The following is a 60948-nucleotide window of genomic DNA, read 5'->3' on the forward strand; positions in this document are numbered from 1 at the left end:
AACATTGACCACGACAGTATTTTATGTCGAGAGATAAACGTCTTACGACATCCTGGACGACTTCAAACAATGTCCTAGAACTTGTTGAAGCTACTTCATGGAAGCCCATAAACACTTCTTCAACTTGCAGATTTTCATTGACAAATCTGAAGCATATGGATATTTGTTCCTTCACTGATATGTTGGAAGTCTCATTTACAATGAGAGAAAAATATTGTGCCGCCTTAATAGATTTCACAATATTTTGCTGTACATCGCTGGATAATAAAGAGACAATTTCATTCAATATATCGTGAGAAACTCACTTATATGTAGTTCGCTGCAGCCAAGATTTCAACTCAGGAGCATCTTCTGCTCTAAGCAGCAGCAACTGATGAATATTTGATGCTTCACCGGTGTGACCCCGAATTGCTATTCCTTGCTGACTTAAAAATTGGAGGGATGTTATTATCTTTAAAATTGCCTTGCGTGCATTCTTAATATCTCCTCATTTATGTGTTGAGATAAGAGATGACACATTGGTTCCTTGTTTCGTAGTTGCCAGAGCAGTCACGGACGAACGACGAAGTGTACATTTTTCATGAACCCTGAAACGTTCAATTGCCTTTTGCAACTGGGAAAATCCATTTCGAACAAATGCATTACACGAATCCCTGTCTGCAGAAGCAGCAGTTGCCGACGGAAGCACTATACTGGAATCAAAAGCGTTTTTACACACACTACAGAACACTTTGTCAATTCTTTGTCGTAATAAATCCAAGGAAATGTATTTTTCCATCCTCCATGGTATGACCTGCCTCACGATTTCTTGACACTTGTTGCTAATGTAGCTACTACAGGAACTGGCAGAAGACACATTCTCGGGTTCCTTATTTTTTGACTGAACATGTTTTTCACTATGTTCAGTGTCAGTAATATCCACCTGTGATGACGACGACAAACGTATGACGAATTTATCCATAGCAACTAGCAAACCTACTGTTCGAATTCGAAAGTATGTAAAGAAGCAATACTCAATATTGTGTTTCAGCTTTCCACACTGCAATGTCCCCCGGTTGTACACCAGTCATCACAAAGTTAGTCCGCTACTCCTTTAGTCGGGAACATGAGAATCTGCAAATCATCAGGGCTTGCTGGGTAGAAAAGAAACACAACACTGTTTTCAAAGTTAAAACGCAGTTTTATAATCGCGTATATTTCATAATCACTTACCAGTAAAACACTAGAACATTCAATACTAATGTTGGGCAATTCCCTCACATATAGCGAAAGTCAGGGAACATAATTAATTGCTTACTTTCAACTTATCGGCAAGAAGAAAACTCGGAAACCCAAAATCTATACTTGAATTCCCTCCGTTTCCAAGTTCTTATTGATTCTTCACCTTCACCTGTTTCTCAATCTGTCTGTCGTCAGGTGAGAAATATTCAGGTTGGTTCACTTCCTCTGCTGAGATGAGAAAGTGACGTCAACACGAACAGATTTTGACGTATTTATAAACATATATAAAAGTTCCAACTACAACTGTATCAATCTAACTATAATTGTCTGTGACAACTTGCACATTATTTGAAGTAACAAACATTTTAAAAATCTTAACTTCTTACAAATATAAAACCTTAAACTCTCAGGTTCGTTACAATTGCCCCTCGTCCGGGGAAATTTTTTGAATAAATTGTAATTTACAAGTTCTGAAAAAATTTTGAGTACACAATGAAACTTTAAATGCAGAAATTATCTTGACACTAAGTCTACTTCTCCAACCAATGCTTCTCTTCATTCGACAACAACTCAGAAGGAACGTAGTTTGTAGTATCCAAAACAAAATACAATCCAGGATAGTTAATCAGCCAATAAACAGTGAATTCAGGCAATGATTTTTTTTCCATGATGGTTTAATAGAACAGCAGGCTTCCATATATCTAGTTTCTTCTCCAGAAAGACTTTGTAGAAAACGGTATAGGGTTCGATAAGCAATGAACTGAAACAGTACTTTCCTATAGCACTTCAAACTCAACATTCTTCTTGCTTCTGGGTTTCTACAATAATGCCTTTAAATTCCACACCAGCAATATAATAACTCCTCCTTATAGGAATCAATCCAAATATTTACTATATGAACCTTCTCTGAGAGGTCTACGGATTTATATATCCAGATTCTATCCTCATCTTGGACCTTTCGGATGTACCGTACTAAATATATATATATATATCTGGAAAATCCTCCTTCATTTGATCAGGAGTGGTAACAAACAACACATCAACTGCATTTTTCTTAATACTTATTTCTGCCTGGTGCAGTTTTTAGAAAAAGCATTCACCAGAGGAAGTCAGAACCAAAACCTTCTTAAATGAATACTTTGGTGCTAAAATTCAGACCACCGATTTCCAGTTCTACTTGTCTACCATCTAACACTCTCTTCTTGAGTCTTCCGGAAAATACACCAGTTTTACATTCGGAATTTCTTTGCAGTTGACTGCCTGAAGATACATTTTCGGTCAGCAAAAATAATTTTCATATTATCCTTGTATTTTTACGTCCCGTCGATTTCACTTGCCTAAACAAAGAGGAGGCACTTAGAAAAGGTCGATGTTTGTTTGACATGATTGGGATCGCTGGTTGTGCAGAAACTCTCTAGTAGTCTCCACTGTTTCTTCCTGCTCTGAGGCAACGTCATGTCTTGCTGAGAAGGAACCACAATTGTCATCTCTACGTGGTGGAGAGTACCGTCTTGGCGAAGTAGGATTACGTCGTTCTTGGTAACGCCATCTACCTGGAGAACTTTGCCTTTGTTCTGGACGAGGCCTGTAGGAGTTTCTCTGTCTTTCGTTCTGATCTCGGTTGAAGCCTCTCCTGCCTAATCCTCTGTTGAATGTTTGAGGTCGTGAGAAATTTCCTCCTCGACTCTCTGAATCTGTCTGGATATTCCGGATCTTAAAACTTTTCTTGCCTGCAGCATCTTTATTCTTGGAGTCTTCTTTATCTTCCAGGCATCAGGGTCATCATAAATATCGAAGTCCTTTAAGAAATGTGTCAATTCATCCACACTTCGTGGAGCGTGCACCAGACAAAGATTCCGAATGCGGTATGGCAACTGTCCAATGATCAAATTAAGAACTTCACTCTCATTAAAATTGTCAGCTAGGTTTCTGTATGCTGCGTAGACACTCCAGGCAAAACTCTCTAAGTTGTCGTGGACCAGGCGAGAATACCTTCGGTTCCTCACAGCCGCTAGTTGTCTTTGTTTCGCCTTTTCTGATGCAAATTCATCCTTAAAACGTGCACAGAAATCAGCATAATTCACAAAGTGGTCCATATTACCAGCTAACCAATGCTCAGCCTTGCCGGTGAAAACCCGAGGTAATAATTCCAATTAATAGTGTTCAGGCACTTGCATTAAGTCGAAACTGACATTTAATTCACGCAGATATCTTTCAGCAGATTGAGCTTCGATATCGCCTTTAAATTTCGGAATGTTCGCGATATCAGCCATTCTGGGCATCTTAAACTCTGTTCTGCGTCGAGGAGAAAACCCGTCATTACTATCCTTTTCTCTAGGCCTCTTCCATCTATCAGAAGTTGTGGTATTACCGGGGAAGAATGGGTTTGGAAGTACAACAGGAGGTTCATGGGCAGTAGCTTCTGGATTCAGTCGTCGGATTGGATCAGGCAGTATATCGGAAGAGGTTACTGGTCGAATCTGTAAATTATGGATCTTTTCCTGCAGTTCACTGACCCTACTTATAATTGTACCTGTCTGTTCCTGAATTTCTTGGCGAAGAGACACTTCCATCTTTTTAGCCTTCTTATGGAGAAAATTAACCTTTTATCCAGCTGCCTTTATTTCGACTTTCTGTTCTTGCACTATATTTTCCATGAGTTCTGTTCGTTCACCAAAGGTTTTTAAGGCTACATTAATAGACTCTACAGAACTCTTTAATTCTTGAACTCCATGTGAAGGGCCACATTCAGATTCTCTTCCAGACTGGACAATTTCGAGACAGGTTTCCATATTCTTCTTCAATTGCTCCTGTTCCTTCTCTACCCGTCTTTGTCAAACTGTTAAGACCTCTAGCTGTTCTTCCACAATTTCCTTTACCCTTTCGTCCACCTTTTCAGTGACTTTAATACTAAGCTTTTCTATCTCTCCTCTGATGCTCTCTACCTGTTCAAGTTTGTGCTGAGAGAATAGAGCCTGTAACTCTGACCTTAGTTTTATATCTTCCTGTATCCTCCTTTCTTCCTGGTTTTCAATCAATGCACGGAAAATATCTAAGTCTTCTTTTCTCTTTCTCTCTTCCTCCTCTTTCTCTTTTCTTCTTCCTCTTCTTTTTCCTTCTTTCTCCTTTCCTCTTCCTCCTCTTTCGCTTTCCTTCTCTTTTCTTCTTCCTCTTTTTCCTTCTTTCTCCTTTCATCTTCCACCTCTTTCTCTTTCCTTCTCTTTTCTTCTTCCTCCTCTTTCTCTTTCCTTCTTCTTCCTCTTTTTCCTTTTCTCCCTTCCTCTTCCCCCTCTTTCTCTTTCCTTCTTCTTCCTCTTTCCTTCTCTTTTCTTTATCTTCCTCTTTTTCCTTCTTTCTCCTTTCCTCTTCCTCCTCTTTCTCTTTCCTTCTTCTTCCTCTTTCTCTTTCCTTCTCTTTTCTTTTTCTTCCTCTTTCTCTTTCCTTCTCTTTTCTTCTATAGACTCAACTATGAGTTTAAACTCCATCATCTCCTTTTTTCGAACTTTCTCTATCTGAGCCATCTCTGTCTTACGCTGTTTCTCCTCCTCCTTTTCTTTCTGGTTTCGTTCTGCTTTATCTTTCATCAACCAATCAAGTAGCCAGTGATCTGATGAGGGTTTGGTAGGAACACTCGTTTCTGGTTCTGGTTCTGGTGCTGACAAGCATGATGTGCATCGCATCTCTTTATTTTTTACCGATGTTACTTCCTGCCCATCACAACTACTATGAAACCTCTGCAAACATTGGCAATACTGGAAGAATTTCCTGTCATTGCAAAGATCATCACAGCATCCAAACTTGGTTTCTGCATCCATTGTCGTTCTGCCTCTGCTTCGCAGATTCATTCCTGTCACGTCTTTCTCCATTCTACAACACCGTCTATGGCTCTTCCCAGTTAATACCTTCACTTCACTATCACACTTTTACCTTCGTGAATTCTATGGATGAACACTTTCAGTATGCACTAAATCGGGCATCACGTTTAAATTGCTAAAATAATTTGCACTCGAGCTCCACGATTGTACCAAAATAACTGTGCACTCGAACTCCCACGTTGGTGTGCCAAAATAACTATGCAACATCCCCCGGTTGTACACTAGTCATCACAAAGTTAGTCCGCTACTCCTTTAGTCGGGAACATGAGAATCTGCAAATCATCAAGGCTTGCTGGGTAGAAAAGAAACACAACACTGTTTTCAAAGTTAAAACGCAGTTTTATAATCGCGTATATTTCATAATCACTTACCAGTAAAACACTAGAACATTCAATACTAACGTTGGGCAATTCCCTCACATATAGCGAAAGTCAAAGAACATAATTAATTGCTTACTTTCAACTTATCTGCAAGAAGAAAACTCGGAAACCCAAAATCTATACTTGAATTCCCTCCGTATCTGCAAGAAGAAAACTCGGAAACCCAAAATCTATACTTGAATTCCCTCCGTTTCCAAGTTCTTATTGATTCTTCACCTTCACCTGTTTCTCAATCTCAGTCTGTCGTCAGGTGAGAAACATTCAGGTTGGTTCACTTCCTCTGCTGAGATGAGAAAGTGACGTCAACACGAACAGATTTTGACGTATTTATAAACATATATAAAAGTTCCAACTATATCAATCTAACTATAATTGTCTGTGACTAAAGGCCTGCACAAGACCTGGAGCAGACCCGTTCGCGAGACATCGCTCCTGAAATGCCATGCAACCTGCGCAACACCCTCGCTTGAGCAGCTTGTATGCCCACCTGCACAGATCGTTCCTGGCAGGCATGGTAGACCCGGCGGGTACCCGCAGTCTTACGATACCTAGTAGGTCTCAGTTCGTTCTTTCCATCAACTGCAGACCCCTCCCTCTACATGACGTAGTTGCTTCGAGTAGAAACTGCACCGGGCCCACACCGTTCTGCAGTGTTGCAAACTGCAATAGATTTTCACTACTTAAAAAAGGGAACTCGAAGCTTCGTAAGCCACATCACCAATGAAATGAGATTTACGAATGTTATGTAACATGAATTATGCTATCTTGAAAATAAAAGCCAACGCATTGCTTATGGGTAACATGAATTATGCTATAACTGAAATTAAGAGCTAATCTTAGAAAATGAAGTTCGTATCATGTTCAGGAGGTCAATTTCAGTAAGAAAGAGCTACTTTCCTTTCTGTATCATAAAAAGTGAAAATTTATAGAACAGTGTAACTTGCAAACGTGTTAAACAGCGACAATTGGACCACAAACACTCCTCCTTAAGCAGTATTATTGCCTCTCTGTGATGGCCGACTGTCGGCTGCCTTTGTTGTACATTTACAAACGATGCCAGCTTCCGCAACAAGAATAAAAAGTACACATATTGCCACTAGACGATAAGCCGCGCGGCTTTTTCTTTTGTTATGAACTTGTCACCCATCAAAACATGCCAATTTTCACACACACACACACACACACAGCAATTTAACGTTCACTAACCAAACACATGCACTTTCATTTACATACACCCAATACACGCACACAATGTCAAACCAGTCAAATACTTAAAATACTTAAAACAAAACTCATCATCATTTTGCCTTTCTCCTTCCGTAACAGAAATAGTTTCATGTTTACATTTGGCAACACTAGTCACTAGCTAGCCAATGAACATGCACTGCATAAAAGAAGCAACTTCTACGCCATGCTATATTGCCACATTACCGTCCCTGCCGAACGATGTGAACTGCGAGCTGGAGCGCTATTCAGTTATTTTCAATGATGTTTGCGCGAGTGTGTCCAGGAATGGAATGACAATATGGCAACAATGGCAAAGGTTGGCGAGCGGGGTAGAAGAACGCGTGATGCTAAGAGAGAGGGAGACGAAACGAAAATTGGTATCTGCGCAACGGCAAAGATATGTGTGTTGCACTCTACATAATGTAATGACAATGAATTGAAATAAAGACGTCAATAAGCAGAGAACAATGCCTGCTTTGAGCCAACATAGTTTCATTCCTTAAAACAACACAGAATGTAGAATAAAAAAGTAATGAAAATAGTGATGGACAATTTGCTTACCATTATCTTTGCCGTTGACTGTAGGTAAGAACCTTATTATTGTACAAGAGAAAATAAACAAATATAGTTAAAATATTTAAACTAAAAGATACAAATATATAATATAACAACAACAACTTGTTATTGTATGAGTGCAAAGAAACAACGAAATAAACATTTGTAAACTCAAACACACAAATAAAGTTTGCAATAATCTTATTATTTTACATGCGAAAAATAAATAAATATCATAAATATGTACAAGTTCAAAGATACATACATATTATGTGAGAACAACATCTATTCACTGTATGAGTGGAAATAAATATACAAATAAATCAAAAATAAATATTTGTACATTGAAGAATACAAATAAAGAATGTAAGAACATGTCTAAATAAAGTTATTCAACTATAAATGTAAAACAAGCAAATTTTCAAACGAAAAATGGTTGGGGTGACCAAGTCCCCCGTGTACCTGCTCGTGTTATAAAAAATAGCGTGCCCGCCGGAGGGTTATGGAGTTTGGAGAAGATGGTTCAACCGACCCTTAGTAAGTACATTGCTTATCTTTGTTGTTATAACAAAAACTCCCACTCCTCCAGAAAAAAAATTGGTGGGGAAAATCCCCTTATCTCTCTCCGGGATTTGGACCTTGCTCCCACCTCCCACCAGTCTTCAATGATTTCGCACCCTGTCTGTTCTGCCTTCGCCCCACAGTGAGAGAGATAAAATCTGGGCATGTTGCGCAAGACGAGTGGCTAACGACAGCCTTAGCAACTTGGAAATACATGCTAACAGTACCAAACCAAGCCTGACCTGCCTAACCTACCTATGTATGCATATAATAGCTTAAATAAACAAAACATAACCTGCCTACCCTATTTACATGTTTATTTCTATTTTATGCCTACTTGGATAGGTTAGGCAGGTAATGTTTGGTGCTGTTAACACCAAAGTTGCTAAGGCTGTCGCTAGACGTTTGTTTCCAAATGTCATACCGATTTGAGGACTCTACGTTAAGCAGTGGCGTGGCGTGGATTTTTAAAAGTGTTACCGGTTATCAGTAGGACATTTAAGGGAGACTTGGGTGCCTCCCCACCTCATGCCCTCCCCCCATGTCTTCCAAGTAGTTCATATAATATTTTGGTAAAGTTATTAATCAGAAAAAAAATGTTGACATAAGGACTAAAGTGAAATCGTAAACATTGGTTGTTGATACAATAATACGTAATTTGATACTTACAGAAACATCGAAGGCTACTTATAGAGCAGATCAATCCGACTTTGAAAATAGTTATATGATGCTGGGATCCCGGGTTCGAAACCTAGCTTGGGCTTGTGATGTCTATTCATCAATTTAATCATATCATCACTCATCCCCATCTTCGCAAATTAGCCAAAAGTGGCACAAGCGAAGCAAAATCAATCAAATCAAATAAAAAAACTTCTATGATGCTGTCATACAGAGAAGTTTTTCATTTGATTTGAATTTGAATTTTTGGATGCGCGTCATGGTCATGGTCCATGTTATCCACATCTGAATTCGACACGTTTTTTTTTTCACCCGAAAGTAGAGTACATGGCCAACAAAAGAGTTTAGAAAACTGCACACATCCACATAACCACGGATAGTCGTTATACCACGAAACATTGAAATGTCGGTTATATCCAGCAGACGACTTGGTTTTTAAATTGTTCAAAATAGGCTTTGGCCTCCCTTTCGCCACAATTTCGATGTTTTCTGCAAAATAACGAACCGAAAGATTGCTTCAAAATATCTTCTATCCCACGATTACACACACTGTCCAGATAGGATGAACCCGCCACCTCGAAACTCGGAGCAAGCTTCATAAATTAATTGACAATTCCCGAAAACAACATAAAGACGAAAGACACCAGTCACAAAACTCCCACTGCACAGTCCCTTCCACAAACCGTTGTTTACTTTTGTAACACGTGAAGCACCCTCCTTGCCCCCTCCCCTCTCAGCATCGGCCCTTCCCCAATATTTCCTTCGGAAAATGCAAGAAGTCCAGTTCTACTAATGTTGCCATCTTAGTTCTTTTGAAACCAGATTTGCCCAAATTGCGAAACATTTTCGTTTCAAATAAGACGTATGTAGAGTAGATGTAGTCTTCATCTGTTTCCTAACTACTCCCACTCCCATGTTTCGCTAAATCCACTGAAATCTCATTTCTGACACCACTACTATTTCGTATATTTTGCATCCTTTGCTACCTATAAGGCTTTCGCTTTATAGGATAATCGTGACGATGACGATGCGTGGTGAATTATTGAAATAAAATTATTATTTCTTTGTGTATGTAATTATTAATTTTTATAATTATTTAAGTAAAATAATAACAACGAACATTGAAATAACCATTTCTTGCTGAGGATTCGAACCTGCGACACCTGACACTTCAGAGCGTGCTAAGATAACAATCTGGAAATTATGCTTGTAAGTATTGTTTTCACCCAAAAACAGTTCTACCACCTCAAAAACATTGCTTCAATCCGAAATTATTACATTCCTGCGACAACGTATGTCAATGTCAATCTGTATTATCAACAATTATCACAAATTCCTGTAACCGAAATAATATTATATGTGTGAAATATAGAATTTTAGGTTGACATTTTTAGAAGGACAGCGGACCCCTTGACCATACCCATCCTTCTCCTCTCCTTCTCGCCCATGATGTCGAAGAAGGACAAAGAGGACTTTCATAATCGCTGATATTTAGTGTAAATACAAAATATCACTTGTTAGTTTGCTTTTGCCCCAGTGTGATTTGATTTTTTAAAATTTTGATTTGGCGATTTAAGTCCACTTCATGAACAGTAATGCTAATCGGGACAGTTTAAAGTTGGATCCGAACCACTTGTGCCTCCACCGGGTATCGAACCCGGAATCCCTTGATTATAAGGCGGCGATGCTACTAACACTGCGCCATCGTTCCCCAGTGTGACTGGACACCTTCAGAGTAAGATAGACCCGATTAGGCGACTTAGCTCTTTTCTGTCAATTGAATATGGCAACACTGGTATGTTTGCTGTAAGGATCACCGGCAACTGCGCCGGCTAAACAGCCCGCCTCCTCCTCCCGCCATAACAGTCTTTACCGCTACGCCAAGTCTTCCTTTGGTGGGCTCAGGGCCCTTCCCTCATGTTGCCTGTGGAGCGTACCGGATCAGTCCTCCTCTTCGCTTTTGCCGGTGTCAGAAAAAATGTCAGTCTGCAATGTTTACTTTACGACAATATTACCAGTTTATGTACGTAATAATATTTTAAGACAGGTTCTTCAATTCTTTATATTTTAGTGTTACCTGCGGTAACAGCGGCTACATGCACGCCACGCCTCTGACGTTAAGACTATCTGCAGCTGATTTGTTTGGTCAAAATCGTCTGCTACTTGCAGCTAACACATGTGCATGATGGCCTCAAGAACTGCTCTAGTTCACAAAATAAATTATAATTTGAACAGAGAACAATATGAAGCAACATGCACAAGATGTGTGTCTTAACTGTTCTTAAAATGTGATTAAAATGAGCATGAATGTCTGCAGTAGAGTTTATTTCTGCCAGTAGGACTGAACTCACCCTGGATGCCAAGTGGAAGCTTTCTATAAACAAACCACTTTGATTGGCACTTTTGCCTAGTGCGTTCCTTAAGTAGGTAAAATAACTGGTTTCACCAGACTAACAGAGTTCGGCTATTTTCGTTCGATTCGTTAAGATTTTAGGAACAGCCTGTGTGTGGGTGACACTCGATGTGACATCTGGTGGAAAAAGTGGGAACTGTAATGCTGCCTTCTCGATTCGGACAACTTCAATGGCACAGGAGAGCAACAGGAAAGAATGTAATACCAGTCTCACAGTCACATGGTAATTATATCCGCCTTCACTTCCAGATAGGCCTCCAGCTTGAAACTATCATAAGACTTTTTACGTGTCTTCAGTTTGCGAAGGCAGCAAGAGGGGTCCAAAATCATCCTTAAAAACTTTTTAAAAAATGGCGACTGCAGAAACATGATATACTACTTCACTAGTTTAGATGCTAACAGGAGTGCCCATCCCCCACCCCCCAAGGCCTATGATGCACTCCCCCATCTTTATGCCGAATTATTTACTTAATTTTTCTTTTGTTAGACAAAATTTGCAGAACAATATAATACAGATATATTTGAGCAATATATGTTTACTTTAGGTCCTGTTAGAATATAGACATTTACTGTATTGTATGTTACTTTGACATTGAAATAACATTTTACATAAATGATGATAACTCCTGACATTGCAAAGTCGTTGCAGCAAATTTATTGATAATTTCCTCATTTTGCACCACTTTTAAAATATTGGACTCACAGGATGGAATTAAGGTAGACATTAACCACTCATCAACCATAAACGAACATAGTCTCTTTTTAATGATTCTCATGACACTCATTGTGCATTCTGCAGAGCAACTTGTCACTGGTATGGAGATCAGAATCTTATACAATACCAGCAAATTTGGAAAGGTCAAAAACTTTACAATTAGAATTGGTCTGCTTGACTAACCTTGTATTAATGCGAACAACATGTCAGCCCCCCACCCCACCCCTTTCCAAACTGATTCTAAAGACATAAGAGGTGGTGTTTCATTTCAACCCCATTGCCACGATCACCCACATGTTGGTAGAAAAACTGTACATACTAACCATAACTAAAAATCAATAACAATTGAAACGAAACAACCACCCTCATATCTGTGTGGAGATATATAAAATCTTGTTCCTCCAAAAAAATTCCCATGATGCAGGCATGTTATGTATTCTCCCTGCGGGCACTCCTGGATGCTAATAACTGTTGAAGAAAAGGAAAAATTATTTCCTCTCAAATAAAAATTAGAGAATAACATTGACACTGTTGAAAAATCCAACAGCAACATATGTAGTCAGCCCATAGAAGTGAATGTGAGTACCTAACAAATTCAGGTGCAGATCGTGCATTGTTTTCCTGGGGGTTCACTTAATAACACATTCATTTTCCACAAGTAGACTTTCTCCGGCAAAGCAGAGGAAGCTAGGAGGTGTAGGAGAAGGCTAAAAAGATGTATCCATAAGTTTCTCATTTAGGAGCACAAAGTTTTATAGTAGGGGTGGGGTTGCAAATTTAGCAACGAAATGACAAAATCTTTTGCCTTTATGAAAAACTTGGCAGTTGTCTGGGAAAAGAATGGGTAGCTGTTAAGAAGGTGGATGGATCACTGACCTAAATCTGCTAATACAGCAACAGCTCAAATTATAACAAATAAAATATCAATTGATTCCCAACCTTTGAGTAAAAATTACGTAATCAAAAATACAGCTCTTAAAGGAGCATCTCAACCAATGACATGTGCACACTAGAAATCAAGATGGAACCCCTTGCTTGAAACGCAAAAGCTTTGATCAAATTTCGGGTGGGCTGACCAGACGAATCTCTAATTTCCTTTCAATGGGTGAGAAAGTTTGTTTATGGTAATAAACAATGATAATGAAAATATGATAATACGATTTCCAGCTGTTTACCTGATATGTTTCCACATTCAAGAGTAAATGTCTGAATGTATGCAAGAGCTCTCTCTTCTATTTTAATACATCGTCTCTAATTCAAGCTTTCATTTCTTAGTGCCCACCCATGTAATGTTGCATGAACCAGCGAGGACAGTGCATTCTGCTGCAGATTCTGTGAGAGCATGAACTGTACATGTCTGCTTTTTGCTCTATACCCACCTCGAACTTCTAACTGCACCAGCGTGGCTGACTTGCAGTTTCCCTTTCTCAGTAAAAGAATTTGTTGTGTTATGGCCACAAACACATGACTTATTATGCAGAAATTTTTAGCGAAAAGCTAAAGACACTGTCTATTGTTCATTCTGGAAGTGAATAACATACATTACTGGGGGTTCACTGCTCTTATGTGCTACTGTGCAAACCGTGCCTCAACAAATTTTATTTGAAGTTGAATTTATGGACACACTAGTATAAAGTTACATTACCAATATATTGTGATAGGGTTTGCATCTTTTGATGAATCCCTTCTCTGTACAGTTTTGAAATATATTCCCCAAAACAAACTAGTCACATGAATGACAAACTTCACAACCATATTCAAACTGCACATATTCACATTAAGCTTATCATATTTATGCTACATTGACAATTTTTTTGTCATAAAATACTTGGTGTGAGATTTACTTCAAAAGCCATGAAATAAAGCAATATTTACAATTCGTAATTTATATATCATTACAACACTACAGATTTATTTCCTGCAAGATCATACACAGCACTAGTGGCGTGGCGTGACTTTTTCAAAAGTGTTACCGGCTATCAGTATGACAATTATGCCTGCTAGACATTATCACCCCCCCCCCTTTTCCCCCCAGTAAAGAAAACATGTCTTCGAGCTAGATGTTTGTTCATTTCCTTCTTGTTTTGCAATCAGCACAGTGATTTAGCCACAAACACTCCTAGAAAGAACTACCACTCATGAGACAGTTACCATGAAAATCCAATGAATAATGGTAGACCCTTGTCAATTCTTCATCTGTCTCTGTTTCTTTGCAATGAGGTGAAGGGGAAGAACAAGAACCACACTTTTCTCGGGTCAGTTTGATGTTTGTGTGGTGAGCCCTGAGCAGACGACAAAACTCCACTCCTTTGTGGAAGGGAACCCCAGCTGTACGTACTACTGTTGCCAACTTAGTATTTTGGAGCAAGGTTTGTCCAAATCACGAATCAAACCAAGGAACCACTGTATATTTTCGTCTATTATCTAACTGGTCTCAGTTGTAGTTCAATCCAGCCTTGGCTCTGCAGTCTACCTCTACTTGCTTCACAGAAATGGTATTCCTATTTTAGGTGGCATTTAGCTCTTTTCTGCCAATCTGATGTGACAACACTGGCTGATCCGGTAGGTCTGAACGGCAACAGGAGTCCTCCTTAACAGGCATATGAATAACCCCATAGCACACTATGCCCCAAAGTCCTTCCCCGCTCTTTCCTTGCATTGATGCCCTCTTCTGCCTTGTTGCCTCTTCAGGGTAGCAGAACAGCCTCCCTCTTCTCTTCTGTCGGCTGCAGAAAAAATGTCCTAGGCAATATCTACTCGGCAGCAAGTGTTCATTAACATACTTAACAAAGTTGTCATTTTGTTGAAACAACTTTTTAATTCTTTACATTTTGCTGTTACCTGCAGTAACACTGGCTACATGCATGCCACGCCCCTGCACAGCACAGTTTATATATTACAGCAAACACATGTGATGGTTCAGTTCAAAATAGTTGGTTGGTTGATTTAGTGTTTTAAGTCCACTTTATGCACAGTAAGGCTAATCAAGACTGGACCTACAGTTTAAAGTGGAATCCGAACCACTGTGTGCCTCCACCAGGTATCGAACCTGGGACCCCTTTATTACAAGGCGACAATGTTACCACTGTTCCATTGGAGAGGCCTAGTTCAAAATAGTATTTGTGTGCTGCTGTGAGAATAAAATATCAGTATCACAATAGGAAAGTTAGTCATGTTGTCTAATTTTATAACATATAGTATAATAATTAGTACTCTTCATATTCCCCTCAGTCAATTACGAGGGTCGTTCAAGGAAGAAGTTTCCCTATGTTGCAAAAAATTTATTTCTTAAGTTACAGACAAAAATCAAGTTGCACCAAGTAGCATGGTCCTTTCTCATTTTTCAACGTAATTTCCAAGGCGGCACAAGCATTTGTCCCATCGTTGCACAAATTTTTGAAAGCCATCTGCAAAAAATTCAGGTTCCAGGGAACAAAGAACACTTTTCATGGCTGGTTCCATTCCATCGACATGCGTTTGAATTCTGGAGTGTAGTGATGAACGAAGCTCTCCTCCTGAGTCACAATATGGCAGAGAAAGTTGTTCCCTTCATTGTGGTACTGGGTCAGAGAATCCAGGCAACATGTCATACGCGTCGTGAGATGTTCTGCAGTGAGTTGTCGTGGGACCCAACGTGATGAAACCTGACTGACACTGGCATTACAGAGTCTCCATAAACAACAACCAGCTTCCTGTGGATGTCGATAGGAGCAAGACCATTTGCCCACTCATACCGGATCACAGAACAAATCTCCTCTTTACTCCACACCGCCAAAACACGTTGTTCCGCCATGACATGCTACTCCTTATGGCCAAAGCACGTTTCTCACTGCATGACTCACGCTAATCACGTGCCGCGCATGCGCGGTAGCCCACACGAAGATTGCATTGTGTGTAAATGTAGAGGACAGACGAAAGAACACATTGCTAGTTTCATTTCATTTATCGGGCTCGTACTTTCTCCAAAAAAAAAAAAAGGAAACTTTTTCCTTGAACGACCCTTGTATATACTAGTTGTATTTAGAGGCCAGCATAGTCTGCCTTTTACCTACCCACTGCCCGCTTGCATGCGATAACAGGTTTACCTGCTCGCCTGCCCACGGCAACGAGTCGACTTGCATCTTTACCCGGGTTCTTGCTCTTCAAGGTGCTCTGCGCTTACAAGGTACCTGGGCATTCAACAAGACCCGGGCACCTGCAAAACCTGCTGGAAGGAAACAGCCCTCCGGCAACGTGTCGCTCCAGGTGTTTCATCACCACGTGGATGGCTGCAGCCAGTGTTGCCTACTTACGTAGCTACTAAATCCTACGAAGTCCTAGGAGGAGCTTCTTCTCCAAGGAGAATTTATATACTTAGCGATTTCAGTTCAGCGTAAGCAGTTCTTATCTTATTGCCAGGAAATGCACGCAATATTACAGTTTCATTTATCTAAATGAATGATCGAGCAAACAAAAATCTCCTCACTGAAAACTAATTGTTTTTCATTGCATGGTGCCTTAACCAGGCACGCAGTGGCGCAACCAGAGGGGGCAGGGTGCATTGCTCACAACCTTGGACGGAAATTGTCTAGCGGAGGGGTCAGGGTGGGGGTCAAACATTAAAGTACAAGTCTCATCAAGTTCAATGCCGTAGCAAAGGGGTAGCGGGAGTCGGCCCTGAGTGCCAAACGATCTAAGTGAGAAAAGTTTTAAAACAGAGAATGCTATGGCGGCCCGTGATATTATTTGCTATTAATGTTGGTTTGTTACAAGTTGGATGAATTGATTATGTAATACGTCGCTCCATGTGAAAAGAAAATATTGTAGATGGAAATTTTACATGCCACATGTATGTACATTCGGAATGCATTTATCATGCACTTTCTTTCTTTCAAAAACAGTTTGTGTGCTTGTTTTCCAATATTAACTAATGTGAAATTGACATGTTGTAAAAAAATATTTCCAATCCTGTTTCAACACAAATGCGTGAGAACCGACTTCTACCCCATTTTTGCATGATTTATGAGGATAATAATGCCTTTCATGCTACTTTATTACTATTATTGTGATTGTTGTTGTTGTTACGTTTATCCAAGTACTTGCCCCCCCCCCCAAACGAGGGTAACAGCAATGCCCTGGCTGGCTACGGCCCTGGTGTTCGCAGTAGAACAGTGTGTTGTTTGACTCGCGACCTCAGCGTCGAACGTGACATGTTTCAGTCCTGCCCTATATCACTATATATACGTATATTGGTTATTTACGACATATACTTATGGATCCTGTGCCACGGAAAACCTATTTCAATGTGTGTGTGTGGGGGGGGGGGGTAGCAACATTCGTAAATCTCATTTCATTGGTGATGTGGCTTACGAAGCTTGAGTTCCCTTTTTTAAGTAGTGAAAATCTATTGCAGTTGGCAACACTGCAGAACGGTGTGGACCAGGTGCAGTTTCTACTCGAAGCAACTACGTCATGCAGAGGGAGGGGTCTGCAGTTGATGGAAAGAACGAACTGACACCTACTAGGTATCGTAAGACTGCGGGTACCCGCCGGGTCTACAATGCCTGCCAGGAACGATCTGGGCAGGTGGACATACAAGCTGCTCAAGCGAAGGTGTTGCGCAGGTTGCATGGCATTTCAGGAGCGATGTCTCGCGAACGGGTCTGCTCCAGGTCTTGTGCAGGCCTCTGGTTGTATTGGTCTAATGTTTGAAATAAACAGTCGAACATCTATTGCACTACTTATACTTTCAACTGATGTAATGAAATTTGAGCTAGAAATTAGTATAAAACTATAGATGAGTGAAAATGTGAAATGTGAAGAAATGGTGAAATTTTTAACATTTTGCGAATAACGGGAATAATTAACACCAATGCTCCTCTGAAGACAGAGAGTCTTCGAAATTAATCGGAAATAATCATTAAATTGTGCAACACAGAAATACGAAATTCTACGTAAGTAATTTTGTCTTAGTTCCACGTTTGATTCGTGTTTCTGCCTGCAATCAGTCTCTTGCATCAACTGAGGCTTGAACTTTTAGAAATGAACTACTACGCTTACTGTTTTCAGCAGTCAAGTACAGAAATCAGACAGGCTTTTCTGGTTTCAGTCAGTGGGACTTCCAAGGCTCAAAAAAAAAATCAGTGAGCAACTACTTTCAGGCATGGAAAATAATCTAACCAGTTATTTTTAGTGGTTTTTATTTTATTTTATCTGCGACGTTTCGTTCTGGTTTCCCAGAACTTCTTCAAGCTACACATACAACACAACCTCGCATGGCTAGTCACTAAAAATAACTGGTTAGATTATTTTGCATGTACAAAAAGTGGTTATGCAAACCTTCAAGAAGAACAGTGATCTTCAGGCATGGGCTGGCATCTCTCTTCTGTCCTGTAGTGTTGCAGCCTCATTCCATTCAAGACCATGTGACAAGTCGAGATCACTCCAAACACCAATTCAAATTGAGGGAGTTATTTCTTAGAAAACGGAAATTTTCGTTTGTACACTATATTGCCAATAATGACTGGACACCCGTAGGAATGTGCTTACCTTGAGCTGGTGTAGTGTCAGTACAGTGTAGGTCTGCCATTCGCTTCTATCACAGCCTCTACATTTCGAGAAAGACTTTCCACCAGGTTGCGGTAAATGTTGGCCAGTAGTCCCTTCCATTCCTCCTGCAAAATCGCAGAGCTCGGTGGAGGTGTTTCAGTAGTTTGGCCTGGATTGCAACCGGCACACTATAACTCATTCCACAGATGTTCAATAGGGTTGATATCAGGACTCTGAGGTGGCCAGTAGAGTTCATTCACTCCCATTTCATCAAATCACTCGGTTATGCTTGCTTTATGGATGGGCTCGTTGTCACGCTGGAAATGAAAAGGGCTACTTCTGAACTGTTGCCACACGGTGTGGGAGCATGGAGTTGTCTAATATTGCACGATAGAGATCGGCATTTTGGGTATCAGGCACCAAAACCAAGAGACGAACACCATATCACGAAAAACAGCCCAATACCACGATTCCATCCTTGATGAATTTCATGGTGAGGACAATACTCTCTAGTAAGAACTGCTCCCCGGACATTTGCCATGTTCGCACATATCCATTAGATCACCACATGTAGAGTGAGTGATTCATCACTCCACGGGATAGTTTTCCATTGTCCTAGGGACCACTGGAGACATTCTTTGCACCACTGTAATCGGTCTGCCGTAGTTCCAGGTAGTAATCATTGGCTTATGTGCTGCAGCTCTCTCATGGAATCCCAGTGCCACCATCTCTTTCTGGATGGTATGAGCACTGGCATTACTTTCTGATGCAATTCAAAATTCTGTGGCCACAGTGTTCAATGGAGCCTGCCGGCTCGACTTCACCACATGTCAGAGCACTTGCCGATCCCTATAGTCATTTTTTTTTTGCTTCCCAGGTCACAGTTGTGGTTTCATCACACCCTCATGTTTCCATTTCACCACTACAGCACTGACTGTTGCGTTTGGTATCTGGAACCTGTCCAAAATCTCAGATGGAATGCCTGAATCGGTGGGTGCCGATAATCATACCCCATTCAGCCTCACTCAGTTCACACTGTCTGCTCATTTTGACTGCTGGCAGCAGTATACAAGTCTACAATGCACTTGCTGTCCTTCATGAGTCATTCTAGTGGCAGATAACATGTATTGATGACCTATGGGTGATCCTCCTTACAGTTCAGAGAGTGCCCGGTCATCATGGGCGTCCGGAAGGGGGGGGCAAGGGGGGGCCGTGGCCCCCCCCTGGAAAATGAAAGTGAACCAAAAATTATGTATTTCACACATAAAATTTCATTTTATCCACAATAATATGTGTTAATTATTGCATGAACACCATAAATTCAAATTTAAGCAATGTTTTTTTAGGGAACAACACTCTTTTGGGGGAAAATGTGACTTTTTTGCCCCCCCCTGGAAAAAAATACCTTCCTTGCCCCTCCCTGGAAAAAATCCTGCGGACGTCCATGCCGGTCATTATTGGCAATATAGTGCATCTTTCCCATCTCACCTTGTTGTGAGAAAGCAGGGGGTATAAAATCCTGCTGGCACTTGGTGTCTTGCATGAAAGGTGAAAGGGAAGGTGCCTGTAGAAGGAAAGGAAGAGGAGGAGAGGAAAGCGAAACTGGCATTGTAACGTCGTCTTGCATTGTAAGAGTAACCCGCCTGTGCTAAAGAATGTATTTCGCCAGTCAGCATCACTTGCAGTATGTGAGAAAAACACAACTGTTGTAAAAAGAATAGGTAGTTTGATGTCTTGCAGTAAACAGTTAAACAGTGAAAAGAGCAAAGATAGATTATTTTTCAGTCTGGTATTAGAGAGCAGGACAACAGGTTGCCAACAACCCAGGACTTTGATATATGACCATTCATGGAATGTAGTGACGTGGCATTTTTGGAAAGTGATGGTATGTTTAAATGCTATTCGGTATGACATGTTGAAAATATTTCATATAATTCCTGGTGTAGTTTGGAATATATATGCCTGTGTGATGAATGTTAGAAGTTTGCTGGCTTTGGAATTCAATTTCCAGTAACATGGCCTAGAAGTCTCCTGGGATGTCATGGAGAAATCTGGTGCTTCCTGGATATGAGAGAGAACCCTGCATGTGAAATGGATGCACTCATCTTTGTGATGGAGATAAGGTCTCAATTTTCATTATTGGAGACATCCTATCCAACAATACAAAGCCAGTTCTATCGGGGAATGCTGCTGGAAAAAAACACCATAAATCTATGAATTATTTGAAAAATAACTGGGGTAGCAGCTCCTATGTTCCCTCCCACTTTGAGCACTGGTTTGGACTATTATTCGTTGATAATGTAGAAATTGTCAATTGGATGCTCTGAATTGTATTCCTTACTTAAAAAAATTTAAAATAATCAGAGTTTAACCCTGTATATTTGTCAGAAAACAGTCAAGTCATTATTCGGTTCATATGTCAATTGTAACTTATGCATGTCGCTGACTTGAAATAATTTTGGCAAAGCTGCTGAGAAGAACTGGTTGCATTTGAATATTGTTTCAAAGAGCCTTATGACAATGAGTAAATTGAGTAAGTACATTAAAACTTGGAATAATTTTGATGTATGCACATGTATGTATATGTTGCATTAAACTCAGGTTGTCTGACAGACATGTTTATATTTGAGAAGACAGTATATGCTTTAGTAAAACAGGTAATTATAGAAAATACTGGAGATATTATTGTCTCTTACAAAGCATTGTAGTTAATAGGTGTGGCTAGTGCATGATGAAAATTTGGTTGCATGTGTAGTGTCATTACATCAGATGGTTGCTTTGTTTTAACATTTTTTGTCATATTCAAGTGACTATTTTTTTTACAATTTTCAGGCTCTTTTCTAAGCCATTTCCCCTTTCCATTAGATGTCCCTTTGTAAATAGTTCAGACTGGAGATCTTTCTAAATCTCGAGCAGTAAGTTAAGGCAGTCTCTAATTTCGAGTAATTATACAGTGCAAGAATGTCCTTGTATCAGCAGCACTGGTTCAATTTGGTACAGTAAAAATTACATACAATGCAACAAAAATGTTGAGTTGCTTTCTTATTAACACACTTTAAAAGTAATGTGGCTTTGAGCTTATCTTGAGTAGCTTGGGAGCAAAACTTATGTACTAATCCACAAAAAAGTATTGAACCGAGAAAAATAAAAACAAAAGTTTGTGTGCTATGTTTTGGGTTATGGGTTATTCAGATAGGTTCATATATTTCTGCCTACTAATGGCTACTAAATGAACTTTAGTTTATTTATTAACTATATATGGATAATATATAGTATTTATTATAAATTGAAGTGCCATGAAAACATGACAGGTAAGAAAGGTAATTTTCTTTGAAACACGAATGTTACAGTGTTCAAAATTTTCCTCAACATAAAATTATAAAAATATGTTCATGAGCAATCTAACAAGACCAATGATAAGAAAATGAATATGTTGTTTAAAAAGTATGGCAAATAAAACACTGGTAGCATATAATTTCCAATTATAACAGCACCAAATAAATACAATCAATATTGTTACTCTAAATTTTTAAGATACACTCACTTGAGTACAAAATAAGAAAAAAATCAATATTTTCTTTTCACCCAGTAGTGAAGCTTTCAAATATAGCATGGTAAACACAATGATTCTAAATGCTAAATACAAAGTATCTTTACGCAATGATTTAATAATTACAAAATACATGTATGCTGTAAATGCATAGTAGAAACAAGAGCTTTTAGGATATTAGTCATTGAATGATGTCACAGACAATCTATGAAGATAAATTACACATACTTAGGAACTACGTTTCCTGACTCAATGCTTCAATCAAATACAATGTCACACAAGTAAGACTTTTCTTTTAAATATGAATTCAGAATGCTACATAAAGTACTAGGAAATAACTTTTTTCTATTTCTATTTTTGGTTATTTTATGTTGCTTTCCTACCACTTGGGTTAATCTTAACAATGAGATGTTTGATGAACAGATGAAATTGATGATGGGACATACGTACTGATATTTCAATGCCTTAACTAGGGTTTAAACCAAGAAAATCTGACTTCATAGTAACTAAGCCCTCCCCTCTCCCCATGTTTGTGTGAGAGAGAAAAGTAGGGATAACTAGCAAGTTTTCACAGATCTCTTGAACAGTTTTTCATGAAGTGATCACTGAGATGTGTTCCCAGGTATTTTGTACCTGGTGGGTGCCTAAATTGGGTTGAGAGGAAGCAGCAGATTCTATGATGACAGCCTATAAAAACTTGTTACCTTCTACGACAAATGTCTCAATAAAGCTGGAAATTGTATTGTCAAACTTTGTTTTTAAGTCTACTTTATGCACAGATAGGCTAATGGACATTTCCACTGAATTTTACTTACAACAATTTTGAAAACTACACCCTGGAAAGATGACTCCTGTAAGTTCTCGCGTTACTCTGCATTCAGTTTAAGGCAAAAACGAGATTTCCAAAGTTGAGAGGCTAGCGTTGCGCTCAAAACATGCCCCGTCATGTTAATACGTCATCAATTAGAGCAGGTTTGTCGTCTGCTCTTGGAGCATTCAGTTTACTATGGCTGGCCTATGGAGAGCCAACATGTGTAGCAGTTTTACAATCTGTAGAGATTTAAATAATGGAAGAAGGAGCAATAGTGGAAGGGAAAGCCATGCTTTGAAATGATCATTCTTCTATTAAATATCCCTGCTGCTCACGTGCAAGATAAATGAAAGGGTTCTGCAGCGTGCATGTTATCAAGTCACACAAAAAATATTGCTTGTAAAATTAGTTACTGGCCAAATTTTCAAAAATATATTTTAAACTTATATTTATCAAAATTTACCTCAACCTGTAGTGTGAAATAATGAGATACAAGTACGGTATTCAATTTTCATATTCTTCACTTATTAAATGAAGCATATTTTACTTTCTTTCCGTAATGTAATTTCAGTTTCTGTTTTTCATTATAAATTGTGATCAAATATTTTTCTGCAGATAAGATTTGATTTGATTTGATTTTGTGTTTTAAGTCCACTTTATGCACAATAAGTATAATCGGGACTGGACATTTAGTTTAAAGTGCGATCCGAACCACTTGTGCCTCCACCGGGTTATGCAGAAAAGAGAAAATACACTGCAGAAGATTACACGAGTTGCACAGTAAATTTCAATGCTTAGTTTATGTACAATTATTACAAGGAAATAATGTGCAAGGCATCCTATCGAGATAAAACGAAATGAGACCTGGAAATCTCTGTCTCATTCTCGTTGAGAGTTGTAAATGCCTGTCTCATTCTTGATCTCGAGTTCATTTGTAAATGTCTCGTTGACGGTCTAGTCTCGATTTATAAACATCCGTCTCATTTTCATCTCGGTTTCGAAGGGCAATTTTTGTTCTCGTCTAAAGTCTTGAAAAATATAGAATAAACAACATATGCAGAGGTTTACCGTACAAACTTTCAGATTATTACGACTAAAAAATGTTTTCCTTGTTTTAAAGCGACGAGCCCCAAAGAACTGTATATTATCCTGATTGTACAGGGTGGCTCAATAAGTCACTTAACAACCTCAGTACAAGGCCATTGCGGCATGGAATTTGAAATTGGCGATGACCAATCGTTATCTGGCCAAGGGGGAACCACATTGACGCCACCCACACGGTCGGCGGCCATCTTGATGTCCGCCATCTTGAATTCAACTTCAGAATTTTAAATGGGAAGGGGGTCGTGCGACATATCAAAATGGGCTAGAATTTCACGAGAAATGCAATGGTGAAGGTTTTTTCGACGTATCTTTAACCAGTAAAAAGTTATGACTGAATTCTTGTACCAATTTGCTCCTTTTCGAGGTGTTAGAAAAATGCCTTAAAATTTGTTTAGCGCTTCGGTAATGCATCGAGATCAAAGTGACGTCTATGGAGAGACGTTCGCATGCCATTGCACATTATTTTAATCAGATACATCCATGAAGAGCTGTGCATTATGAATGGTTGTCGCGAACAATTTACAGTGTGACGCTTCCATTGAATTAAAAGTCCTTCACAGTGACAAGGCTAATGTTTATGTTCATAAGGAAGTTTATAAACAGAATATATGACCCTTGTCATCTGATAACTAACTTTGGACAAAAACTGGTTCATAACGTTCCCATAGGTGTTCTGGTGTTCTTCCCTATTGAAAAAACTCTGTAAAAAGTACCTTCTTCCATAAGCAAGGATGAAAAAAACTGTTTATTTAACAAATCCAAGTAGCCCTAAGCATTTAAGGTTCCGTTGATGGAAAATTGACTAACCAATCGTGTTCCACACAGCACGCCACACCATTAACTTACCAACACTAACCATTCAGCTTTGATCTGTCAAAAATGGGTTATCAGATAAAAATCATCGAATATTCTGTTTATGAACTTCCTTATGAACATAAACATTAGCCTTGTCACTGTGAAGGACTTTTAATTCAATGGAAGCGTCACACTGTAAATTGTTCGCGACAACCATTCATAATGCACAGCTCTTCATGGATGTATCCGATTAAAATAATGTGCAATGGCATGCGAACGTCTCTCCATAGACGTCACTTTGATCTCAATGCATTACCGAAGCGCTAAACAAATTTTAAGGCATTTTTCTAACACCTCAAAAAGGAGCAAATTGGTACAAGAATTCAGTCATAACTTTTTACTGGTTAAAGATACGTCGAAAAAACCTTCACCATTGCATTTCTCGTGAAATTCTAGCCCATTTTGATAATTCGCACGACCCCCTTCCCATTTAAAATTCTGAAGTTGAATTCAAGATGGCGGACATCAAGATGGCCGCCGACCGTGTGGGTGGCGTCAATGTGGTTCCCCCTTGGCCTGATAACGATTGGTCATCAACATTTCCATGTTGCGCGCTGCAGTGGCCTTGTACTGGGGGTGTTAAGTGACTTATTGAGCCACCCTGTATATGCAAACCAAACTGCTGATTCACAATCACCATGAATGAACTGGTGTTGTAATTATTATACACAAAATTCATCTTTGTGGACAGCTAGGGGAGTGCTTCTATGGTTAACATTAGTGTTGCTAACGAGAAGAGACATTTCCCATCTTGTCTCATAAAAGGACACAGCACAAGCGAATGTTTTTGAAATGTTACGGGACAGACCAAAGTCTCGTCTCGAGGGCAGGTTGGGTGATACTTAAATTGTGCAACCTGAAGGTGGTGGTAGTGGGGGGATGGGTAGTGTCCTCCTTCGAATACTGTTTGTAGTCATTCATCATCATTGTTGCGATTAGCCAAAAGTGGCAAAAATTGTGACGTTAGAGAAGATACCAAATTAACCATGCATTCTCATCGTTGCGGTTAGACAAAGTGATGGAAAAGAGATGTAAATGTAGGATAAATACATAAATTTGCAATATATATAGAAAACTGTAATTTATTGCAGGAGATTTAAAAACTTTGCATACTTTTTTTTACAATATCACCACGAATTAATAAAAATTGACGTGTAAACACGAGTGTTCTAAATGTGTTGTTATTTTAAAAATTGTGAACAAGATATTATGACGAAAATGCATTCTTGTAACAATAATTTCTTCCCAGTCAGAACCTATGTATTGGCAATGAACGAGGCTGTTCACATGTTCAGCAATTAACTGTTACCAGTATTGCCTTGTCAGTCTAATGGTAAAACCCTCTACAGAGTGGCTGAATTATAGTAAATGCTGTTATACTGTTAGGGCATAATTCATCTCCAAGAAATGGAGCACATGTTTTCACTGGAAGTTATAAGATACTTGTGTTTTATACAGTAACAAATGACTCTTTGCCGTCGCTTTCATGGCCCATGCTAAGTTTACGGGGCAAGCAGAAGCCCTGCCAGCATGCATTTCTAAGTGACGACGTCAGGCCAATCAGAGGATGTTTTCACTTCAGTGTTGTGGGATTTCAGCAGTGTATGAAGGAGTGTTTCTCGAGAACCAAAACAAATACCACAGATATATTTTGCACACCTCATTTTTGTGTCATTATCATTATCCGTAAAATGAATGGATTTAAAACGTATTTCAAGTCTCAGTGGAAATGTCGATTGGGGCTGGGCCTACAGTTTAAAGTGGGATCCAAACCACTATAAGCCTCCACTGGATATCAAACCTGGGACTCCTTGATTACATGGTGACAGCATTACAACAATGCCATCAGGGAGATGGAAATTTGTTGAAAAGTAGTGGTGTAAGTTTTGAAACCATTGATCTTTATTTGCTAAACACATAAACAAGAAAGGTCAAAAATGCCTCTGTGATGTACCAGATGAAAAATATATGAGTGGGTCTTGACTTTTGAGATCAACTACAATACAGAGTAGTATAAAGATAACACCTAAGCTCAGAATATGAAAAATTCAAGGGAGATTTCGCATCAAAGTGACAAGCAACACTTTACCACAAACTTCACACACCCAAATAGCCACTTTCCCCTTTAGCCCATAAAGAAGTATTCACTGTGCATATGCAGCCAACAGACCAAGGCAACACGATGAAAGCTATAGAAAAATGAACCATTCCGAGTGACACCCAAGTGACAAATAATAGGTGCAGCATACTGCTTCACTCCAGTGTGAAAGGTAGCATTTATTCCTCAAGATTCATGTTTAAAAGGTATACCACATAAATGCCAGTGTGAAATTTCCCTTGGGATAAAGTAAAGAAAATGCCAAAAGTCTTTCTGGCACAATGCTTACAGTCATAATGACTTAATTTTCACCAATGTCACAATGCAATTATGAGGTGCTGCACATATACTTTATGTAGCATTCTGAAAATTTATTGTTCTTTACAAAGTGCACAGATTTTTGTTACTAGTTTGAAACAAAATTAAAATTGATATACATGTCATCATATGCCACTTACTGGCCTACACATATTCTTGATTATAAAGATTTGTCTTAAAATAAAATAAAAAATATGAAATGTGACTAGAGTATTCATTCCATTTCTAACCTTTTTAATTATATATGTACTATATTTAGATCTTCCTTAACAACAGCGTAATCTTGATATCCGAGTTCATTTCCGAATCAGAGAGGAAACATCAGTTATCAGCTTCTACATAAAATATTTAGTTTACATTCTAATTTGTCTCTGTACATAAAGTGGCTTCAAAATAGCCTTTACAGAGCCAATTCGTTCTTTTGTTTTCTCTATAAGGCTTTCAAAATACTGGACAACTTATGTTCAATTTGTATACACTGTTAGTGTTCTCTCGTTAAGAATATAAAATAAATTAGGAAGACCAAATCACTGACCTTGACATATTAAGGAGAAAATTATTTCTTACAATTGCAAAAGAAATGCCCATATACACAGCTGCATTTTCATAATGCATATATGAAAAACTATAATCGATTGTCTTCCTTCCTGTAAGACTAGTACAATACCTATTTAAAAAATACAAATTGTTTCTGTATGACAATGTTCTACATTTACGACACTGGCTGTGCTGATGGTCCAACTTCTGCAAGTAGCACACTTTTGGGGTTAAAAGTATCTGAATAAACATTCTCCTTTTTATGCATACGACGCACATGAGACCGAAGATTGTCACGGCGAGCTGCCCGATATGAACAATGAGGGCAAAGATGAGGTTTCTCTCCAGTGTGCATGCGGCGATGTTGGATTACCTGGAAAACAAAGTGCATAGTCTTTAAAGATATGATATCCCACCGACTGGTATTTTCAATACATAATATATCAACATCGATATCAATATTCAGTCAATATCCACGATGCTAGTTCCAGCACCCATAACCTATCTTTGCACAGAAAACTGAAAGCAAACTCCATACTACAACACCCCTCTGAGGGCCAGAGCTTGCCAACTGACTTTTTCATTGAGTGACCTGTTGTCAGGACATCACCTGCCACTTCCTCTTTTCAAGTAGCTCCCAAATTGTCCTCACAATGCTCACACTGAGAAACGAACCTGGTACTCCACTTGCACCAAAAGAGAGAGAGCTAACCACTTGGCTACATGGGAGCCCACCTGGGCATAAAATGGCATTCAAATGGGCCCAAATTTCTGACCAGACATCACCCAATGTAAAGCCACTTCAGAATCTGATTCTCAAAGGGCTGTTATGCCACAAACTTTAGTTTATTTTTTCATTTACTAATAAATATTCAGAAATATTTTAACTGGTAAGAGTATCGGTGCTGGTATTTTTACTGGTTCAAAACGGATTTCGGCAATAGATTCAAAGATGGCAAAAGGTATACAAAGTGATGGACAATACTTTGAATAGGCTTGGATTATTCACTACATTTGCATGTATTTTGACACCATGTTTCAGTATTGGGGCCTCGCCGATGGCACAGTGGTAGTGTTGTCGCCTTGTAATCATGGGGTCCTGGGTTTGATACCCGGTGGAGGCACATAGTGGTTTGGATCCCACTTTAAACTGTAGGTCCAGTCCCGATTAGCCTTACTGTGCATAAAGTGGACTTAAAACACCAACTCAATCAATGTTTCAATTTTGCTGATAGAAATAAAAAATGTATGAAGGAGGAGGAGGCATTACTTTCAAAATGCCGTTAGTATAATGAATGTAGAATTATGTACAATAGCAGGATAAGGTAGGTGAGAGGGGGGAAAACTATCTGATAATTACTATGATAAAACAAATAAAAACAAAAGAAACCCAACTCACCTTTTTCAACTGTACAGTCTTGAAATTACATATATCACAGAAAAAATACTTTCCAGTCTTATGCTTCCGCATGTGCTTCTTCAGATCAGCTTCTGATTGCCTATCTTTGCCACAAATAACACAGGACACTTTCACCATGAAATTCTTTGGGCCAAATGCATGAACTTTCAAGTGTTTGTGAAATGCCTTTTCAATTGTACACGAATATGGACACATTGGACAGTGATACTCTTCTTTCTCATACCTGGAAAGAAATTATTTACATTTAACTGCCAAAGAAGAACACTCAAATAAGTGTACTGGCATGTCTAGACAAAAAATCTGTCGTCATTTGTATATTGAAATTCACTTCAAATATTGTAATAATTTTGACAGCATTTTCAAAATTGTTACCAAAGACAATATTCATTCAGCATAAACATGAATATCAAGTTGACCCCTATAAGATAAAATCTCATATATTGATTTGAAAGTATGGTTAAAAGTTTAAACGCCAAAGCGAAAAAACTTTATCTTTTAGCAGATAGGAACTTCTCTCACATGCTAGTCTCCAGGGATGGGAAACTTTCGAGAACACACTTTCAAACTTGCTGCAATGTTCAAATAAATCATTGCTCGAGAACTACTTGTCACAGAGAGACAATATCATTTTCTCTTCCCACTGGAATGACAGGCCTATTAGTAGAGGTGAAATTTATACATTGTACCTCCCAATAATAAAAGTTCATGAGAAGAAAATTAAACCTTTACACAAAAATTTATATTCAGCATGCCCATGTGGGCACCACAATAGATCAAGTGAACAAAAAATGTAGTATGTAGTAGTGGCACATTCCTACAATCATGAAAAGTTGCACTGAAAATAGGCTCATTCCTTGGGAGGGGTAACAACTTATAAGGAGAGCAGTCTTGCCACCTTAAGGATAACATTCTGGAAAATCGCTCCTTGCCAAGGTGCTAACCAATGTTAGAAGTGATTTTCTGGATTTTTTCTGTAAGTTGGTAACACTGCCACTCTTGTATATTGTTATTATATTTTGTGGTTTGTTACATGTAGCATTTACATATCACTAGGGTTACCAGATGTCCGGTTTTTCCCGGACATGTCCTACATTTTAGCTTTATGTCCGGCGTCCGGGAGGAATTTGAAAAATATCATAAATGTCCTACATTTTGAGCGTCACATAATATTAATAAGGAAAATACGTGTTTCAGTTGAACAAAGAAGTTATGGAAGTTACAAGTCTATGGACTGAGCTCCCAAACTCAATAGTGAAATTTATTTTGATTCAGTCACTGCCAGAAAAGAAAAGTTAGAGAACAAACGGGAAATCTGAAGCAATTAGTGAACAAAGTTTTTGTGCCACTTTCTGATGAAGTCACTGTTCAATACCTGAGCGGAATGTCTTGCCTTCGGGTTTATACTGATGGGACAAGGTGTTTCCCATTTTCATTCAATATTTTGGTTCTAAAGCAGGGAGGATATAGAGAACAAAGTTATTGAGGGTGTCTACTAGTTATGAAAGTCAAGAGAAAGTCAAGAAATCAGCAAGTAGGGCTTGAAGTCCATAAAAATTCGAGAAATTATTCTTGTGGTCAATAATTTTTGCTAATACATTTGCTATTTGATTTGGTTTATTTTACTTCACGTTAATCGCGAAGATTAGGATGAATTATGGCAAGATAAGATGGATGAAGGGACAATCATAAACATATAGGGTCGACCCCCCCCCCCCCATCCCAAATCAAGCCTCAAGTAAGAGTCCAAACCCCAGAGCCTTGCTAGTCTGTCAAATGCAGTTCACTTAATTACTAATTTCCAACTTTGCCTAAGTAGGGGTTGAATAAATAAACATTAAGAAAAAAGAAAAAAGGTTAAGAAAAGTCCTGAAAAATTCAAGAATTTTGGATGTGTTATCTTGGGTAGAAACCCTGTTGTTGAACTAAAAACTGCCCTAGATTGAAACTTTTGGAACCATTTCAAATTACGGTAATTGCTGAATATTTGTTTGCCATTGCAGGTCAATGAAAATTATATTAAAGAGGAAATAAAAAATAGGCTTAATTCAGGAAATGCATGTTACTTCTCACTTCATAAACGTTTGTCTTCTAGTTTAATATCTAAGAAACTAAAAATTAAAATATACAAAACAGTAATTTTGCCTGTAGTATTATATGGATGTAAAACTTGGTCCCTTACATTGAAAGAGGAACATAAATTGAGAGTATTTGAAAAAAAGATCCTTAGGAAAATCTTTGGACCTAAAAGGGATGAGGAGACAGGTGAGTGGAGAAGGTTACATAATTTAGAACTACATAATTTGTATTCATGTCCAGATATTATTAGAATAATTAAATCCAGAAGACTTAGGTGGGCAGGCCATGTGGCACGAATGGGAGAGGAAAGAGGAGTTTACAGAATTCTTGTTGGAAAACCTGATGGTAAGAGACCTGTAGGAAGGCCAAGATGAAGATGGAGGGACAACGTTGAGATGGACCTAAGGGAAATCGGTAGGGATGGAAAAGAGTATATAGATCTTGCTCAAGATAGGGAAAGATGGAAGACCTGTGTTGCTGCAGTCATGAACCTTCGGGTTTAAGAAGGCTAGAGAGTTAAGTTAAGTTCATTGCAGGTCATAATGCAAATGTTGAGAGAGTACTTTCATTCCATCAACACAACGGACTCATGAAAAAAATATTTTATTCATAAATTCTGTAAAATGTTTGGGGCTGGTCCCTATAATTACAAAGAGTTTGACTGTCCATTCTAACATAATTATATTTTTACTAAACCTGAAATTTTGAGAAAAATTGGCTTCTCTGAGAAGTACCAGTTAGAACATGTAGTGAGATGCATTGTTTAGTATGATTACAAGTTTTGAAATTTTGCATTTAAAATTTCATTAAGAATTTTTTTTTTTTTAAACTGAAAAGAAAGTGTCATTTTTAAATTACTTTCTAACGTGTTCTATAGAAATAAGTATTATTTATTGTGAATGTTTTGTGTCCTACATTTTGACTTAAAGTCCTACATTTTGAGACAGCATGTCCTACATTTCCCTTGTAGCGATCTGGTAACCCTACAATTCACATAATAGACAAACCATGTAGTGAATCTAGAGCAGGGGTTTCCAACTGGTGGCCCACGGGCCGCATGCGTCCCACGATCCCTTTTTTTGCGGCCCGCGAAGCCAGTTTGCAAAATAATTTAATTTTATGTATTTTTATTAAAATACGTTCTATTTTTACTGAAGAAACAGTTTCAGAGTATGGACTTCCTTAAACAACTGGCGTTTATAACAGATATCACAGGTCATCTGAACGAACTGAACTTGAAACTGCAGGAAAGAAACCAGCTGGTGTCAGATTTAATGGGAAACATAGATGGGTTTCGTAATAAACTGAAGATTTTCAACGTTAGTTTGGAGAGGAATAACCTGGTCCATTTTCCAAGCTGTCGGCAGCTAGCAGATGATGATGAAACACTGGACATTTTTTAATTCATATATAATATAATTAAATATTTTGAAGAACTTAAAGCAGCATCCAGCTATTTAGCAATCCTCTTGGCGTTAACATCGAAGAACAAGAAGCTTCTCTCCAACTTGAATTGTGTAAGGCGATGTGTTCCTTCAAACTAGCCAAGAAAAGGGGCCAGAGTTTTTCAAATACCTTTCAAGCGAACGCTTTCCAAACCTTCGTAGTTTTGGACAAAGAATGACATGGATGTTCGGCAGCACATACACGTGTGAAAGGGTTTTTTCTTCAATGAAGTTCATCAAGAACAGCTACAGAAGTCGATTGGTAGATTCTTCACTGCTTCACCTTCTGAGACTTTCAAATACAGAAATTCAAGTGGACATTCCAACTTTAATAAAAGAAGCAGATCGGCCTCAATTTTCACATTGAACACTTACTATGAAGGATTCTTATTTGTGTGGTGTGTTTTTCATTTCTTTCAATTCATCCATAAGTATTGGGTTTTTGTGAAATAAATTGTAATTATACAATTTTGATTTGTGATTCCATTGTTTTTAATGCCTCATTTTAGAACTTTAGGTCATGTGAAAGTAAGTACTACATTCTCAGTTCAGTACTTACAATTTTTGTAATTTTTAATCCCCCCCCCCCCCCAAAATGCAGCCCGCCAATCAACTGCTGGATATAATTTTGGCCCTCGGACCTTTTGAAGTTGGAAACCACTGATCTAGAGGATGGATAATCTGTTACATCAAAGAAGTGTACACAAAGATTTGAAGTTAAGGTCAGGTTAAGTTCCCATGTCCAATTACAGTGGAACCAGATTTTACTTTCCCAGATTTTACATTTCCCTGCATTATACATTCAATCTTGATAGTCCCAACACAGTAAAATGTTAATAAATTTTCCTCAATGTTACATTTTCCCATATTTTAAGTTTTTTTCAGTTTGGTCCCCTCAAAAAATTAAAATCGAGGTTCCACTGTAATCATGAGTACCAGAAGATATTTCTAATTTAACGAAAATAACCTGAAGAATGAAATATCTTCACATATTCAATATACTAGATACCAACTAAAGATTAAAAGATTAAAAATCAGTAACTTACGTGTGTGAGCATGAGATTGGTCAAACAACGTTTCAAAGGTTATACTACCTCCTTCTTCAGGTTGATGCGATGTTTTCAGACACCTGACATGGTGCCTCGTCGAGAAAGTGTTGGTTGAGGATTTAGGTCAAAAGGTATAGGAAAGAACACTTGATATGATACGCTAGGAATAAATATAATATGTACAGAGAATCAAAGAAGTGGATGTTCTAAGGATGGTATTGTAACTTGGGGCATTGGAAATAATCACTGTTTCAGGTTCAAATCTGTTTGGGTCAGTACTCCTCATTTACTTATCAAATAGTGTGGAAAGAAAATATTACAGCCTGAGAAGCTAGATGAGAGTTGAACAGCTAGGCTGATTGGGACTAAAATTACACATAAAGTATGTGCTCTTCACTGAGAAATCTTGATTATAACCAGACGTAGTTTACCACTAAGCTATTGGTACTAAAGAGGCCACTGAAAGTGAATGGAGATAGGCATGATGAAAATCGATACTTTGATAACACAATGTGAACTTTTCTCATGTGTTCTTTGGCCAACAGACATGAATTAAGCATTTCATTTGAATGATTTATTACCTAATTGTACTTCAACTTATTCTGATTTAGAGTACTGCAATGAGGGCTTTCGCTCGAGCGCTCGATATTTCACACAGGCGACGCTAGATGGCATACAGAATTGATAAGCCTCAAACTACTTGAAGGAGCGGAATTCACTCGAGGATTACTAGTACATGTATTTCCGTCATTTGTCTGTGGTAGTGGGCCCTCGAATATGGATCATGAAGTAAAAGACACAGTGAAATTGAAACTTAAGTGAACATAGTCATCATCTCTATGTTACAATGCATATCTTACCAATACAGTAATATAAGGAAATGAAATAGATGAATATAGGCTGCATAGGTGGATATCTACGATTATTGTTACATTAAAATGATGACGATTGAATGTTATAACTGCATCTTATTATTTCGCAGAATATGATTATTCTTTTCGGTAAGTGTACAGGTATGTGTTGCACTGTGATAGGATATTTGTAATTGCTTAGGCAGGTCTGTCAGCATGTATATCCAGGGGGTCCATTTTACCTTACGGTCTGTAGATATTGCATACTTTCATACATATATTATATGTGGGTGTTACATAATAATATATGGAATTTGTTATTTAGAATTGTAATTGCATGGAGTAGTTTCCTTCCATGTATGGGATTTAGGTTGACTGTGCTGCTTATTAGGCTCTGAAATACAGGATGTTGCCAATCATTCCAGTAAGAGTGATGTACGCTCGAGCGTAGCAAGCTGGAGGATGGGAGGTTTGAGTGAGTGAAAGTGTTCCAATGCAGTACTCTATCTGCTATCTGTGCAAATAATGCACTAACATGGTTAAGGACACCATATACATATATACATATACACATTGCAGGGTGTCTATACCTTATCCTTTGAACAGGTCCAGACACAGAGCGCTTCTTTCCAGTTGGTGTATATCCCTCTGTCAAGTGTACAGCAATGTGGGCATCCATTTTGTCTCTTTTCCGTGTTTTGAATTTGCATGCATGTTTGGGACACACGTAAGTCTTTTTCAGCATTTCCGCTGGTTCTTGTCCAGGAGGGGAATGATATGTTGCAATGTGCTTCCTCAGACTTCCACGTGAGTCGAGCAATGTAGAGCATTCTCCACACTCAAATTTTGATACTTCAACTTCCATGTTGCACTGCATACTGAAATGGAAAATAAAAAAGGATAAGAATTTTTCAATAAGGCATGACAAGGACATCATTGTTTCAGTTAAATTGCCAACAATTTTAAGGCTCCAATATTTCTGTAAATAAACTTTAATTTGGCAGAAAATTCTGCGATTTTTATTTTTAATCACCATAAAGGTGTAATTCATGTACCCTGGAAAATTCATATTCTTCAAGGTACATTTGCATTATTATATTGAATCCACAAAAATAAACCTCATTGCTAAATTTTATATTAGTACTTGATCAGTATTATTATTTAGAAGTTACAATCCTCCCTTAAATTGCCCTCAAAAGTTCTAACAGTAAACAAATTGTTTTTTTGGGGGGGGGGGTCAATTTTTCTTCCATTGTGACATCTTACATAGCAAAGTGATCTAAGTGTCCCTAAACATAATAAAATACTCATGTGTACGCAAACAACATATACCTTGCCAAGCACAATATCAGTGAGGATATTATTGAAAACTTCCAACCATCTCATCCACTACATCTTAGCAGGTCACAGGCATTAGTATATCAATTGTAATGCCTCTTGAAATAACCATCATTTTTGCAAAATTTCCAACAGTAATTTATCCTGGTGAAGAGAAGGAAAAATATTATTTGCACAATCCTTAAATGCTTTTATCTGTTCATTACTGAAGTTCATAACCCTGTTACACGTAATTATTAGATACCAACTTTTCCACCACACATACCTGGAATCAATCATGAGAGCGAAGTCAAGTTCGTCATCCGAGTCAGGAGTACAAACATCATGGCTTACGGGAGGACAAAAGTCTTCTTTGTCGGACGAGTCCTGATCATCCCTTAAATGCTGCACACAATGCTCCTGTCTCTTTCGATGGACTTTCTTTAGGACTTGCATTTTTACAGACTGATCTTGTCTCGAACACACACTTTGCACTGAATGTTTTCTGAAGACACTTAGTGTAACTTTATCTTCCGTCTCACACTGATTTTGCTGTGAAGGTTGCTCAAAGTGATGATCTTTACCACACAGGAAGTCTGAGTACGAGTTTGCAACAAGGATTCCTCGTTTTGTAGTACTTTTTTTAGATTTTGAGTTCTTATTCTCAGAAGACACTTTCTTGTTTGGACTTGAATTTTTTGGAGATTTAATTTTAACTTTCTTGGTGGGTGTCTTGGGAGCTGCCTGCTGTTTAGGTCCCTGGAAAACAGATATGAAATAGTTCTTACAGTCGGAGGTAACACATAATTTGAAAATAATTATGAAGGCCGATCGTGCAGTGGTAGCATCATCACCTTGTAATCAAGGGGTCCTGGGTTCGATACCTGATGGAGGCACATAGTTGTTTGGATCCCACTTTAAACTGTAGGTCCCATCCACATTAACCTTTCTGTGCATAAAGTTGCCTTAAAACAAAAACTAAAAAAAAAACAAAAAAAACTCATATTTAAAATCAACTATAGTATGGGTTTTCCCCCAAGTATATGCTTAGTACTAGGGTTGATAGGGTTTATTTACTTGGTGCAGAAAATGGTTTCTTAGTCTGCATAGAAAACTTCATTCATTTATTTATCCCTCGAAACATCTCAATTAATTAATTAATCTCTCTCTCTCTCTCTCTCTCTCCTCATTCACGCACTCTCACTCCAATACTAAGGAATGACATTATTAACATATTATAATAATATTATTAACACATTGGGGTCTCACAACGGGCATAGCCCGCAGTGCACTTAAAGTCAATGTGGACGAAAGACGGGCTACGGGCATAGCCCGTCCTGTGATATTCAATTACCTACGGGCTATGTTCATAGTTTGTCTCATGTGCGTGTTCCTTCAAGCGTCTTGGTTGAAATTCCGACCGCTAGGTGACTCATGTCCTATTTTTATCTCGCACCTGCAACTGTTTGTTGTTGGGTTGATGTACGTTGCATTGTTTAGAATGGCGTCCTTAGGTCCAGACCGCATAGCGGAAATTCTGCATTCCATTTGTTCATTAGGTCAGTGATGAATGCATATGTAATTTATAAGAAAGTAAAAAGGGAAAATTATAATATGTCTGGAAGAGTTCATCATCAAAGCGGGCGAAGATATTCAAGGTCAAACATCAATGTCAACTACAGCAGATAGGCTAACAGGCTGCCATTTTCCAACGAAAATCCCCCCCCCACAGAAAAAGTCAAGGCCCTGTAGGTCATGTAAAGTTTGTGGAGACAGGCACAAAAAACAAACTGGCAAATGGGCAAGAAAAGACACAATATTTTAGTGCCCCAGCAGTGACGTTGCTCTCTGCATTCCTGAATGTTTCGAACTTTTTCATACAAAAGCTAATTACCTGTAATTTGCAATTATTTTTTGTTATGTGCACATCAGAAGTATTCTTATGCAAGATTCAAAAGATGTATTGATAGTTTATGTAGTTTTGGCATTGTTAATTATTGAAATTTCCAGATTACGAACTTGAAATATCTCTATATTAACATTTGTTACAATGTTGTACTTTTTCTTTTTTCACAAAACATTAAAACATTGCTGAAAAAAATATTCAAAAATGTCTGAAAATGAAAAGAAAATTTAACAAATTTTTGTTCATTGAAAAGAGGAAGCTTTGTAGATTTGAGAAATGTGGGGTAAATAAAAACAAATTAAAAATATTTTTTTCTATGATTTCTTTAAAAACAACCAAAAACCGCAGGCCTGAGGTAAAATGCTGTATTATGAGGCCAGACCCGAATGTGTTAATATGTAAGAAACAATTAATGTAGCAAATTAGAATTTACTAGGGATGTGCCGAAGCCGATTACAGATGTATGAAAATCGGCCGAAATTGACATATCAGAATCGGTATCAGAATCGGCAAAAATCCGATATTTAAATCGGTACAGATTATACTAGAGTTTTACCTTCTAACAAGTTTCATATTCTAGTTTTGTAAGATTTATTGAAAATTTGGTTATGATTAGTCATTATTGTAGAGTTTTTGTAATAAAATTATTGCAAACTCTCTTTCAGAGGATCAACCTAACTATAAATTGGAAATAAAACAGTACATTGCTGAACCAGAATCTGCTGTTGTATTGGAAATTCAAAAATGAGTATTCAAACCTGAAGCAAGTGCTGAGAAAATACTTGAGCATACCTGCTGCATCAGTATTCAGTGATTGAGTGTCCAGTGATGCTGAACAGATTTGCGATAAGAGAAGAAGTAGGTTACTTCCTGAAGTGCTTCCAAATCTCGTATTTCTGAAGTTGAATCTGGCAGAACAGGAATTCATTTTGCATTTCAAAGAACTGCTTGTGTACTAATGTTAAATCTATAGGTTCACATAACTTTCTGTAGATGCAAATGTACATTCGCATCTCTTGAGAATATATATGATATACATATGATATGCAATAGAAATGTACATACCAAATTTATTTTTGTCATGCAGAAAATAACCTATTTCTGTTTAATAATCTTATGTATCGGAATTGGTTAAATATCGGCATCGGTATCGGTTCCAAAAATTATCGGTGAGTACATCGGCATCAGTAAATTTTCAGCTTCGTCACATCCCTAGAATTTACTAATACATGGAAAAATACATAACCAGCCTAAGTAATATCACCATATCTAATATTCCTGCAATTTTGCAGTTTTGCTTTTTAATCTTTGCAAAATGTCATAGCATTTCCAGGACAGTTGTAATTACGAGTTAACATATATCATTGTATTTAATGAACAAATATCACATTTGATTTTATAATTTTATTACCTTCTTTCGCACTTCTATAGTTTCACTTGGGGTACTTGTGATACTAATGGCGGTAGCAGTGTCAGTTGGTGGGTTGTCGGAGGTATCAGCAATCTGGCCTTGTTCAAATACAGTGGTTACATTTGTACCTGGAATTAGAACAATATCTCCCACTGCTTGAACATTCATGGTACTTGTTCCATCACCAATTTCTACACACTGCTGTATTATCATGTCACTCTCGCCTGACATTACAACCTGGAAACAAAATCAAGAAATGCATAATTTCAAGAATCCGATCTGAACAAAGACTGAAAATTCACAACCATGGTTTATTTACCTCTGTGTAAATAAAATGTTTCCTTATTTTACAAAATACCTTATTCAAAACGTTCTAATAAATTCAAATACATAATTTAATGGCTCTCTGATGCTATATATACATACATCTTGTATGTTAAGCACAATCACTCACTGTACTACATCCTGCTTTAAGAACCAAATATATCCATTTTTTTCCACTTGGACTAAATCAAGTGTCATCTTACGTTTTCTGTGTGTTCATGTTTCAAAGTGAAACAGGGAGAAGTATGATAACACTTCTACACTTAATTTAACCAAAGGGTCCTCATGCAGTGCTAGATTCACATGCTACTAGAAGGTGGATTCACACACATAAAAATAGCAAAATAAAATAGAATTAATCGCTGGATTCCAAATTTAGTGTGCGTTCCCACTATCTAGCTGAAACAGTTGATTTTATTTTGTTGATCATGGGAAGGATGGAGGCACTTGCAAAGGAAGGTGGCATGTGTAAAAACACTGCTCTAATTTTCAGGATATTCTAAGACAACTGATTGCAAATCCAAGATTCCCAGTATGTAGGGTATTAAGGGATTAAAATTCCAGCAAAACATAGTCTGGATGTCAATCATCCTCAAAAATACCAGGGGGAAAAAATAACTTCAAAGTGAACTTTACTTCAATGTTTGCATAAAATGTATCCTCAAATTTTGTAGTATGGACATAAAAATAGTGTATATGCACTCTACAATGTTTTATTAAGTGTTAGAGACAATGAAATATATTTATTTTATCATGAGTACAGACTTGCACAATAATATCCAACCTTTTTCCCCTGTATTTTAGAAATTACTATATTCAAAAGTGTTGCTCTTATTGCTTTAATATCAACATTCCAGTTGCTGTGGAGAGGACAGAGGGAAAAATACACTAATCAGGCCAGCTTAAAAATTCCCTTGCCAAGCCCAAAATGAAATCATAAATATGTCACTGTATCATAATTGCTGGCTTGCAGAAATTAAATAAGATGAACACGTGAACCTGACTGCAGAAACTATAAATTTTAAAACTGATATATTTATCACATTTAAGAGTGATTGATTTGTTTTTTTTTTCCTCTATGCTTAAATAGAGTAAAGTGATATGGGTGAAAAAGCTACTAACTGTTTTATTAAAAAGGTTCTAACACTATTGTTTTATAATTCTCTATGCTTGTATCTACGTATATATACAATTACCAAAGATGCACTAATCTAAAAATCATAAAGCCAAAGTAAATGTACATTCATTTATATCATTTCTCTATTGCACACCTACACAATGTACATACTTTTCTTATATGTTATGTATTGCTTGCACTGTAGAATTATTTCCCCTGTAGTTTATGGCTGTTACAAGCTTAAAAACACAAATTTGATACAGTTGTAACTGTAACACCAAAGTAAAAATAAATGTCCTATAAAAGGAGTGTGTGTTCTCCCAAAATATTACAACAAAAATTGAGTTTTAATGCTTGCAGCAGCCATATGCTAAATAATTCTACACAATCTCTATCTTACCTGATGAACTGGTGCTGGATAACTATATATTATCTCTGGAATGTCTCCTGTGGGAATGGCTGGTTTCATGGCGATGTACTCTGCCTGAGAACGGGGTGAGTTGCAACTTGGAATGAGAAATGCTGCACTGTGGGAAGTGGGCATCACACTCTCAAACACTTGTGTAGGCTGATATGCGCTTGAATCCATTCCATCTATAATTGCACTGGAATTTAGTGTAGTCAGGGCCGACATAACAGGGCCACTTGCAACCATTTCAACATGATCCTGCTCAAATAGCAATAAAAAAAATGTTATCATTTGACAAAAACTGACCATTAAACATAAGTACATTGTCATAAAAAGAGAATCACTGTTCCTCAAATCACTTTAGTGTTCTTGAAATTTAAAAATGAACTCATCTTAATCTCCATAGTGGAATGCAACTTAGCTCTCGTATATTCACAACTGAAACTATTTTGTAGCTTTTAATTTTTTGGCACTTTAGAACAGTTTTCTAAGGGTGGGACATATTAATTGATATTCTGTCAGTATTGGCTGATACAGCCATATTGGTGTTTTGGTAAAATTACTGATCTGATATTTATATATAACCTTAATTTTAGTGCAAAGTTCTGCCATATATTATTTTTATAAATATAAAAGTATAATTTGCATATATCTTGGTTTTATAAAGTGAAAGTATAAACATGTGATTTCTTTTTCTAAGGCAAAACTATTATTACCAGTTACATATATTAATTAAGGAGGATAGTGTTCTTCAAGAAACATTGGAAAACTTTGTATCAGATCAGTAGAATATCAGTGATCAGTATCAATTTTAAACTGGTCCAAGGGTAGGCACAGGCATGTAAGTTCGTGTTGCTATGGGTGCAACTTTTTTAAAATATAAAAAATATAACCTTTAGAGTAATTTTTGAAAATGTAACAACATATTCTTGCATCTATCAATGAACCTGAATAGTAACTCTTGATGTGTGCTAACTCGTGTGAAAGTTCGGACCCCCAGTCCCTCGTTTCTATCCAGCCCTCTGGATTACTACCCTTGTATTATCCTTTCAATCTCTCCTTCCACCTTACCCTTTGTGCCAAGCCAGCAGATTATATTATGAAAGGGGGTTTTACATAACAATTTATATTTTTTAGTCCCTGGTTCATTACACATGTACAGAAAGTGAATAAATATTTGGTTTAAAATTGACAGTACAGTAGTTCCTAGAGTTAATTCAGCAAATCATAACATTTCTAGTAGGATTATATTGCTTTACTATACGTTATTATATATATACATATTTACATAGTGTTTCCATGTGTGTATTTACATAATCAACCAATTTCCTTAATTCAAAATAATTGCGCACCTATGGCTTACACCATCGGCACTTAACTATTAGCATAACTATCTCTGCGGGCCTACCGTCAGCTTAAACGATATTCCGTTCATTACAAATGTGTTTCCTTACGTCTTCACTCTTTCTTTTGGGCATCAATTATTCAATACGGAAATATCCACATATTCAAGGCTTTTTCTAAAAGGGGACTTGGGACAGCAACAGGGGTTGGCTTACACCAAATGCTACATTATTATATTAAGTCTAGCCACCAAAAGTGGACTAAACTTGAGGAGACGTTCCTCATCGTCGATCGATGGAGAAACACTGTTTATATTCTAAAGCCCACTGGCCTTTTTTATAGTCGGGGTAAACGTCCGTGGACTTGGACCCCGTAGCATTAGAAAATTCCACTGTAACGGTCTTTTGAAAGACAGCTAGCTCCCCCAACCGGGGAGATAAAAAACAGGAGAATCTAATATCCAGTAAAGCACAATCCAATAAGCAAATACACTTACATGCAATAATAACATAAAAGTACACTCATGGAAACATATTACTTAACCCTACACCTTGTAGCTGGCCAGCAATTATTTAACATATTACCAAAAATAGTAATGGTCAATCCGACCATTACACATGTAAATCGTATTTCTTGATATTATTGTAAATTGATGATTTAGATGTCATCCAAGTGGCAGTACTCAATGTTCCGATACCCCTTCTTTCTTCCTATGCCCGGTAATAGGCATTTATGCTTGTTTTATAGCATTCCAGAGTAATACAAGTAATTATTCCCCTTGCTCACTTCACACTCACAACAATGAAAGCTCCCCCCCCCCTCCCCCGTGGCGGAGTGGTTAGCATATTGTGCTACGATGACAGGAGTTCTGGGTTCGAATCTCAGCCTGGGTATGGATGTTTTTTGAGTGCCCATGTGTCAATTTCATCATATCAACACTCTTCCCCATCTTTGCAAATTAGCCAAAAGTGGCACAAAAGGCGAAGTAAAAAAAAAAATCAATCAAACAATAAAAAAAAATGAACGAAAAAACAAGATAAAATATAACAATAAAACAACGCAACAGGAGTAAATCGACAAACTAACGAAAATGCAGAACACTGTGATAGAAATTTTTTTTCGCTCTCGGAACGAGTTGTCTTTGCCTTTCTACCCTCACCTTCCCTTTCCCCTCATTAGACACCCCATACTGGACAAGAAACAGATGTGAAGCCCAGTGTCCAGCGTTGCCAACCTGCCAATCAGGAAAAGTGTGCCGATTAATCTCTTAAACTTTGCTAAATGCAACTAAATTGTGCTCGGACGACTTGGGTCTTAAGTTCATTTTGTGCATCTATTTTGGGGGCAGTTGTGATGTGAACATGCGTTGTTGATTAGTTAAGCATTATTGGTAACTTTCCCGATTAAATTAATTACAATGGTTTAACCAATATATTCGGTTTAATATAACGCTTGAAAAAGATTGAGAAATTTCGATGACTACAAAAGATGGGGGCTTGTTTTATCTGTGACCCTAACTTTCAAGCAATTTCTTCAATAAAATGTTCCTCGTGAGCTAAGTAAGGAAAGATAAAGAAAAGATTGAATGAAGACAGTGGACCAGATGTGGCTGGATCGGCATACTACCTTTTGTTTGAATCAAATAAGATCTGATAACAATCAGATCAAATGATTTTTTTAAAGTTTATTTTTCATAATTTATTCCTCTGAATTCAATTTATCTGTTTCCCAGGGGCGCATGTTTATAGATGATGCTATATTTTACTATTATCCCAAACACAGGGTGCTAGGTGCCAACAAAGTTCAAATTGTACTACGTTTAGCACAATTATACTAGGGTTGGCATCACTGGGTGAGGCCAGACTCACTGTGTCCATTTCGGGTGAACGTGCCCCTGAAATTATGCTTTCCTGCATGAATCATAGAATGTTATGGGACCAGATGAGGCCCTAAGAGATACATTAAAGTGGTATCAATGGAAAGGGAAACTCAAAAAGGTTTATATTACATTTAGTTCACAACATCACATCACATGTGCTCAATGTGAGCTACCTGTGTCACACATCGAGCCTATAGTCCAATTCCTACCATACACGTTGTAACATTAGACGATCCACTAATGCAATGGCCTCTGTGATACGAACACGAAGATCCTGGATGGTAAGTGGTAAAGGTGGCCGATACAGTTGTTGTTTGACAAAACTCCAGAGAAAAAATTCACAGGGTGTAAGGTCTGGAAAATGTGGAGGCCAGTGCAAAAGTTCACTATCGTCACGGCCAGCATGCCTAATCCATCTCTTTGGTAGTCACCTATTCAGTTCACGTCTGACATCTAAGTGGAAAGGGGGTTGTGCCCCATCCTGTTGAAAAATTAAACCTTCGATATCCTGTTCCACTTGTGGAAAAAGCCATGTCCGTAACATTTGTAGATACAAAATCCCAGTGATTGTGTTCACGTCGAAAAAGAAAGGGCCATACACCTTTTCATGGCTGATAGCGCAAAAAAAAAATTAAGCTTAGAGGAGTCGCGTACATGCTCCACATAACCTCTAGGATTTTCCAGACCTCAGATCCTGACTTTATTTTTGTGCACTTTGCCCGACAGGTAGAAGGTGGCTTCATCACTGAACACCAATGATTCCGTGAAACCATCAGTTTCCGTTTCGATTTGCATGTCCTCATAGAAAGACAGTCTCTTGGCTTTGTTGTCCGGTTTTAGGGCCTGCGACAATTGCAGACGGTAAGGATGGAACTGCAAACGTTTGCATAAAATCTTCCACACAGTTGGATGCGGAATGTCTAATTTTCTGCAGGCTGTGGTGGTGGATCTCTGTGGACTTCGTACGAAACTCTCTCACACACTCCACAGTTGCCTCGTTTACTGGTGGACGGCCGGTTGACTTTCACTTGCAGATGCATTCCCTTGCTTTAAAGTCAGAATACCACTTACGGATACTGGGCCCACTGGGTGCATCTTCACCAAACTTCCTTCTAAAATTACGTTGCACAGTGTTAACAGACTGGCAGACGTGAAAATCCAGCACACAAAAAGCCTTCCTGTATTCGTTGGCAGCCATTTTCTCTCCTATTGCCCCCTAGCGACGAAATCAATAACTACATGACAGTTGTACCAAACACTGAAACTTTTTGAGTTTCCCTTTCCATTGGTACAACATGTATCTGAGTGTTATTAAACGTGAGTTATTCAAGTTTGTAATCGGAAAGATCATTTGTAAGAACACTGTAATTGTATAATTCATCGTCTTTCTTGAGATGAAACCACTGATATAAATATTCAAGTTATACGATAATAATATAAATGATGAAAAAATGTTTCGAAGACTTTAATTTTCTTGCAATATAAACATGGTGTTGTAAGAAATTAATTTTCTGATGTATTAGAAACAACGAAAGTCGCTTGGTGTAGTGCAATTCTCCTGTAGGAGAATTCTGCTACATGTGCTTTGGAGAACACATTGCCCACCTTCGATATGCCCAAGACTTGACATTGCTTCTTCTCAGTAGCAAGGACAGCCAAATGAGCTAGTTGACATCCAGCATCCTGTTTCGAGCAAGGCTTTTCAAAGGTTTCAAACACGAAAAGGTTTTTTCACAAGCTGCATTGTAAACTGGGATTATTACAGAGAATACAACTAGAGTGTGAACCTCGTTATACTTTCCGAGAACTACTTTCATTCCATCTTCATAACGCTGAAGGGTTTTGGACCTTTTAGGGGAATGATATCACAGGAATAAACATCTGAAAAAGGTTACAGTCTTCTCATAATTTAAGAAATATTCTGACCCTGGTGTACCTCTCACTCTAGCAGTCCAAAGTATATTTGTGCTACAATTACAGGCATCTATGGAGTTCTTGCAAATAAGATCTATGTGCAAAGAGCGAATCTGCATCTAATGATTGAAGGGCCGCAAATCCTAAAAAGCAATGTCTTACCTGCCCATGATACAAATATCTGTCCTGTTCCTTTCTCAGAATCTGACATCATTGCGAATACATTCACCTCTTCCACTTCCTGGCTTATTTTGCTGAGAATAAGTGTGGAAATTACGAAGATTAATTTGTTTTGAATCGAATTTTGAGTATAACTTGCATTTTAAGGTTCACGTTCAATACAATTCCGAATAATATCGCCTGATTTTGAAATTACCTTGAGAAATTACCTTTGTTAAGGCTTGCCTGACTCATCACCATCTTGAAAAGAAAGTCCCTGAATAGTAAGGAACCGCAATGCATCCACAAAAACTGACATGTAGTGTCGGTTTTCTTGAATCAGTTTTGAATATTTTTCCCTAATTAGCATTGCCACTAACGAACCATTAGAATAATTTGCCCGTACTACAGATGATGTTTTGTGGTCCTCAGAATGCTTGTGATATTTTTAAACCATTCACATTTAACGCCCTTTTCCAGTTCTTCACGGGATAAAACTTAGGTTAATCACGATGATTACAGGACATAAATGAATGCCCAGGACAGGACAGTGCTGGAATCCTGAATGAAAGTCTCACACACATATATACACTAAAACAAAATTAATTTGTTAGTCAAGTTGGTACTTCTGTATTATAAGCAGGAAAAGTGATATCAGGCCTCCCGCACTGGTGCAAAAATCCGAACAAGGTTAATTTCGGAATTCATTTGTTCGTGCATGAATTAACCAGCTACCAGACGGCACCACCATCGATGTTAAATCCTAATTATCTCATTAAAAATTTAGTTTATGTATCTATTAATCAATGCTGATCACTTGTACGTGATTTTGTATTTTATTAAATGCCTTTCCCTTCTTAAACATGTATAAGAAAAATCGTATTTTTAAAGTCAATACTTCTACATGACGTAACATCGTTCCATATGATCTGTCATGGACGTACACTAACTATTTTAATAAGGATGTAGAAGAAGAAAAAGAAGAACAATGGCTTATTGTGCAGATTTTTATTATAAAAACTGTCAGAAGTGGAATCCAGAACTGTCTTTTTTTCGTGTTCCGTCAAATCCTGAAAGGTTAGTTATTTATGAACTATGCTCGCTCTTTATGTAAAAATCATTTACATGAAGTTAGTTTCCACCTATGATTTCCACGGAGAATAATTCCTAGCATGTCTTCGTATTCTGTATTTTGCTTCATTTAAATAAAAGGCCATGTGTTAAAAAAAACGTCTGAAAGGGTAAAGGTTCGATTTTGTAACTTAATGCTATTTATAAGTTACATAGGATGATAGGAAGCCAACGAGAATAGTGGGAATAACTTGAAGTTTGTTTGAGGTTCAGAAAAGCTCATTTGTGAATGTTATAATGCAGAAAGTTGCAAGTTATCATGCTCCTATTCGCTACTGCATGAAGTTTATTTCTTCTAGCATATGAAACTTTGTCAACATGTACAGGAGATAAAAAAAGGCGTGTAAATATTAAAGCGATGAAACCTAAGGTAACGGTACCTATCGTTCTATGATTTTTTATAAAATTCTCTAAGCAGGAAGACTAATTATCGTAGAATTTTAGCAATCATTGTCACACGAAATTTGAACCTTTTATATATATTTAAAATACCTAAAATATTTTACCAACATTTACACATGTGTTACTGTAAAGAACAATCCTTTCTCACTGGTGTCACGGAAGGAAGATTTTGTGTTTCAAATCACATTTTAATCTATGTGTTTTAGTCCAACACTACAGAATTATGGATGTTACTCCTATTATTAATAATAATATATTTTGTTGATGGAATCATCTAATTATGCCTGTAGTTAATCTTCTTCAGAAATATGTTGTGTCATAACATTTTTCTTGGATGCACTCCCGGGAGTAGATTCCATGATCCATTCAATGACAAAAATTGCATTGTTAGCCAGTTGTAGGTTAGGCAGTAAGCTTCAGTGACTCTAAAAAAAATAATGTGGTAAAACTTTGCTTCATATGTTAGGAAGTTTAGTGCAATATCTATAATATGTTTTTATTTGCATTGCCACACATTGTATGGTACCATAAGAATTAGTTGCGATGAGAAATAATGTGAAAATTAAGTAAAAATAAATCAATTGAATGGTGACAAGCACATAAGATTTTCCGCAATAGTTGAAGGAGCTATCATAGAATGGACCCTTATACATTTGACACTACTTTATTCAACAGATACAGACAGTGATCTAATGCATATTCATTTTCAGTATCTTTTCTTTGTGTTGACACGCTTTGACCTTAGCTAACAAACAACTCTTGCATCATGGAATTTATCTTTCTTGAGTGACATAAAATGCAGAATGCTTTGTCTTGCATAGTTATATGTTTCTAAAATATTTTTTCATCTTTTATTTTTCTTGTAGAGCTGAGATATGGTTCGAGAAAATATGGCAAAGGACTTGAGACACAAAACATACAAAAGTTACAGAGTTTGTGGAGACAATTTTTCAGAGAAAATGTTTATGAATTTTAATAGAAATAAGTTAGTGCATGATGCATACCCAGATGTAGAACCAAGTAAGTATATTGCATTTCTTATGGAATAACATTGTCATCAGTTATGGCTCATGCATAAGAAATGGTATTTTCCCTTTTCTTGATTAAAAAAAATATATGCTTTAGAGATAAATTTTGCTTAAAGTACATAACACCTAACAACACAATGCATTGCTTGAGAATGTTAGAAACAAATGTATTTAATGTTTCACTAAATATTCCAAGCAGGGTGGATGAAAAGAGATGATATGATTTTCAGCTAAACAGTCCTGTAAAATATTTGAACAGTTTGATTAAAGGAAATAAAATGCACACATTTTTCTGTTTGAGACTACATATGTGAACCTACTATGGAAATGTTTGTTGAGTGTGTTAATGATGCTTCAATAATTTCAGTAACTTTTTTTCCAGTGAAAGTCTTCGCCTTGTAATCAAGGGGTCCCGGGTTCGATACCCGGTGGAGGCACAAGGGGTTCGGATCCCACTTTAAACTGTAGGTCTAGTCCCGATTAGCCTTACTGTGCATAAAGTGGACTTAAAACAACAAACCAATCAATCAAATCTTTTTGTGATTGGGAGTAAGATGCTTGAAATGAATTTTGGGACTTGTAGGCATATATGACCATATTGAGCCATTCAAGGTATGTGAGGAAGAATCCTCTTATCTAATAACCTTACTTGAGTTTGAACTGTTCTTTTAGGTCTACTTTATGCACAGAAAGGCTAATTGGGTTGAACCTACAGTTTAAAGTGGGATCCGAAACACTATGGGTCTCCACCAGGTATCGAACTCATACCCGAGTTACAAAATGGGTGTGAAGAGCCCCTTGAGAAAAGTTGAAAGTGAAATGTTATAAAGACTTGCAAAGGACATACACAAAACTACGAACTTCCTCAGAGACAGTATAAGAGCCCTGCTCTTCTCAAAAAGGTAATTACATTTGTTAAAGTGCTGTCATTATCTCCCAACCTGGTCAATAATTGGTAAGATCAAAAGTTTGAGGAAAGTATAATCTACACATTAGGTAGGAATAAGCCAATCACTTAACATTTAGACATGGCACATTGGATGGTCTAGCCCTTGCATCAAATGATCATGAGTGAGACACCTATGTTCGATACGAAGCCAAGTTAAATTTACTTCTTGATGGAAGGGATGGTATGAGAAACATCATGCACCAATGATCGACCTGATAGTGTGAAGCTTGAAAGAATGATTATCACTTTCTTTTAGACTGGCTAGAAACATGTGTGACATTATTTAGAAGCTGATATTGAGTAGCAGGGATTTTGTCAATATGTCATCCACTATGGTTGAAACTTTGCTGTTCATTGGTTCATCTCCAAGTGACATATGTCACATGACACTTTGGTGTGAAATCTCTCTAAATTGCAAAAAATACCGATGGTTTCATTGTCATCAGCTGGAAATTTGCAAATTTCTTTTGTTTTTCAGTTAACTTTAAAATTCATGTGCAATATTTATTCTGAATGCACGGATTGAATCATCTTCAGTACTGTATTAAGTATATGAATATATAAAATACATGTCTGTGCAGGATAAGATCTTTCAGTGGTGTATTTATAATTCCATTGTGTGTGTGTTTAGGAGTGGGGGCTGGGAGTGTGCTTATCTAGCTTGATCCTACATACTCCATGACTGCTTTGTTTTGTATACTAAGACATTCATATTTCGAGTCCAGATTTTTGTGTAACTATGAAATATGTAATGCCATATGATGAAATTGTAGTCAATATGTAGAGTGGTTCCAGTAAGTAACTTCGAACAAAACTCCCATTCTAGATTAAAAATTAGGGATGTTTGACAAATACTAAATGAATAAGAATGCAGTGATTAGTTATAATATATCTTACAAACATCCACACGTTTATAGAAATGGGTTGAAATTACTCCCATGCAAACCAGAAAAGTGAAATTTTATACAACTTCGATTGACTGATTGGTTGATTTGGTGTTTTAAGTCCACTTTATTCACAGTAAGGCCAATCGGGACTGAACCTACAGTTTAAAGTAGGATCCGAACCACCATGCGTCTCCATATACAACTTCGAGATGAGGTGGTTGCTATATAGGCATTCTAGGTTAACTTGTGTAAGGTGTGACTCTATTTTCCCATAACTATTCATTATAATCATCATAGTAGTTTTTACAGAGAAATAGACTGATAGAATTAAAACAATTACAATTTTATTCCAGAAAATATTCTGTTTGATAACTTCCCCAATGAGCTGTGTCACTCATAGCTATTATTTTATTCTGTTCTCTCATGGCAGATGGCACTCAACTAGTTTCTATGTTGTATTTTCTAAAATATTATTTCATCTACAGAACACTGAATGTAAGTTATGATAGAAATTAACTGTAGTGTAAAATATTTACTTTCATGTTCAGCATAACATAACCCATGGTTCTACAGAATCGTTTCTCAAGCTATAGGGTGCGACCCACGCCTGGGTCCTGAGGGGACATTTGGTGGGTCGGGAAGTTGGGCTCGAAACTTTGTTAACTGGGTCTTAAAAACCTATTACATTAAATTACTTAGATATATTGTTTTAACAATTTTAATTCAGGCCGTGTTGTTGTAAAAGAGAAAATATATGATTATAAACTGCACACCCCTACAAAGTAATTCCGCTGGTTCCCATCTTATGGGTCCCATGAAGGTGGGTCCCCGACTGAAAAAGGTTGAGATCCACTGCTCTACAGCCCTGGAAGGGCCTTGGCCTATCAACTGACTGCCAGTCTGCCTCCCACAACCCTACCTAGAGGTGTGGAGATCTTCAACCAATAATGGGGTGACGTGGGGTCAGCACATCGAACCCTCAGCTGTTATAGGAGATTTCCCAGACTGGGTTACGCTACTCACTTGTAGGTCCCCAATTTTCTTAGGATGGTGGTTAAGTTTGGAAAACAAGTACTGACTATATGTATATATCTTTTATTCCAGTATTTCATACCTACAAGCCGCCAGTCGATTTGTAATGGTTTCGTTAGATGAATAACGATAATGTTCCATCAGTAGTTTTTAATATACGTTTTATGATTTATTCTTATTTCCTGACACAAAACCTTCGAATCCTGTCTTTTGTATCCCTGGCATTTTCAGCATCAAATCTCCCCCCCTCCCAGGGTACTCCGCTGATATCAATTGCAGAGAAAGTGGAAAGATGAAAGATGACAGATGAATGGAATTTTCTACGTTGGTAAATCAGAAGTGTCTGCATCTTGCGATTGAATATGGTAGGCCTACACAAGAGAGAAAATTAGTGACGGCACCAGAAACCGTTGCTGATATTAAGTGTGCTGTATCCTGCACATTGTCACCCACGTTAAACTGTGCAGCAATTGTTATGAAGAGAAAGAGACAATTTGGGAAATGTTGCAACATGGCTCGAGCGCCCTTTAGAACACTTTGGATAGCGCAATGATCCGCTCACCCCACCCTTCCATTCCTGCTTTTATTTTCTGCTAATAATTCGGACATATCTCGTAAGGTCGTAGTATTTATTTTATGTAAGTGCACATAAATGTTCTACAAGGATAAATACCATTGTTCAGTTAATGCAGGGGTCCTGGGTTCGAATCCCTGTTAGAGCTTTCTTTGTGTCATCAATTTTTCATAGCATCGTCGCGATTAGCCTAAAATTGAAAAAAATGCGACGCTAAATAAAGAACGACGAGGGAGGGGTAAAACGCATTGATCTACGAACAAAGTAATCGCCGTAGATAAAATCGCGATTTGCCCAAAATGTCAGAAAAGTAACGCATAATAGGGAGAATACGAAATAAAAATACTTATTACCACAGATAATACACGGACCATTTTTCATGCACAACGGAATGATTTACGTGTTGGAATTTCAGGAACTTGAAATTATTTTCCTATGTTGTGCTTCTGGGCTACTAATTCTGTATATCTCGTAACTTAGATGTAGAAATCATTCATACATAACATGCATTAACTGAAAAATGGTATTCATCCTTGCAGAACATTTTTATGCACTTAAATAAAATAATTAATTCGACCTTACGAGATATGTCCCGAATTATTAGCAAAAAATAAAAACAGCAATGGAAGGGTGGGGTGAGCGGATCATTGCGCTGAGACGCATTCAACTGTCACTGCCAAGAGTAAGATATGATTGGCGGAGACGTTGCTATGACAACACTTTACGTTTCGAAACAGCCGTAGGGTGGCTCCACATGTCCGGTTTGGTATACGCACAGATTACAAAGGAGAGATAGGAAGTAAGCGATCTTATTAATCTGTGGTGATATCATGCAGAATACACCACTTAGAAAATGTGAAAATCGTCACCCTCTGAGAAATGAACTCTCTCATTATTTGATATTTCATTAACTTCAGTGTGTTACTCCCCCTCCCCCCCCCCGACATAGTCACTGGAGTGAGGCCGGCAGTTGGTAGGTAGGCTCAGGCCGTCAATGGACTGTTGCGCCATGAGTTATCTTTTACAGAAGACAACTGGTGGCCAGAATTCAGTTTATTTAATTCTACAACTTTTATCCCTTAAACAATTTCTTATTTTGACTACCCCAATAAAGGATCTGGCAACAGGTACAAAAGGTTGCACGTAAGTGGCAACTTGTGCCTTAGTTAATAACCTCTTCAGTGCACACCAAGTTTCTCAGTGTCAACCCACAACTGACAGGAAATTTGGGGAGCTTCTTGACTACTAAGGTATAATTGATTTCAGGCTAGTCCAACAAGTGAAAACAGGATTGGCACTACCTATGTAGGCTTATGTAAAGCTGCTAGCCAATATCACATCATTAAATTGGGTATAATACAGACTGATTCACAAACACATACACAAACAGTTACAGAACATCAGAAACTTCACAGTATACGCTTATTATAATTATGAGTAACCTTAGCTAAACCAATGTGAATTTTGACATGCGAATTGGTGCAATTTCAACATTTGTGTGCATTTGAGATAAGGTTATACTGTAACATGCTAAGATTATAAGTCTAGCCACTGAGGAAAACTGTATGAAAAAATCTGATAGTATTTATTAATTGTTTAGTATTGTAATATTCAACAGATATATTCATTGTGGTAAGCCTAGATATTGGACTATGTAAAAGAATGTACCAATTTGTCACTAAAGACTAAATAAGTCAAAATGCTAAGATATAAGAATATTCCCATACCACTTCTGCCACCATAGGCGAACTGCCGTATGAATTTTCCATGCCCATTTCGACTATAGATATTGATTGCTGGCTGGCAATATCCATTCTTCCAAGTAGCCATCTGAAAATATAGAGCGATTTTACAATACTGGACACTTCCCCAATTTCTTTCATATTTCACATACTCAATAATTTAGGCCTCGTAATCATGAATCTGCAGTTAAAATTTGGCGCTCACGTGTAGAACTTGCAAAATAAGCAGGTCCGTGATCGCAACAGACACCCTCCATTTCTCAAGAAAACCAATGTTTATCGCAAGATTTTGTGTTTCGAATACTTAAAGAACGAAATATATATTCCTGATATTACTACGAACCCGAAAGTTTAACTATTCTAGCCTAACCTAACCTAACCATGCATGGTTCAGGGGCTAACTGTGAATGGTTTGTGGGGCTACCCATGCATGGTTCGAGGGGTGTAAGGCTAATTGCGACCACGGACGTAGCACTTGAGCGACAAACTTTGTGATAAACATTGGTTTTCTTGAGAAATTGTGGGTGTCGGTTGCGATCACGGACCCAAATTTTAACTGCAGATTCGTGATTACGAGGCCAAAATTATTGAGTATGCGAAATATGAAAGAAATTGGGGAAGTGTCCGGTATTGTAAAATCATACCGAAAATATAAACGTTTTCTAATGATTTTCTACTTAACTTCTATTCACCAATTTATCAAATTCACACACCTCAAAATTTTAATTAATGTAAGCTTAAATATAGAATGATCACTCTCTCACTTGATTTTGTACAATAATACAGGGCATGAAATTTCAAGTTTGAGATCAGTTGCCGGACTAAAATTTTATATTGATAAATAATAAAAATATGAGCAATTATTAAATATTAATGTTTGTGTAGCGCTGTCGTTCTGCACTGAAGTACCACTTATCAATCGCAGCTACTGGGTCAAACTCTGACAGGGAGGATGGGGGGGGTCCATTTACAGAAACTCTGCGCAAATCATCCAGTGTCTCAGTCTTCAGAGAGTTCCTGTAAGTAGTGTTGAGTCTGTTGTGACAGCTGAAACCTCCCTCACATGAGGCTGTGCTCACTGGTATAACAGCACAAAATGTCAAAATCTGGAGCAAGTTGGGGAATCTTGCTGAACACTCTGCACTGTGGATCAGCACTGTGGATCTTCGCCAGCGTCTGATTCAAAGCTGGAGAAGGAAACAAAAGTTTGTATTCTGTCCACTCTGCTAACAGAACATCCATTTCCTCATTATAAAGGATCGGGTTAAAGTATATGCAGATCTTCTTTATTTCTTCTATCCCAAACTGAAGAATATTTTCTTTGGGAGGCCAACCTAAGGTGTCGAAAACATGCAGAGATGCAATCGCATCTGTTGACATAGACGGCAATGTTTCTGTGATGTACACCTTCGCATTGTTAATTAAGTTTCCTCTAACAGTCTGAAACTCTTGCACATCCCTGATCTTCCCTGAAATGGATACATGGTCCGGGAAATCTTGTTCGCTTGGTCCAACATTAGATTCCAGGTCAACCAAAACTGAAATACAGTGTTCAATTCTTATTTTCAGAGATGAAATCAAAAGATTCTTATTTTGTAGTGCCACGCTTAAAGGGTTCAATTTCCCGTAGAAATCCAAAAGGAAGTACAGAAGCTTAACAAATTTAAATTGCTTCAAACTTTTCCGCAAATCCTTAGCTTTAGCGCCATCATTGTCTTTTCATGGGCCACCTGTTCAAGATGGGTCACAACAGCTTTCCATGATTGCAAGAGAGCCCTTTTTGCACGTTCTTTGCTGGCTAACCACCTAATAGTGTAGATATCACTGAGTTTTAGAATTTCTTCTATAACTTCTGCCGTTTCTCTCAAGAGGTGAAGTCTTGAGGCGTGTTTGACACACATTTGAAACAACGAAATTTTAGTCGCCAGCCCAAAACTTTTGGTCGCCAATGGCAACCTGGCGACCGGAAATTTCGTGCCCTGCAATATAAAACTTCTAATGTTGGGGACTCATTGAAAACACACACTGAAATTCCAACAAGTTATATTCTATCCTGGAAAGCAGTCTTGCATCATATATTGCCTCTTGATTTTGAGCATTCTCTGGCTTCTTTTTTGCCGTAAATTATAGTTTTTAGATGGGTTTTAAAGATTTTGTAACAACAGCAATTTTCCCTTGTACAGTATTTACAACCTTTGAATTTTATTTCTGGGTAAAATTTTATATTTTAGATCTTACAATGGTTTTGCATCAGCAAACAACCTGTAATTTTGCTACACGTATATATTTATATAATATCCTGATGTGGGCTCTCCTTTCTTGTGCTGAATGCCACTGGACTGCTTAAGCATATTTTCTATTTATGGAGTGAGTTGGTGTTTTTCTACTTAATGCACAGTATGGCTATTCAGGGCTGGACCTACAGTTTAAAGTGGGATCCGAACCACTATGTGCCTCCACCAGGTATCAAACCCTTGATTACAAGGCGACGATGCTAACACTGCACCACCGGAAGGAACTCTCTATTTATGGTTTATGTACTTTGTGGTGTTTGCTCCTTGTTACTATTTTTTGAAAGCTCCACCACACCCTCCTCTTCCATATATTAGGAGGAGGTTCTTGCATCAACGAGATTATTTATATTGTATAATTTGCAACGCTTGGAAGTTGCAATCTGGCAACGTGGTATCCCCTAGCGGGAGAAACATGTCACTGAGAAACCACGCCCCCTTTGCTCCCGTAGCAAGCGAGGCTGGTTAGACAGACACAGTTACAGTGGTATTTCCGATAACAAAAGGTAAGGAGGTTTTTAACTCCAGGTAGTTACGAACGTTTTCAGGTGATCGGAAACATACGAGATGCATGGAATTTAACTATACCTTTTGACTCGCTGTTTAACTTACATGGAATATTAATTGGTGCTTAATTTGATTTTCTAGTCTGTTCTGGTAAGGCTTGGTTTACCTTACGTAAGTTTAATTATAATTTAAAATCAATTATTAGTTGTTTTTTTTTAAAAAAAAAAAATATTTCATGTTGTGTTAATTTCTGGCTAGAATGAAATATGCATCTAACAAGAATGTTTCGCGTTCATCGATAACCAAATGTTTCCGATCATCCAGGCCATCCTTTTCGTAAATGAATAAAAGTGCATGTGTCAGACTGATTCAATATTTTAGTGTTGTATTTATCGGCACCATTGGTTTACTGCATTTGTGATTTTAAACTGTACATAAATTTTCAAATATGTGTGGAAAGGGATTTCATACTTTGAGGGTAAAAATATAAAGATTGTAAAATGAGAGTTACGGGATTTTCCCATGAATGTATACAGTAAAAAGGGATAAGGGATTCTTTGTTCAGATTGTATTTCACATCTTTTGCTTGTAATAAAACTATCACTGTTACAAACCTCAATGGGGGCTATTTTTGTGTTTGCCTAATAACAATGATAAATTATCATGTGTTATTGATATGAAGGTGCTTGAATGTAAACGTTTACAAGTTCCTATTGGATTACGTGTAAGAAACAGAACAAGTCTTGGGGAAGGGGGCAACTATTTCTGTATTTGCGGACCTGTGAAGGTTGTGAATAGACAATCACGTAATAACTGGATCAGATATCCAATAATACAGAAAGGAGAGAGAGAACTGTAAAATTAGGGGATTGTTTTTTTGTATAAAAGATCCACGTTAAATTATGAGTTGTCGACACTGCGAGCCTAAACTATTAGTAGTTAATGAAAAGGGAAGGAGAGCAGGTATTGAGTAGGATTTTCTTTAAGGTTAAGATTTCAACCTGTTTTCCTCTGAATGCCCAATGTTGATGTGAGGTGGTCGTTAATGGTAATATTTTGAGAAATTTAATATAAATAATTGTTCTTAAACATTGTTCCTTAAACAAAATGACCACGTCACAACTTCTCACATCTAAGCATCACTCTTTGCTCTTAATAAAAAGTTATATCTGAAAGACTAGTTTTATTCAGGTGTCAAGACCCATTGTTATGTACAAGTGGCTTCTTTTTTTATGAGATGTGGGATGCAAATAGTCTAAAGTGTTAACATGGCATTAAATTTCAATCATTCAATCCATCTTTTGCCTCCCAACTGAAAGATAACAGCAGGCTTGACTTTGGTGGTAGCCCACAGTTTCTTGGGTGAGCACCTCCCAATGGGACCTGCCTGTCTTCTTTGGTCATCATAATGCTTCAAAAACCTACCACACTTCAATGATTTGACAATGTTAACCTGGCAGGACACACCCTCTCCATTAGGATGGTAAAAAATACCCAGAAGCAATTATAATTGTTTTGAAGCATGTAAATTATAATACTTTGTTTTCTTAAATTAATTTTTTTTTTTTTTTTTTTGTTTTTTTTTTTGCACAATAGACGAAGAAGAGGCTCTCTGCTATAACGTAAGGATGCATTCTGGTGAAAAACACCCAGAACATGGGCCAGAAGCAAAACTGCCTGCAGTGCAAAGTCTAAGTTTGAATGATAATTGTCTTAAAAAACATTTAACTAAGAAAACCTTTATTGATTAATCCAATGTTATTGATTTTGAACATTTCTATTGTATTACACAATAGATAAAAAAAGAACATGGTGAAATACCAAACAAACATATGAGCATGCATATGGGTGAAATTTACCCAGGCAGTGTTCCTATGGGCATTTTGAACTTTCCACTCTCAAAAATAGCAGCTGGCCATCATTTTATGAGCTTGCATAAAGCAGACTTCCCCCCCCCCCCGAGTTTTCTTAGTACTTCTATTTGAAAATGTTGATTTTTCAACATTTCGATTTTAATGTGTCTCCGATCTGTGTAACTGGTACCGCTGTTAGTCTATAATGTTTTCATTTAAAAATACAAAATCTGGTAATGGTGAACCTCTGTACATCCGTGAGAGAGTTGAAAATTTTGAGTGGGTTGGGAAGACTGTGGTTCATATGAACATTTGTTGTTTTTTTTTGCTATCGCAGATGCATTTCAAGCGAAAAATTACCAATTTTATGTGGCTTTGTTACGACATCAGCGATCCACCTGTGGCACATTATCTGCTGGTGTACATTGAAAAGTAGATCAACAGAGTAGAAAGTGCACATTTTCAAGGTATGTATATAAATTAATTATACCTTATGGTTATGTTAGGAGTGTTAGGTTTGATGGTGATAGTAATTTTACACTATATCTTGAAGGCCCAAGTTCCTTTTGTTTTATTGCGAATTCATCATGCTACGAATGCAATTTTTACATGGTTCGATTTCGATTCATGTCTGTTAACACATACTGCGGAGTTTTAGCGATCACTTAATATTTTGTTCAGTATATGCTATCGTGGTTAGGTTAGGTTTGGTTCCCTTAGCATTAAAATAAAGTCCCTAAATGCATTCTACTAAGGTTCCAATTTACTTCTACATTCATTCCCACGCTTCTACGATATTTACTGTCCCTTGTCGACGGAGAATATCTTGTCCATGAGAAGTGTGTAAGGTAATTTTCAAGTTTTTTTTTAACATAAATAATTTTTTTTCCAAGTCCAAACAGCGCTCATTACTTTAAGGAAGGTCCAAATTTCGTGTGACAATGATTTTCAAAATTCTACGATAATTAGTCTTTGTGCTAGGAGAAATCATAAAACAATCGGAACAGTTACCAAAATTGCTTAAAAAAATATGAAAGTTGTCCGGGAGGCGAAAAATTGGACGTGTCGTGGTCACATTTCAGCGCTAAATATTTCGGTTATTTGTGATTTCCACATGTTGAAATAACTTTAAGGCATCGAAAAAATCTAAATCTGTACACTAAGAGGAAAAAGTTGACATTTTCGGGGGTGTACAGTCAGTCACCAATCCGCATAATTCAAGCCACTTAATGTAAATATTTTACTAGCTTTACACAACATATTCAAGCTCTTGTATCAATGCAAAATGCATGTTCTCGCGTTCCAAGCCTTTTAATATCGTCTTAAAAGCACAGACTTCTTTTCAAGTTAGTTCTTAAAATTTAGATGGGTATCGATCGGCAGACCTCTCTCCCATAAAGTTTTCGTGTTTTGTATTCGCTTGTCGCAATAAATATAACAGCCAGATGCTGTTATCTTAGCAATGACATACAGGATGAATTTTATATATAAAAAAAGAAACCCATGTGCATTTTGTAATTTGATGGGGGATTAGGTGGGGGAGAATTAAGTAACGTAAAATACTGGAATTCACTTGATCTCTCTCGATCATATGCTTTCTTCTGACCATTAGACACATTTTGACACAATTAAAAACAGTTGCAGAGTATCATTTATTATTGCGGGAGTTTTAGGTTTTAGAATCCCATCTACAGAACTAAAAGAGCATATCAGTTTTATAAATACATGTTTATTCTGTAATAGGACTGACTACCAAACATTTTGACATGGCGAGCGAAATTAGTGTTTCTGTAATTATGGATTACCATTAATTTGTCGCATAAACAACTCTATCACGTACTTGTTTCTTAAGACAACATAGGCTATTTTATTTCTCTTCAGAAACAAATTTATCTTTCTATTTATTTTCTTGTTACGATATACGAATGAGTGCGAGAAATAACATACGAAGACCCCGCAAAAATTAAGCCTAAAATTTGTCCCTAAAACAACCCTAATTACACTAGCAAATATTACAACACATTACTCTTCTTATCTTTACACATTTGCCTTATCATACGTAAGTCGAAACGGAAACTTAATAATCTATAACTTACTAACAAAAATATCTTCAAAATGTAAAAGTCGTCCGCTTCCTTTCCTAAGCCTAATATTACCCACAATGCACCCGTGAACGCGGATTGTTTGTCAAGTTATTAAATTTATGTTGCTAACTAAGGTGTTGCCGAAAACAATTTTAAATTACATTAAATGCACTTTCCTTATCAATAAATAGGTATACCTTCACACTATGTTTCTACAACAACAACAAAAAAGGACCGTGAAACGTACCCGCCGTGATACGCGTAAAGGGAATATACCCAAATGTATGGGTTGTGAAGATCTTGACAGAAATTTTATTTCGCGAAATGCGATTCTTTAGAAAATAGAATGTGAATGTCATAAGTTAAAGAATGGGGCAGTAATTACGGCTCCCTTCTCGTAAATAAAAAAGAAAAAGTTCAC

At 37.5% G+C, this 60948-nt stretch overlaps 1 protein-coding gene across 1 annotated transcript; it reads right to left on the reverse strand.

Moving 5' to 3' along the window:
• Positions 1-25041: 25041 nt before the first annotated feature.
• LOC145990939 (uncharacterized) lies at positions 25042-60613 on the reverse strand. Its single transcript, XM_083126496.1, has 8 exons — positions 60540-60613; positions 53778-53880; positions 40743-41009; positions 38902-39138; positions 35871-36343; positions 34858-35145; positions 28826-29069; positions 25042-27799 (listed from the first exon to the last, which is right to left on the reverse strand). The coding sequence occupies exons 2-8, from the start codon at positions 53862-53864 to the stop codon at positions 27602-27604; spliced, it is 1794 nt and encodes a 597-aa protein (XP_082982622.1). The 5' UTR covers positions 53865-53880; positions 60540-60613; the 3' UTR covers positions 25042-27601.
• Between the last annotated feature and the right edge of the window lie 335 nt (positions 60614-60948).

This window comes from Lepisma saccharinum, chromosome 8, assembly GCF_977018435.1.
Source record: "Lepisma saccharinum chromosome 8, izLepSacc3.1, whole genome shotgun sequence".
In the NCBI taxonomy this organism is placed as follows: Eukaryota; Metazoa; Arthropoda; class Insecta; order Zygentoma; family Lepismatidae; genus Lepisma; species Lepisma saccharinum.

Bases quoted from the DNA above. Each gene is read 5' to 3' on its own strand.
- LOC145990939 (XM_083126496.1), bottom strand. From the start codon at position 53,864: ATGGATATTGCCAGCCAGCAATCAATATCTATAGTCGAAATGGGCATG. The intron at 41,010-53,777 runs GTATGGGAATAT...CTATTTGAGCAG, and splicing joins CGCCTATGGTGGCAGAAGTG to GATCATGTTGAAATGGTTGC. The intron at 36,344-38,901 runs GTAATAAAATTA...TCTGTTTTCCAG, and splicing joins CTATAGAAGTGCGAAAGAAG to GGACCTAAACAGCAGGCAGC.